Below are 72,089 nucleotides of genomic sequence, written 5' to 3'. Positions count from 1 at the left end.
CCGCAAGCCACAGCTACTGAGCCCATGTGCCACAAGTATTGAAGCCTGCACACCTAGAGCCTGTGCTCCACAACAAGAGAAGCCACGACAATGAGAAGCCTGTGCGCCACAACGAAGAGTAGCCTCAGCTCACCTCAACTAGAGAAAGCCCGTGCACAGCAACAAAGACCCAACACAGCCAAAAATAAAAAATAAAATATATAAATTTATTTTTTTAAAAAAAGAGAGACATGTACTACAATGTTCATTGCAGCACTATGTACAATAGCCAGGACATGGAAGCAACCTAAGTGTCTATTGACAGATGAATGGATAAAGAAGATGTGGCACATATATACAATGGAATATTACTCAGCCATAAAAAGAAACGAAATTGAGTTATCTGTAGTGAGGTGGATGGACCTAGAGTCTGTCATACAGAGTGAAGTAAGTCAGAAAGAGAAAAACGAATACCGTACGCTAACACATATACACGGAATTTTAAAAAAATGGTTCTGAAGAACCTAGGGGCAGGAGAGGAATAAAGATGCAGACGTAGAGAATGGACTTGAGGACACGGGGAAGGGGAAGGGTAACCTGGGAAGAAGTGAGAGAGTGGCATTGACATATATACACTACCAAATGTAAAATAGATAGCTAGTGGGAAGCAGCTGCATAGCACAGGGAGATCATCTCGGGGCTTTGTGACCACCTAGAGGGGTGGGATAGGGAGGGTGGGAGGGAGACGGAAGAGGGAGGGGATATGGGTGTATATGTATATATATAGCTGATTCACTTTGTTATACAGCAGAAACTAACACGACATTGTAAAGCAATTATACTCCAATAAAGATGTTAAAAAAATTTATTCATGTTTATTGATGTTGCCCTGGTAGTTGTTCTAGTTCATTCATTTTAACAACTATATAGCATTCCACTATGTGAATAAATCATAGCTTATTTACACATTCCACAAGTGAGGGACAATTAGGTTGTTTCTACTTTTTTTTTTTTTTTTTTTTTTTGCGGTACGCAGGCCTCTCACAGTTGTGGCCTCTCCCATTGCGGAGCACAGGCTCCGGACGCGCAGCCTCAGCGGCCATGGCTCACGGGCCTAGCCGCTCCGCAGCATGTGGGATCTTCCCGGACCGGGGCACGAACCCGCGTCCCCTGCATTGTTAGGCGGACTCTCAACCACTGCGCCACCAAGGGAAGCCCTTTAATTTTACTTTATATTTTGCTATTACAAAGAGTACTGAAGAAAATGCTCTCGTACATGTGTCTTTGTACCCGTGCCTGAGAGTTTCACTAGAGGGGTACTTAGGAATTGTACCTGTCTGGTACAATTTTAATATCCAGGATTGCTGGGTCATAGGATATATGCATTTTCAAGTTTACCAGATTTTGCCAAATTGCTCTCCAAAGCACTTGCTCTGTTCTAAGTACTTTACATGTATTAACTCATTGTATCATTACAACAAGCATAGGAAGCAAATGTTGTTATACTCCTTTTTCTACAGATGAGGAAACTGAAGCTAAGAGAAGTTAAGTAACTTGTTCAAGGTCACACAGATAGCAAGATGTAGAGTTCGTATTTGAATACAAGCAGTCTAGTTCCAATGCCCACATTTTGAACCACTGCACTGTTCTCTCTCCTATTCCAACCCAGTATTGTGTTAATTTGCATTTTTCCCATTACTAGTGAGGTTGAACATCTTTTATACCTTTTTATTTTCAGGAAAACTAAGTACTATGGAAGGAGTGAGTAGGAAAAAAGAAAGCCATGGTCCACCCACAAAGGCAATGAGCTTTCACAGAAGGCAGGCCAGGCCCGTGGCCTCCATGACAACATGAGGTTTAGGAGACTACTGCAACTGAAGGACTGATTTGGAAAAGGAACATCTTTTTAAAATTAGTTTTATTTTTATTACAGAAATACACACACACACACACACACACACACATTGTTTAAAGAGACAACTAAATCTACAAGACTTGTTAAGAAAAGCAACAATCCTTTCCCCTAGGCATCTGTGGTGCCAGAAAGTAAAGAAGTGTAAAAGAATGACAGGGACATCACAAAAGAACAAAGAAGCCAGTGGGCTCCCAAAGGTGAAATGTGGAATAATTTGTTCATCAAAATAAATAATGATAGTAATAATCACAATGCATTAAATATCCTACCGTATAGCACAGAGAACTGTATTCAATATCCTAAGATAAATCATAATGGAAAAGAATATTTTAAAAAAGAATGTATATATATATGTATATATGTATAACTGAATCACTTTGCTGTATAGCAGTAATTAACACAACATGTAAATCAACTATACTTCAATTTAAAAAATGCATTAAATAAGACCCCATGAGTCCATACTGACATTAATTAACTAATTATCTAGTTAATTATTAGTTAAGAGCTTTTCTTCCTTAGCATAAAATGAAAACTAATAAATCTAGAAGGAATGATGGAGTTAGAAAATCATCGGATGAATGGATAAAGAAGATGTGGCACATATATACAATGGAATATTACTCAGCCATAAAAAGAAATGAAATTGAGCTATTTGTAATGAGGTGGAGGGACCTAGAGTCTGTCATACAGAGTGAAGTAAGTCAGAAAGAGAAAGACAAATACCGTATGCTAACACATATGTATGGAATTTAAGAAAAAAAAATGTCATGAAGAACCTAGGGGAAGACAGGAATAAAGACACAGACCTACTAGAGAATGGACTTGAGGATATGGGGAGGAGGAAGGGTAAGCTGTGACAAAGTGAGAGAGTGGCATGGACATATATCCACTACCAAACGTGAAATAGATAGCTAGTGGGAACCAGCCGCATAGCACAGGGAGAGGTGCTTTGTGACCGCCTAGAGGGGTGGGATAGGGAGGGTGGGAGGGAGGGAGACGCAAGAGGGAAGAGATATGGGAACATATGTATATGTATAACTGATTCACTTTGTTATAAAGCAGAAACTAACACACCATTGTAAAGCAATTATACTCCAATAAAGATGTTAAAAAAAAAAAGCATAGCGTTTATTTTCCTGCTCCAAGTCAAACAAACAAAAATTATGGTAGATATCAACTTTAAACTTAAAGGGACCTTTTAAAATCTTAAGTACTTCGAGCTTAAATGGAGTAATCAGTAAATACATGTTGATAGAAAAAAGACAAAGGACTGATGGCTAAAAAGGGACCTTGGAGACTGTCTTGTCCACCCTCTTCATTTTACCTATGGGAAAGCCAAGGCACAGAGCAGAGACATCATTTGACCATGGTGGCAGAACTGAGGTTAAAAGTCCAGGTCCCCAGATTTCTCAAACTAGTCCTCATTCAACTGCCATCCCAACGCCTTCCTGCTGACAACTTTTAAAAGTGTAATTTGCAAAAACAGTATCACCGTATCTGTACGAATCAAGGTAGGATGTATTTACATACATACAAACATAGCTACTGACAAAAATGTTATAAGAACATTAAAAGAAAGCTCGGCAAGCAGAGAGGAAACATAAACCACCACAATGCCCGCTGTCCTAATACGGCATATTGGTAATGGTTTACAAGTGGCATAATTTCAACTACTGCAAGCCCCTCACTGACACATTCACTATTCTTATATTCCCTTTTTCCTAAAGTGGTTCATTCTGTCTGTCTTCACTACTAGTTTAAGTCTGCACTGCCAGACATTTTGAACATAACTAGACTGTAACTCATTATATTTTTAAATGGGTCACTTGAAATCCATGCCTTCACATCTTAAGAAAGCATCAAAGCTGGGTGAAGACAGATAAGAACATATACTATTAAAACACTGTTATAAAGGACCACAGGTCACATCCTAACCCTGTAAGGCTGTGATGTTGATCTACTTTCTCCCTATTGTAGCTGAAGGTTAGGACACTGTTAGAATTGCTAAGGATAGATTTTGTTCTAATGCTTTAAGGATTCAGGAGAACAATTTAAGGCTTTTGAGATATGAGTCATTCATATAGGGATGAAATTATTTTTTTACTAAAACGCATTCATTTTGAAAATAGTAAGGTAGTTCTCACTTGAAAGCAAACTCAGATCAAACACTGAACTCACGGAGCGGTACATTTGAACAGTTGGAGTTGTCAAGCATAGCATTTTTACATAAGCACTGTGAGATGTAGTAAACCAAGTGAACCTCTATTGGGAAAAAAAAAGTGACTTGTTTTAGAAGTGAACCGCATTTAGAAGGAAAATAAACTTTAGACAAAAGCCTTTACACCTTTGTCTCCATGGAGCTGGACAGGACCTCGAGAGACCACCTAGTGAAGCCACCTGCCCTTCATAGCAATTGCTTCCCTTTTGGTCCCCTCACCTAGGCTCCCAAAACTAATCCCCTCTAAGACAGTTGTTTAGTTGTTTGGCTCTAGTCTATAATGAAAGAATTTCAGGCACCTGACGTGTGATGGGAAAGAGCTTTTTGGACAAGAAAGCCTTCCGGGTGCCCTTAAACCACACTGTTCTAGTCCTCCCGGTTTTCTTACTATCCATCAATGTATTTCTGGCCAGATCTTCAACTCTTGCTAAACATCATCAGAATTTGGAAAGGCACTTTGAGATGTCTGACATGATTTAGAGGCTACCGGAAATCATTTACAGGCCACTCTAAACTATTTCAAAATAGCTATTTCAATAAGGCTTGTGTAAAGCTTCAAGGTTCTCTCAAATTGTACTACACTGTGCTTAGGAAACTAGGCAGGCAGCAATCAACTTGCAGTGTTTTTCATTACCTGACAATCAGCTTTGGTTGTTTGTTTGTTTATTGATTTGTGTATCAGGTAACTGGCCTTTGCTCAACATTAAATTAAAAACATGTTATAAAGCAATTACACTTATTTCACTCACTAGCACTACATCTGACCTGTGGATCCACCTTTCTAATAAAAAAAAAAAGTTGAGCCAGAAAAAAATCTAAGTAACCAGGTTCTCAAAAGCTGTTTTGAATGAATGGATAATATTAGAGCTTAATTAAATAATGTGTTAACCAAATTCCCTCTCCCCTTATTTTCTAGCCGATTTCTCTTAAGCATAGTTGGCAGGAAAAGGGAAAGATATTTTAAGGAAAAAAAAATTCGATTAAACCCCAAAGATAGCAGAGCTCAATGATGGGCAGCACAGTGGAGGGAGAGCAAAGCTCTCTAGGTCACGCAGCAGAAGTTTGCAGCGTCAGCCCTGGTTCTGCCCTGCCTTAATCAAAAATCATTTCCAATCTCTGGGTCTCAGTTTCCTCTTCCAAACTCCTTTGAACTTCAGAAGTCTTTGTGCTGAGTAATGTTAAAAGGAAAGCTATTCATTTTCAAACTTCTAGAACATCACTTGTATTAAAAATACATAAAAATGATTTTTTAGGGCTTCCCTGGTGGCGCAGTGGTTGAGAGTCCGCCTGCCGATGCAGGGGACACGGGTTCGTGCCCCAGTCCGGGAAGATCCCACATGCCGTGGAGCGGCTGGGCCCGTGAGCCATGGCTGCTGAGCCTGCGCGTCTGGAGCCTGTGCTCCGCAAAGGGAGGGGCCACAACAGTGAGAGGCCCGCGTACCGCTAAAAAAAAAAAAAAACAAAAAAACAAAAAAACAAAAAAAAAAAAAATGATTTTTTAAAAACCAGTATGGATATGCATGTTAAATGTTAATTTGACTATGTCAGGTGGTATGTTTCTGAGCAATACTTTTCGTGTTTCCAATTTTTAAAATAGTGAACATAGATTCTTTATTTTTTTAATAAATTTATTTATTCATTTATTTATTTTTGGCTGCATTGGGTTTTTGTTGCTGCCCGCGGGCTTTCTCTAGTTGCGGTGAGCGGGGGCTGCTCTTCGTTGCGGTGCACGGGTTTCTCATTGTGGTGGCTTCTCTTGTCACAGAGCATGGGCTCTAGGCATACCAGCTTCAGTAGTTGTGGCTCACGGCCTCTAGAGTGCAGGCTCAGTAGCTGTGGCGCACAGGCTTAGTTGCTCCGTGGCATGTGGGATCTTCCCGGACCAGGCCTTGAACCCGTGCCCCCTGTGTTGGCAGGTGGATTCTTAACCACTGCGCCACCAGGGAAGTCTGAGATTCTTTATCTTTTAAAGTTTCAGCCTAATCATAATGAATCACAAACTCAGTATTACTTTAGAATACAGTATTAAGTTTCCTTCTCATGAGAGTTCAGCAGGCTTTATCTAGGTAATGCCCAGAGAGTCCCTGTGAGGTAGGTGAATGGTGTCTCATTTCTGTAAATCAGCATTTTTCAACTGGAGTTTTGCAGGGAACTTAAGTCCTGATATCCTAAGACATCCACTCTGTGTAGTGAATTAACCTTTCTCCTATGCATCTAGAGTGGTACTAGTCACTTCTCCTTGAGAAAATAATCACTCCACTATTTTCTGTGTTTAGTGGTTCATCTGAGGAACCCCAGTTGAAAAAGGATACACAGAAGGCAAACAAACCCACATACCTGATCATTTGATTAGTAGTTTCTTAAATTGCACTTTGAGTCATAGGTTAGCAAAATGTTTTAAATGAATTTAAACATGAATTTAAACGTTCCAGGAATGTACACAGAATGTTTTAAAAGATTTTAAACATTAAAAAATTTTCCCTGAGTACTCTTAATTGTTGAAATTTCCAGTTATTTAAATGACAAACCCTTTTATCAGCACAATGTATTGATTAGTCAGACTTTTAATGCACAAGGCACCAGTAAGTACTCTCTAGTGAGCAGGATAATTTTTTCAAATAAAAAGGTAAGGGAATTCCCTGACAATCTAGTGGTTAGGACTCCGCACTTCCACTGCAGAGGACACAGGTTCTATCCCTGGTCAGGGAACTAAGATCCGAAAGCTGCGTGACACGGCCAATAAATAAATAAATAAAAGGTAAGATTAAACAAGATCAGAGTTCAAAGAGCGTGGCTTACCAAGTCAATGAGCTCCTAAGTAGATGATTGTGGATCACATGGTTTCTTCCCAGTCCCATCCAGATCCTCATTTGCTCTGCAAGTCTGAATTCCGGATGATGATGGTAGTGCAAATAAAAATAATCGCAGCTAAGAACTTCACGTGTATTTACTCCACACAACAACTCTACCATTTTACAGACAAAGAAGCCAAGACCGAGACTTAGACATTTTAGTTAACTTCTTGAAGGTTTCAATCTAATAACTGGTGGAGCTTTGGTCATTTTTGTCTTTCTAGGTTGTCAAATACATGGGAATACATTTGTTTATAATTTTTTTTTGGCTGTACAGCACAGGGGTCAAATGAAGGCCCCTGGCAGCGAACGCACTGAGTCCCAACCACTGGAAAGCCAGGGAATTCCCATTTGTTTATAATATTTATTTATTGTCCTTTTAGTATCTGTGGAATTTGTAGTGTTATAACTTTTCTCATTCGTGTCATTTGTGTCTTCTCTCCTTTTTTCCTGATAAGTCTGGCTAAAGGTTTATCGATTTTATTGATCTTAAAGAACCAGTAGAATTTGGTTTCATTGACTTTTCCTCTATTGTTCTGGTTGTGATTGTTGTTGTTTCACATTTCATTTATGTCTGCTCCAATCTTTATTATTTCGTTTCCTCTCCTTATGTTGTGTTTAATTTGTTCTTTTTCTAGTTTCTTTTTTTTTTTTTTTTTTTTTTTTTTTTGTGGTACGCGGGCCTCTCACTGTTGTGGCCTCTCCCATTGCAGAGCACAGGCTCCGGACATGCAGGCTCAGCAGCCATGGCTCACGGGCTTAGTTGCTCCGTGGCATGTGGGATCTTCCCGGACCGGGGCACGAACCCGTGTCCCCTGCATCCGCAGGCGGACTCTCAACCACTGCGCCACCAGGGCAGCCCCCCATGGATTATTTAGAAACATATTACTTACTTCCCAAATACACAGGGCTTTTCAAGATAGTTGTTATTGATGTTTAATTCCATGATTGTCAAAGAGTATGGTTTAAATCCTTTTAAATTTATTGGGACTTCTTTTATGGCACAGTATATGTTCTATGTAGGTAAATGTTCCATGGACACTTGAAATAAATATATACTCTGCTGTGGTTGGGTACAGTCTTCTACAAATGCCAATTAGGTCAAGTTGGTTCATAGTGTTGTTTAATTCTTCTACATGTTTCCAGATTTTCCATCTGATTGCTCTGTCAGTAATTGAGAGAGAAGTATTGAAATTTCCCACCATAATTTTATTTCTCCTTGCCATTCCTTTGGTTTTTCCTCATACATTTTGGAGCTCTGTTTTTTGGCACATAAATGTTTAGATTACTATTTCCTCTTGATGAATTGACCCTTTTATTTTTATGAAACAACTTCATTTACCTGTGGTAATATTCTTTACTCCTAATTCTACTTTGATATTAATATAACCATTCCAGCTTTCATTTGACTAGTGTTATCGTGGCATATCTTATTCCATTGTTTTAGTTTTAACCTATTTGTGTCTTTATATTTAAAGTAGGTTTCTTGTAGGCAGAATGTAGCTGGACCTTGCTTTTTTTTAATCCAGCATGACAATCTCTGCCTTTAATCGAAGCATTTAGATCATTTCCATTTAATGTGACCACTGATATGGTTAAGTTTAATTACATCATCTTTTATTAGATTTCTTTATTTTCCCATGTGTATTCTTTTCTCTTTTTCATCTTTTTCTGGCTTATTTTAGATTAACTGAGTATTTTTATGATTACAGTTTATCTCCGCTGTGAGCTTATTACCTATAACTCTTTGTTCTACTGTTTTAGTGTTTGTCTTAGGATTTACTGGATACATCTTCAACTTATCACAGTCTACCTGCAATTGATATTATACAACTTCACATATATTATAAGAATCATGGAATAGCATACTTTCATTTTTCCTCTCCTGGCCTTTGTGCTATTATTGCCATATATCATACTTCTACATGTATTATAAGTCCACAGAAACTCTGCCTGTCTACACCTGGGTTCCCTTTGTGCACTGTGGCCTGGAAACTTTCTCAAGGTAGTAAGCTGGGATACTGTAGTGTTCACCTTGTTTCTCATCTCTCAGAATCACTGTTCTTTGCTGTCTGATGTCTTGCATCTTGAGACTACTGTTTCCATTTTTTTTTCATTGCTTCATGTGGGAGTGTAAATCTGGCCCAGATTGCTCCATCTTGATCAGAAGCTGAAGTCCAGAAGGAGCTTTGTGAGTCTAGCTGGAGAACCTGCTTTGTCTCAGAACAAGAGTGCAATTGGGGAGTTACTTGAAGATTGACAGATATCAAAAAAAATTGTCTCAGCTACAGACAGATGAGTAACCAGGTGTATGAAAAAACTTGAGGGCAATGGCTTAGAGCTGAACATGAAGCAGGTCCCCAAATGACAGGCAGTGTCTGAGAGATACTGGCAAGGATACAGGCCAAAGACTGTGGGAGAGAGATAGGTCAATAATAGTTAATGCAAGTGAATGATGACTCCTCAGACCATAACCTGATTGTCGTGGATGGACAAAAATAGGTCAATAACAGTTAATGCAAGTGAATGATGACTCCCCAGACCATAATCTCATTGTCATGGATGGACAATGGTTAGCCAACATTCTTGCAGATGTAAACCAGGATTCAGAGAGAGGGTCGGTTGACTAACTTGCAGCCTTCAAGCACAGTTTGGCTAACTGATGATGATATAATAAAAATAAATTCCTATAGCTTTTTTGTTAAAAACATTTATTCCTATAGCTTTAAAGTAATCAGGATGTTTATGATTATTTTGTCCTCAGAACAAATCTGAGAAGAGATAGGTACCATTTCCTTCTGATAAAGGAAATTTGTATATTGGCACCCACAAAATGAAGGCCCATACGCAAATCTAAACCTATGCCACCCCACACTTACAGGAAACACCTCACTGTCTAGGAAACCTAACATACACCAGTCACTAGCCTCCAAGTCAACTTCATTTTTTTTTAAAAAAAATTTATTTATTTATTTATTTACTTATTTATGGCTGTGTTGGGTCTTCGTTGCTGCGCGTGGTCTTTTCTCTAGCTGTGGCGAGCGGGGGCTACTCTTCTTTGTGGTGCTCGGGCTCCTCATTGTGGTGGCTTCTCTTGTTGCGGAGCACAGGCTCTAGGCACGCGGGCTTCAGTAGTTGTGGCACGTGGGCTCAGTAGTTGTGGCACACGGGCTTAGTTGCTCCGCAGCATGTGGGATTTTCCCGGACCAGGGCTCGAACCCGTGTCCCCTGCATTGGCAGGCGGATTCTTAACCACTGTACCACCAGGGAAGTCCCCCTAGTCAAGTTTAGCTAGCTCATCTTACCTAAGAAAACACACTGCTAGCCTTACCAGGAAATCCTTGACTCCTAGCCAAACATGCCCTGTTTCTGCATTGCCTCTCCTAATGCTCTATAAAACTTGCTCTTGCCAAAACCCCTCAGGAAAAGTGCTCCACTGCTTGTGAGGCACCGTACACTCCCAATCCATGGATTGTTTTCCCTCAAATAAAGGACTTTGCGCTCATCACTAAATTGTATCATTTTTGTCATTTGATACCCCATTTGACGGATTAACAAATTAAAGTCACAAAATGCTGAAATGACCTACCCACGTTAATAGTAAAGCAGAAACTTGATGTGAGGGTCATCTGACTCCACAGCCAAGACTGTAATGACCATCTGTACCACTGCCAAAGCTTTTCTTAAATTTGATTTTTTAATATTTTAAATTTATTTGTATATTTTTTATTTTGAAAAATTTTATATCTATTTTGGGGTTTTAAAAAAATATTTTCTTTCTTTCTTTATTTTTGGCCATGCCATGTGGCTTGTGGGATCTTAGTTCCCCAACCAGGGATCGAACCTGGGCCCACAGCAGTGAAAGCACCTAGTCTTAACCACTGGACTGCCAGGGAATTCCCTATTTTTTTGTTTTACATAAAGATACTTTACAGTTGTGGGTCCTGGACGTATATAGGGCAGCATGAGGTAATTTTGTTTACAGGGGTAGATGAACAATTATTTATTCTAGTTCTGTGAAAAATGCCATTGGTATTTTGATAGGGATTGCATTGAATCTGTAGATTACCCCGGGTAGTATGGTCATTTTAATGATACTAATTCTTCCAATCCATGAACACAGTACATCTTTCCATCTGTTTGTGTCATCAACTTCTTCAGTCAATGTCTTACAGTTTTCCAAGTATAGGTCTTTTACCTCCTTAGTTAGATTTACTCCTAGGTATTTTATTTGTTTCGATGCAATTATAAATGGGATTGTTTCCTTAATGATAGTTCATCGTTAGTATACAGAAACACAACAGATTTCTGCATACTAATTTTGTATCATGCAACTTTGCCTGATTTATTGATGAGTTTGGGTAGTTTCTTGGTGGTATCTTTAGGATCTTCTATGTATAGTATCCTGTGGTCTCTGGCTGCAGGGCCATGGGGCTGAAGGAGTTGGTGCTGCCATGCTGGTGGGCAGGGCAGGGTATCAAAGGCTGGCTGCAGGGCCTTGTTGGGGGGGTGGTTTCAGGGCTAGTGCCAGTGAATTAGTGGGCAGGGCCAGGTTCTGGGCGCCCTGGTGGAGGGGGCCTGGTTCTGGGGTGGCTGGAGGTTTGGGGGTCTTAAGGCAGCCAGCCTGCTGGTGGGTAAGGCTGTGTCTCCACCTGGCCAGCTGCTTGTCCTGAGTTGTCTGAGTACTTACTGGTGCTGACAGGCTGGTAGGTCTCAGTGCTAATAAGCTAGAAGGATTCCAAAATGGTGTTTGCCAGCACCAGTGTCCTTGTGGTAGACGGAGCTCCCAAAACTGGCTGCTGCCAGTGTCTGTGTCCCCAGGGTGAGCTGCAGTTGCCTCCCGCCTCTCTGGGAGGCTCTCCAAGATCAGCAGGCGGGTCTGACCCAGGCCCATTTCACATTACTGCTTCTGCCCTGGGTCCTGGAACATGTGAGATTTTGTGTGTGCCCTTTAAGGGAGGAGCCTCTATTTCCCCCAGCCCTCTGGCCCTCCTGAAACTAAGTCCCCTGGCCTTCAAAGCCAAATGTTCTGGAGGCTTGTCTTCCTGGCACAGCACCCCCAGGCTGGGCAGCCTGATGTGGCACTTGGAAACCTTGCTCCTTTGGAAGAACCTCTGCAGTTGTAATTATTCTCCCCTTTGTGGGTTGCCCGCTTGGCCGGGGGTGGGGGGCGGGTATTGGTCTTAACTGTACCACATCTCCTCCCCTCCTACCCAACTCATTGTGGGTCCTTCTTTATATATTTCATTGTACAATATCTTTTCTGCTAGTGTGCAGGTCTTCCTCATCAATAGTTGCTCTGTAAGTAGTTGTAATTTTGGTGTGGCCATGGGAGTTCAGGGTCTTCCTACTCTGCCATCTTAGCCACTCCCTCGTTAGACTTCTTACACTGTGGCTGAGTGATCCCAAAAATGAATCTTTCTTCAGCCTTCACTAACAGTTTCTACTAGGCCATTTCAGCTTGTGCATGCTGACACATGTTTTAGACTTTTGTTATGTCAGCAGTCTGCTTTCACATACTGTGATTTATAAGAAATATATATTTGGTTATCCAGATGGCCTAAATATATCTCATATAAATTTGGTCTTTGTCCATGGCTCCTGGCTCACAGGTCCCAAAACCCTTGGAATTTTCCTGCACGACAAGAGCAGTGGGAGCACCTTTTGTCATAATATTTGCTCACTTGTCCTCTGTTCCTGAAATAGCTTTAGAGCTGTGAAGGTGAAATGGATGTCTTGTTATTCACAACAAGCCCCTTTCTACCACAACTGGGTTTATGTTGATGAGGTGACTTTTGGAAAGCAACTCAGGATGGGGGTTGGTTGTCAGGGGAACCAACCATGTGATTAGAGGGTTAGAACTTTCAGTCACTCCCCCCTACCTCCACCCCTCCCCCAGATCTAAGGAGAGGAGGGGGGCTTGAGATTGAGTTCGATCACCAGCAGCCAATGATTTAATCAACTGTGCCTATACAATGAAGCCTCCATAATAAAACCCCAAAAGGACAAGGTTCTGAGGCCTTCCAGGTTGGTGAACACATGGAGATTTGGGGAGACTGGCATGCTTGGAGAAAGCACGGAAGCTCAGTGCCCTTTCCAAACACCTTGCCTTATGCATCTTTTCCACCTGGCTGTTCCTGAGTTATATCCTTTTATAATAAAGAGATGATCTAGTAAGTAAAACGTTTCTGTGAGTTCTGTGAGCCACTCTAGCAAAGTAATAGAACCCAAGGAGGGGATCATGGGAACCTATGATATATAGAAAGTAGATCAGAAGTACAGGTAACAATCTGGACTTGGGATTGGCAACTGAGGAGGGAGGGCAGACTTGTAGGACTGAACCTTTAATCTCTGGAATCTGACACCATCTCCAGGTAGATAGTGTCACAATTGAACTGAACTGTAGGACACCCAGTTTGTGTCCTACAGCCTGGTGGTGTGGGAACCCTCCCCTGCTCACCCCCCCCAACACACACACACACACACACACACACACACACACACACGCACACACACACACACACATGAACTGGGTCCAGACCTTTACATGCCAGTTGCTATTTTGATTAACATAACAAACCACCCTAAAACTTAGGAGCTCTAAATAATCCTCATTCTATTTTCTATCATGATTCTATGGGTTCATTGAGCTCAGTGGTGAAGTTCTGTTGGCCTGCATTTCTCATGCAGTTGCAGTCACACTATGGCTGGGGTTGGAGTCATCTGGAGGTTTGACTGGGACCCTGATATAACTGGACTGCTCTGTCTTTCCATATGGTCTCAGGGCCCCTCCCCTCCACATGACCTCTCCACATGGTCTCTGCAGAAAGGTAGCTAGACTTTGTACGTGTTGGCTCAGGGGTCACAAAAGTGATCATTGTAAGAGAAAGGAAGCAGAAACTGCCAGTAAGTCCTAAAGGCTGGATCTGGCCCTTATCTTACACCACTCACAAAAATGAACTGGAAATGGGTTAAAGACTTAAATGTAAGACCTGAAACCATAAAACCCCCAGAAGAAAACATAGGGACAAGGCTTTTTGACATTGGTCTTTGTAATTATTTTATTGATATAACACCAAAAACACAAGCAGCAAAAGCAAAACTCACCATGTGGGACTATGTCAAACTAAAAGCCACTGCCCAGCAAAAGAAACAATCAACAAAATGAAAAGGCAACCTACAGAGTTGGAGAAAATATTTGCAAACCATCTACCTGATAAGGGGTTAATATCCAAAAATATATAAGGAACTCATAAAACTCAACAGCAATAAAACAAATAATCAGATTTAAAAATAGGGAAATAATCTGAATAGACATTTTTCCAAAGAAGGTATACAAATGGCCAACAGGTACATGAAAAGGTGCTCAATATCACTAATCATCAGGGAAATGCAAACCAAAACCACAATGAGATGTCATCTCAAACCTGTCAGAATGGCTACTATAAAAAAGACAAGTCATAACAAATGCTGGCAAGGATGTGGAGAAAAGGGAACCCTTGTACACTATTGGTGAAATGTAAATTAGTACAACCACTTTGGAAAACAGTGTGGAGGTTCCTCAAAAAATTAAAACTAGAAATACCATATGATCCAGCAATCACGCTGGGTATATATCTGAAGGAAATGAAATTACTATCTCAAAGAGGTATCTGTACCCCCATATTCACTGCAGCATTATTTACAACAGCTAACACATAGAAACAACTTAAATGCCCGTTGACAGATGAATGGATAAAGAAACTGTAGTGTGTGTATATGTGTGTGTGTGTGTGTGCATATACACACACAGTGGAATATTATTCAGCAATAAAAAGAAGGAAACCCTGCCATTTGTGACAACATGATGGACCTTGAGGGTGTTACGCTAAGTGAAGTAAGTCAGACAGAGAAACACAGATACAGTATGATCTCACTTATATGTGGAATCTAAAAAGAGGGTAGATTGACAGTTTCCAGAGGCGCAGGGAGGAAGAAGGGGCGAAAGTGGTCAGAGGGTACAAACTTCCAGTTATAAGATGAATAATTTCTGGGGATCTAATGTATGGCATGGTGACTAGAGCTAACAATACCGCATTGTATACTTGAAAGCTGCTAAGAGATTAAATCTTAAAAGTTCTCACCACACACACAAAAAAATGTAACTATGTGAGATGATGGCTGTGTTAACTAAACTTATTTTGTTGTAATCATTTCACAATATATGCATATATTAAATCATCACGTTGTACACCTTAAACTTACACAATGTTATACGTCAATTACACACCAATAAAGTTGGAAAAAATAAATGTTGAATATTGAATAAAAAAAAAAAAGACTGGATCTGGAACTGACACAGTATCCCTTCCACAGCATTCTACTGGTTAGCACCAGCCAGAGGCCAATGTGGCAGGGATTGCACAAGGGTACAAATACCAGATAGTGTGGTTCCTTGAGGGCCACCATCAGAATCGAGTTACCATAGAGAGCCAAAAAATACACCACTTACTTCATGATTACTAAAATCCTAATCTTGGGTTTTGTTTTTTATGTCTATATATTGCAATCCAGTGGGCAAACCTGAGTTAGACTATCACATTCACTCAACCAGCAACTAAATTTTCCAAAGAATAAATATAACCATAATTCACAGCTGCCGAGTTAACAGGCTCTATCCCCATTCTAGGCCAAAGAAAGTTCTAAAATAAATTCCTGAAAATTCATTCTCACACATTTTTCAGGACTCCATGTGAGAGTCCACATGTACTTCAAAAATCAGTTTTGAAGTTGTCTGAGGGAATTCCCTGGCAGTCCAGTGGTTGGGACTCCATGCTTTCACTGCAGGGGGCCTGGGTTCGACCCCTGGTCGGGGAACTAAGATCCCAAAGCCAAGTGGCATGGCCAAAAATAAAAGAAAAGAAAAATTATAAAAAGAAAAATAAAGTTGCTTGATGATCAAAGTGGAATTGACAATGAACCACGGTGGAATGATAAGAAAGATATTTTGGAATAAACTTCTGGAAGTTCATCCAAATGTTAAACCTATCTGATGAAAGATAAGAAGCAAAAGACCCAATGTGAATCAACTTGGTTAAAATTAAAACACAATTTCACCATATTATATGATGCAATCATTGAGGGCTGGTCAGAAGAGATAAGGACTGGCAGGTGGGGTTGGGCAGATTTCACAGGTCAAGTCAGGCAAGACGTGAGGTACTGAGAGGTTAGCTAACTAGGCAGGGGTGAACTCATTATGTTCCACCTATGGTGATTTTTTTTCTGTTCTCTAAATGTACTAACTTCTGAGCTGACTCAGAACTCTTTCTGCTATGATCTGAATGTTTGTGTCCCCCCAAAATCCACATGTTGAAATCCTACTGCCCAATATGATGGTATCTGAAAGTGAGACCTTTGGGAGATAATTAGGTCATGAGGGTGGAGCTCTCATGAATGGGATTTCTGACCTTATAAGAAGAGACCCCAGGGAGCCTTAGTACCTTCCATCATGTGAGAATACAAGAAGTCTGTGACCTGGAAGAGGGCCCTTACAGAATCATGCTGGCACTCTAATTTTGGACTTCCAGCATCCAGAATTTTAAGGAATAAATTTTTTTTTCTTTATAAGCCACCCAGTCTGTGGTATTAAGTTGTAGCAGCCCAAATGGACAAAGACACTTTCCCCAGTGATTCCCTTTGTCTGGAATGCTAACCCCTTGCCCCATCCAGTGAGTCAGCTTAATGCCACTGAATTTGAAAACAAATTTGACAAACTCCTAGCAATCGCAGTGACATACCATTTTGCACTCACTAATTTGGCCAAAATTGAAAGTTCTGTAAAATTCAAATGATAGCAAGAATTTGAACCAATGGAAACCCTTATACACTCTGGTGGGACTATAAGTTGATACAACCACTTTGGGGAAGAATATTAGATTATCATGTAAAAGTTGAACATTTGCATTCCCTGTGATGCAGCCACTCTCTTCCAGGTATATTCCCTAAAGAAACTCTTATACACATGCACCAAGAGGCAGGTACATGGACATTTATAGCAGCATTTGATATAATAGTGGAAAGCTAAAAACAAGTGAAGTGTCCAGTAACAGGAGAAGGGATGACAACATTCTGGTATATTCATATAATAGAGTCCTATACATCAGGGAAAAAAAAGAACTGTAAGTACACATATCAACATGAATGGAAGTCACAAGCAATTTTGAGTGAATAAGTCACAGAAGGAATGTAAAATATCTTTCCATTTTTATATACTTAAAAATTAAGCAAAACTGGACTTCCCTGGTGGCACAATGGTTAAGACTCCACGCTCCCAATGCAGGGGCCCAGGCTCGATCTCTGGTCAGGGAACTAGATCCCACATGTATGCTGCAACTTAGAGTTCACATGCCACAACTAAGGAGCACACGTGCTGCAACTAAGGAGCACGCCTGTCACAACTAAGACCTAGCACAACGAAATAAATTTTTTTTTTTAATTAAGCAAAACTAAGGACACTTACTTCTGGGATAAAACATTAATGAAAATCAAAGGAATAAAAAAAGTCAGGATCTAAGGGCAGCGAGGCAGGAGTATAGGGACACGCTGGGAAACTCAATGGCACTGATGGTGTTCTTAAGTTAATGGGTTCATGAGTATTCATGTTATTATTTTGCTTCATGATTTATATATATGTATACATATATATATGTGTGTGTGTGTATGTATATATATAACCTAGATTCCTTTGTATGTAATTTCCTAATGAAACTTTTTATATTTCCTGTTTATACTCCCAGTTTATTTTCAAAACATCCTGGCTCTCCCACGAACTGGCTTTGGGAACTTGGGCACGCTACTTAGCCGTTCTGAGCCTCAGCAGGCTCATCTGTAAGATGAAGATAATGCAATGATAATGCCTACCAAGCTGGCCACCAGGAGGATCACTGTAGGAATTCCTTGCCTGGTACCTGGTAGTGCTAATAAGTACCAGCTCCTCTGAGGAACACTGCATTCAGAGGAGCAAATTCTCCAGCCTGAACCAGTTGCGAAGATTTAGTGAAAGGAGTCAGTCTTCCTTGATTTGGAACTCATATTTTCTCCAGGTGTCCTTCCCACTTCTCCCTCACCCCTGGAGGGAAAAATATCTCTGATCATTAACGCTCTTTTCAAATGAAACTTGGGTCTTTAATCTCCAAAGCATTTGTGTTCCTTGCCCACAGGATGGCAGAACAGGCAAAGAACAGTGAAATGGATACTGATCTGTCAAGATCTCCTTTGGAGGATGCTCAAGACATAGAAAGTAATGAATTACCAGTTCATTAATGTCGGTCACCGAATAAAGTGAGACCCGACAGGTAGTTGAGATCAAAACGGCTTCTTGCCTTTATGCGGCAGTAACTAGAGCACAGGAACAGGCATATGAGATTTCAAAACCAACAAGACATAATTTCTAGTCCTACAGATGCTTCCTCCTCCGAGTTCTCACCTGAGGTCTCATGCATATTTACGTAGGTGTTTGTGAAGGCTTTTGAGGGCACACATGTGGACATGTGTCGTGAGTGTGTGCAGGTGAGAACACAAATGCATTCGCACTGGCGGAGAAGTCTTGCGGGTAAACATAGGGGTATAAAGAGGGAAAGCTGATAACAGCCTTCTCACCAGAAACGTTCAGGTCTGCAATGACGCGGTGTGCTGCTAAATGCTGGGAGGAGGGGACTTCCCTGGTGGTCCAGTGGATAAGACTCCTTGCTCCCAAAGCAGGGGGCCCGGGCTTGACCCCTACTCGGGGAACTAGATCCCACGTGCATGCCGCAACTAGGAGTCCGCATGCTGCAGCTAAGAGCCCGCATGCAGCAGCGAAGATCCCATGTGCCGCAACTAAGACCCGGAACAGCCTAAATAAATAAATATTTTTTAAAATGCTGGGAGGGGGAAATTTGAAATTCCAGTCAACGCTGGCCTCAGCCTCATCACACCTTAGCAGCAGGTCCTGTGCCATAGAGGTGTGGCTAGGGGCTGCTGTCCTGAGACCAAGCATGTTGGGCCTGCTTTTGACCCACTGATCTTAATTACTGGCTCGGGAACCCCCTGTGGTATTATCCTATTGTTCACACACACGCCACACCAATTCATATTGGCTAGAACTCTTGTGGTTGCAAATGACATAAGCCTAATTCCAATCGGCAAAACAAAAGAGGGACTACAGTTGACTCTTGAACAACGTGGGGTTACGGGCAGCGATTCTCGATTCTCCCCGCAGTTGAAAACTTTACCGTTGACCCTCCATATCCACAGCTCCACATCCTGGGATTTATTGGGAAAAAAAATCCACACGTAAGTAGACCCACGCAGTTCAAGCCTATGTTGTTCAAGGGTCAAGTGTATATGGATGCATATAATCAAACCACCAAAAAGGCAGGGATGCAGGTGGCCTAGGGAACAACTGGAATTGTGACCCTCCTTCGAAAACACTCTCCATCTTTCGCCTTTATGTTTCTCTTTATGTCAGTTTTATTCTTTCCGGTTAGCTTAGTCCTATCAACAGGGGCCATGGTACAGGCAACTTTGAATTCATATCCAGTGGTGGTAAAGGAACTTCGTAGCCCAAATTGTTTGAAAAAACTTGGTGAAGACCTCTGGTTCGCCTGTCCTGAGTCACATAGCCAGCTATAAACCAACCACTATGGCCAGAGATAGAAAATGATTACTCGTCTAGCCTGAGCCACATGCCCACCCTTGTGGCCAATGGGGAGCGATTCTATGATTGCTACCCCTTTTCAGGACCAGGCTGAGGTGGGGAGAAGTGGTTTTCCAAAATAATGGATTTCCCGTTCCAAGCAGATAAAACAACTCATCATGCTCGTGAGAAAAAAGAATGGGTGCAAAGTTCTACGTACATCCATAAGATGGACTCTATTGATTATTTTGTTCACATCTTCTACCTCCTTAATAATTCTGTGTCCATTTGATTTGTCTTGTACTGAGAGTAGTGTATTAAAGTCTCCTTTATTACTATGCCTCTATATTTCCTTGTATCTCCTCTACTTTTTGTTCCATAGGTAGATGCTAGATTTGACTGGCAGCCATTCACTTTCCTTTCTTGGGCTCTTCTGCTGCCCTTTCTGGCCCCCATCCTCAAATTTCCTCCAGGCCCTGCTTTCTGCTTTTAATGTCACAGGTATTATCTGCTTGTCTGCTTTGTTCACTCTCTAAAGGTGGACACTACATCCAATAGTAATGGTAAGCGAATAGTAACAGCTAACATTTCTTGATCACTTAAGTGCTAGGTACTGTGCTAAGTGCATTATCTAATGTAATCCTCACTGTAACCCGAGCTCAGAAACTTCTATTATTATTCCCCTTTTACAGATGATGAACCTAAAGCACAGAAACATTAATTTGCCCAAGGGTCACCACGTTGGTAAATGGTAGAGCCAGGATTTTAACCCAGTCTGGCTCCAGACTATGCTCTGTAATGTATGTAAATGCACAGAAAAGGAAGTCAAAGGACACACACCAGAACTCAGGCCATTACCTAAGGAGAGCAGAATGGGATGGAGGAGGGGAAGTGGTCAATGGGGTTGGTCATGCTTTGCCCTGTAAATGTTTACATTTGACTGTCTTACAAGGAAATCATTCAGGTATTAGTGGTGTGATTATTTTTTTATTGTGGTAAAATATACATAACCTAAAATTTACCATTTTAACCCTTTTCGAGTATATAAGTCAGTGGCATTAAATACACTCACAACAGAACCATCCGTCTCCAGAACTTTTCTATCATCCCAAACTGAAACTCGGTACCTATTAAACAATAACTTCACATTCTCCCTTCTGCCCAGGCCCTTTCTATTTCTACGAATTTGACTATTCTAGGTACCTCACGTAAGTGTAATCATACATTATTTGGCCTTTTGTGACTGGCTTATTTCTTAGCATAACTGTCTTCGAGGTTCATTCATGTTGTAGCATGTCTCAGAATTTAATTCCTTTTTAAGGGTGAATAATATTCCATTGTATGTATATACTACATTTTGTTTATCTGTTCATCTGTTGATGGGCATGTGGGTTGTTTCCACCTTTTAGCTCTTGTGAATGATGCTGCTATGAACATGAGTATACATGTAGTTGTGCAATTTTTTATCAATACTTACAGAATGATCCCATTTATATTTAGTATGTGGGTATATGCATCATGCACTTGGTATGTATGTAAATGTGTAGAGAAAGGTCTGAGAGATGCCCATAAAACGTTTGTGTCGTTACCTCTAGAATGGGAAAAGAATGGGGTCGTGAAGGAAAAGACTCTGTAACTTTTTATTCTGTATATTTCTATATTTTTTTATTTTTTATAATAAAAATAGATTAAAATATTCCTTATGCAATTTTAAAATGCAATTAAAGATACAGGCATCTTGGCAGGCTATATAGGTAAGGAATATTTAGAGCAATTTTCAAGGGGTCAGAAGAACTGAAGGGATAAAGGAAAGCTGAAATACCTTTGTGTGATTTGAAATTTTTATAAGGCACATATATTATTTTTTTAATTAGAAAAAATCGAATGGGAAAAATAAATCGAAGGCACGCGGTGGAACTGCAGTGGTAATTGAGGCCCAGAGGAGGGCAGTAGAAAGCCATGAGGCGGAAACCCCGGAAAAGTTCCTCCCTCTCACCTGGAAAAGGGCCAAGGATTCAAACTTGCCTGAGTGGGAGCTAGGACAAGCTCAGGTACTACCAATTCCAGTGGGAATGGTGCTGGCCAGACTCTTGGAGCAAGACAATCAGATAAAAGGGGAGAAATCAGAAAAGTGGCGACGGTTCAGCTCTAGAGAGGTAAGGGGAGAGAAAGCAGGAGGAGGCGTTCTTCACAGAGGATCATCAAACAGGAGCGCAGGAGCAGAGACCTGGGCAGAAGACCTACAGACATTTCTAGGAGTCTTGGGTACACAGCCCTGTTTAGAAGCACCGGCTGAGTCTTTGGACCCTGCCCTTTTGGGTTTTAAAGTAGACAAGGATAAGGATGGCCCTGCAGGCTGAAGACTCAGAGTTGGGATTAGGGGGAGGCAAGTGTAGGGTCAGATCCTGTCTTTATTTAAAATATTTGCTATTTTAGGGCTTCCCTGGTGGCGCAGTGGTTAAGAATCCGTCTGCCAATGCAGGGGACACAGGTTCGAGCCCTGGTCCAGGAAGATCCCACATGCTGCAGAGCAACTAAGACCATGTGCCACAACTACTGAGCCTGCGCTCTAGAGCCCACGAGCCACAACTACTGAGCCCACACACCACATCTACTGAACCCCGCGAGCTCTAGAGCCCGTGCTCTGCAACAAGAGAAGCCACTGCAATGAGAAGCCCGTGCACCGCAATGAAGCGTAGCCCCTGCTCGCCGCAACTAGAGAAAGCCCGCACACAGCAACGAAGACCCAACACAACCAAAAATAATAAATAAATTAAAGAATTATATTTGCTATTTTGTACATCATGGACATTTTGTGCATTCATTTTGATTTTTAAAATATTACATGAAAATATTATTTACCTTGATTACTGAGTGTTTGGGCACCCGTTAAGTTTTGTGCCAGAGGCAAGTGCCTCTCTGAGCCTCAGCATAGTTCTGGCACAAAGAAACACAATAACAACAAATCTGAAGCAACAAATGGGATTTTAAAGTACATCTATTATGCACAATTTTGATCAAAATTGTACCCCAGAATTCTTGAGTAAAATGAATTTCTAACATGCTAGGCATGTGAGCTTACAAATAAAAGAAAATCATATAAATCTATGTTAAAGCAAAAAAAAGTACAGTATAGCTTTTGTATCCATTGTGAATATGAAGTTAATGATAAATTAATTTCGAAGCTATTTCTGAAATTATCAGCTCTAACATATTGTTTATCATTTATCCATCACTAGGGAAAAAACTGATTTTAAAAAGGGTTGACAGGGGACTTCCCTGGTGGTGCAGTGGTTAAGAATCTGCCTGCCGGTGCAGGGAACACGGGTTCGAGCCCTGGTCCAGGAAGATCCCACATGCTGCAGAGTAACTAAACCCGTGCCACAACTACTGAGCCTGTGCTCTAGAGCCCATGAGCCACAACTATTGAGCCCGCGTGCCACAACTACTGAAGCCCACGCGCCTAGAGCACATGCTCTGCAACAAGAGAAGCCACCGCAATGAGAAGCCCTCGCACTGCAACGAAGAGCAGCCCCCGCTCGCCGGAACTAGAGAAAGCCCGTGCGCAGCAACAAAGACCCAACATAGCCAAAAATTAATTAATTATTTTTTTTAAAGGGTTGACCGATATTCTTTTACTTTATAAGCACCAAATTAAGATTATTTGATTCAAAAAGCAATAAAGGGCTTCCCTGGTGGCGCAGTGGTTGAGAGTCCGCGTGCCAATGCAGGGGACGCGGGTTCGTGCCCCGGTCCGGGAAGATCCCACATACCGCGGAGCGGCTGGGCCCGTGAGCCATGGCCGCTGAGCCTGCGTGTCCGGAGCCTGTGCTCTGCAACGGGAGAGGCCACAACAGTGAGAGGCCCGCATACCGCAAAAAAAAAAAAAAAAAAAAAAGCAATAAAGTAACTTTAGAAAACAATTTTTTTCCTAGCTTTATTGAGATACAATTGACATATAACATTGTGTAAAAATGGCATTTTCTGATCTTTATACAGTTAAAAGGTATTTGAAGAGCAGGATTATTTAGAGTTTCAGGGTAAAAGTGAATTTTATTTTCCAAAGAATATTTAGTTTTGTTCTATTCCAATGGTCCCAAAAGGATGATTTCGAAGGCTGCTACCCTTACAGGCTTACCCTTTCATCTTTTTTCTATTCATTTTAAAGATGAGGAAACACACTTAAAGAAAGGCCCTTAGCACACAACCCTTTTATGAGGGTTACCCCGCTTACCCACTCCAGCTTTGTTTCCAGCTAGCCCCTCCCCAGAGTCTTCATTTTGGCCACATGGAAATGAAGTTCCCTCAACCACGCTTCACACATATTGAAGCCTGTGCAATGCAATGTTCTTTCCCTTCCTACTTGGGTTCAAGGAATTCCTACCCACATTGAAAAACAAATGAATTAAAAACCCCATCTCAGCTCAAGGGTCATCTCCAGGAGTCCCCACTTTGAATAGATACTCCTTTTGTGTGCTCTTGTGGCACTGCACCCTGCGACATCACAGCCTGCGAGACATTACACAGCTTAGTGATTGGTTATTTACGTGTCTCTCTCTCCCATTAGATTTCAGACTCCTTGAAGGCAGGGACTGTGTCTATTTGAATGCTCGTGCTTAACGCAAAGCATATAGGGGAAAGGGAAAGTCACACAGACGCCCAACACATTTTCGTTGAAGGAATTAATCATCCTTGCTACCTCTCTCCCCTTCATGCCCCATGGCCTACCCTTCATCAAGTCCTACCCACCATCAAAATATTCCTCAAATTCGTCAATTTTTCTCCATCTTTATCACTACTACCCTGCTTCAAGCCACCATCCTCTATCACCTGGACCTATGTAACAGTCTTCTAATTGTCTCACCTACTTTCTTCCACTCATGCCCCGCCAATCTATTCCCCGTACAACAGCCAGGGTGTTTCTTCTAAAATGCAGATCTTACCAGGTAATTCTCTAGCCAGAAAGTCTTCAGTGGTACCCCGTTATTCGTAGAATAAAGTCCAACTTTATGCACTTAGTTTGACCTACAAGGCCCAAACTTCTTTAGTCTCAACTCTTACCTTTTTTGCTATCTCTAACTTGCTGCCCTCCCTTTCACCGCAGGGCGTTTGCACATGTGTCTCCTCCACCTAGGACATTCTTATCTTTCTTCTTCTCATAATTCACTGCTATTCATCTTTCAGAACTCAGCCCCAGTATTGCTTCCTCAGGAAAACTTCCTCTGACCCTCCTGATGAAATCAAACCTGTTATTCGTGGTTCTCCTAGCACCTTTATAATATCTATCACTGCTTATTTTCGTTTAATGTCTTTCCCCCACCCCATTAGTCTCTCCCACTGAAACCCCAGTGGCACACAAGAAGCCCTCAATAAATATTTCAGAATGACTTACTGGTGATGCAACACAAAACTGAAAGAGCCAGTCCATTTGGGGAAATGCACTGTGTTTTCGCCATTGCCACAGAACCCTGTAACCACGCAGGCCTCTCCAGGGAAATTTCCTGCAAATAGGCTGCCCTTGTTCATATGTGATGCTGAAACTAGGGCAGGCAGAGGACAGGCTGAACAAAGGGAGACCGGAGCATCTACTAAGCAAAGGTTTCGTCGTTTCCTTGCTTTAGGGGCCTAGGCTTCAGAGCTCTGAGATGAGTCAGCTGCTTGAACAGTATGTACTGGTCCATTAATTATAGAGCCACTTAATATGACTGTTAGGGAAAATTCTTCAAAAAATTGAATGCTGTTATGTAGCATCCCTGATTAACATTTACTTCCCAAGTAGTATTCATCATGATGATTAATTTTTTAACTTAATAAACACATCAACTGCCATAGAAACAGCTTTATCATTAAAGGGAAACATTTTTCTCTTAAGCCAGAAAAAGGGCAAAATGCCCAATCACATCACATCAGATAGTTTCTTCAGTTTTTCCATTCTCCACAGCATCTATTCCAAAACCTTCCCCACTGTCCTCAAACCTCTAACCCTCAACAAAGGATGACTTCCCCTCTTCATTCACTAGGAAAACAGAAGCATTCAGATAGAAATTCTTCAAATCCCTCCCCCTAAGCCTTTTATTCCCATCCCCATGCCCATCCTGCATGGCTCTGTATCCAATTCCGACTTTTTGATCTGCACTTGTACCCACTGGGAGGATAACTATGGCATTCTTTATTGCTCCCAAAGAGCCTGGCTCTATCATTTATCCTCACTCTTTTCTGTGGCTTCAATATCTTCCCCCATACTAGTTCTTTCCCATCAGCTTTTAATTGAGAAGTTCTTTTCCTTCTCACAAAATGTCCTCCCCAGGTCCACCATCCCCCTCTAGAAAGCACCCTATTTTTCCCCTTTGCAGTCATACTTGAAAGAATTGTCTATACTAGCTGACTCCACTTCCTCAGCTTCAGTTACTCGTCAACCCATTGAAATCTGGCCTCTGTCTCCGCCTTTCCACTGAAACAGTGCTCTTGCCTAAATCACTAGTGACCTTTCTGTCATTAAATCCATTTTAACTTCTTTTCAGTCCTTATCTGTCTCAGATATTTAGCAGTATTTGTCACTGCCACTACTCCCAGTGCCTTGAAAAACTCTCTCACCATGGTTTCTAGGACCTCACACTTTCCTGGTTCTCCTCCCTACCTCTCTGGCACTTCTGGATTTTCTTTGCTAGATCAGGCTCCTTTACTAAATTTCTAAATGTTGGGATTCCTCTGGGTTTGGTCCTGGGCACATTGCCTGCTCTACCTTCTCTCCTTGGGTTGATCTCATCCATTCCTATGGGTTTCAGTTAGCTTCTAGATTGGGTTTCTGACTTAGATACAGGAATTGAATTCAGGCAATTTGTAAACTTGAATGGATAAAAAACATTTTTATTTTCACCAATCTCTAAAGAAAATTTAGTATTTCTCCCAATTATGAATGTAAGCAACAAACCACAGTAGTATATAACCTGTGCCTGTGACTTTGCCAGTATTAGAAATCATATCTATTTTCATATATTACAGTTGTTGCAGATACCACAAAATATTGTTTATGCTTATCATTTCAGTGTACAGTAGTTATTAGATCCACTGCCAGATCTCTTTATTTAGTGAATCAGTAATTACATATATTACTACATCACAAATTTTGTATTTGATAACTCTATTTCAGTATAATCCATTTCCTTTGTAACCCTATACATTTCATTTTGTACGTTTAAAAATATCATTCTGAGATGGGCTCCACAGGCTTCCCCAGACTACCAATGGCACAAAAAGCATAAAGAAGCGCTGTTCTAGATGCTGATGACTTCCAGTCTAAATCATCTTCTGAACTCTAACTGGTTTCTGGATATGTGTACTTGAATATCTCATGATAACCTTAAGTTCAACATGACCCAGACTGAACTCATCAACTTCTACTACTCCCATTCTCCTCAAAGCTGCAGCTTCTCCTGTGTCCTCTGTCTCAATGAACAGGACCAAGAGCTACTCAGTTGTCCAAGCCAGACTTCTGATCTGTCCTCGACTCTTCCCTTTCCTTCACTCTAACAATCAATCAAGAACCAAATCATGTCTATTCAACTGCTTTATTATTTCCAAAAATTCACCCATTTATCTCATCCTCAATACCTCAATTTCGGTAACCATCTTTTCTCTTCTCCGTAAGTGGTCTCCCCACAAACAGACAGAGCTCCCCTCTAATCCATTCTCTCCAATCATTGTTAAAATGATCTTTCTCTCCTCAAACACTGTGCTTAGTCTTAATACAGCCCACTTCACACTATCTTGTAATTACTTGAATTCTCTACTTGAATATAAATTCCAGGAGTGCAAGAATTTTTATCTTGCTTATTTTAGGATCTGCAGCATTAAGCATGGTGTCTGGCATATAGGAATAGTCTATGTTTGTTGAATAAATTAATGATTGGACTGAGCTTCAGCCTGATGGTTAATAGCAGCTCAATAAAAAGGTTGAGGGGCTACTCAAAATCTTAATTTTACTAAGAAAAAAATCCTAAAAACTTATACCTCAAGACGATTTAACCTCTATAACACAGAAGACTACGACAAGGCTGCAGGGTGACTCCTTAACATTTAATAAGGAAAAATATTTCTTCAATATCTAGAGCTATCCCAGTTTCTCTACCTTCTCTAAGTACTTCCCTCTGTGCTTAATAATGTCCCAGTCTTCTTGATTCAAATTTGATAGAATATTTGATGTAAAGAAGAAATACATGATTAAAAGTCATTTGATAATATTTGTACACAGAAGCTCATGCCTCCCCATGGTGAGATTATGCTGTCAGAATATGACACAGAATGATAATGTCATAAACCCCTAGAACAAGCTGAACCATATCAAATCCAGTAGTTTCCTTGGTAGAAGAAGCATTTGAACAAGGCCCTGGACATGAATCTTTTTATTTATGTCCTAATTTTACCCATTTGGACAAATACTTGTTTAAATACAAACCAAAGTGATGAACCGTCTACTACAGGTTATGTGCTTAACATTAAAACTTAGAAATTATGATCTATTATATTATGCATTCAAGCATTTAATTAGGCAAGCTAGCTGTGTTTAAGAAATCTGCTGTTTCTTGGATGTTACTATTAGTAGGTCTTCAAGAATTTCTAGGACAACACCTAAGAGCTTTACTTCTGTGTAAAAATTCCAAGCAACATAGAAGCATAAAGAGTACAGACATGTTGCCCCCTTTCACTCCCCTTCCCCACCCAATCTACCACCCCCCACTGCACCCCCCACCAGCCAAATGAGAAAATGCTATGTGAATGAATGTGGCATGGTACCTAAGACACAGTAGGTTTCAAGAAGGGCTTTTTCTTTTTTTTTTTTCCTTTCTTTTTTTTTTTTTTTTTTTTTTGCGGTACGCGGGCCTCTCACTGTTGTGGCCTCTCCCATTGCGGAGCACAGGCTCTGGACGCGCACGCTCAGCGACCATGGCTCACGGGCCCAGCCGCTCCACGGCATGTGGGATCTTCCCGGACCGGGGCACAAACCCGCGTTCCCTGCATCGGCAGGCGGACTCTCAACCACTGCACCACCAGGGAAGCCCGAGAAGGGCTTTTTCTTGTCCTATCCCTTTTCCCACCGTACACATCCACATATACATTAACACTCAAGTGCATTCACACATGCAAGACATACACACACACTCAAAAACCTAGGTAATGGGTCGAGCAAGCCATGATGCAGGGGTAATCCAAGTAATTATACTCATTAGCCGGAGATACCTCCCAGATTTGGCTTCTAGACTGTGGCTGGGGACCTGATAGAGCGAAGAAAATAACAGTGGGACACTTACCATGCTTAAAAAAATAATTGATGAAGAGATTTGACTTTGACCTACAGTGACAAACCACCATCAAAGTGGAAGGAAACTTGGTTACCTGACACATTTTCTGGTGATACAATCTCTTTGACAGGAGCCAAGCACCGTGAATCAATGGAGACCAAACTGGACAATTTTAGGAGACATCTACTCATTATCATAACTGGTGTTATGATCATAGCTTTCTTTATACCTGTTTTTGCTTTCTCCATTATTACTGTATGAGCAATGATGCCCCCAAAGCAGGAACGTAAGTTTTACACCTTTGAATTAAGAATGCAAGGGGTGTGTGTGTGTGTGTGTGTGTGTGTGTGTGTGTGTGTGTATACATGTAGGAGTTTTCATTGTTGTTATGGTTAGTTAATGTTAACTTTAGACTTCAAAAGAGCTACCAACATCTTGTGGGTGGATACCTTCACTTAAATGATATCAGCTCAAATTATTTCAAGTACATTATCAACTTTAGCCAAAGCTGTCCCTTATTCAGGGTTCAGCTGAGCCCCAGGCTGCTAATTTCATTATAAATTGAGTCTAGGAAAAGAGGGAATGACTATCTGAATAAGACAGAATGAAAAAGGGGAGAGAGAAGGCACTGGGTCTCTGCATTCCAAAGACAATAAAACATTTTGGATAATCTACCGTTTTAAGATATAATAACATGAAAAATGATTAACTGTGTTCAGTGATCTCAGTCCCTGGCTTTCATACAGGAGGATCAGGCTGGCCCTGATATACTAGTTCCCTAAAAATTTCGCAATCCAAGGACTGATGACTGAAATATACCAGTGCTCCATTCCTTTGGTTTTAGAGGAATATTCTGAATATAAATATGTATGGAGAGAAAATTTGATGGTGTAAATATGATAGGAAAACAACGAATTTGGTCTAAAGAGTGTTTTTTTTATACGTGAGAAGTTGTGACATTTGTGCCTCAGTTGCATATCAACTTGTGACTTTTTAATAAAAAGTTTAATTTCTGGAATACATAAAATTATCTCTCTCCCTCTCAACAGTAGACTTGAAACAATTTTGTGTCATTCCATACGCAGACTATATGGTTATGAACTGTGGTTGAAACAGTAAAATTAAGAAAAAGGAAAAGCATTCAACATATGTTCATATCTGCAACCTGAGTCATGGCTTTCACCACACTCCAATTCTTACTGTGTTCAATTTTCCTGCTAGAGCCAAAAAAAGACCAGAAGTCTAAAATGACACAATAGCCTGTGTTTTCTGGTGATAGCAATAGTACTCTTGTGATTTAAATTGTCATGCTCCAAATTTTCTATATTTTCAGGGTCACGAAAGAAGGTGTAATGGCTAAGTCATCCAGGTCATCCAAAATATCATTCAGTGACTCCAAGACAGTTAGTCTGTGTAGTCCAGAAAAACAATCCATGCTATCCGGTACAGACAAGCTATCTGGGCTCTCAAGTCCAGGAAAGACATCCGCACCACCCAGTACAGAAAAGTTAATCAGGCCTTTGAGTCAAGAGAAGTCATGTAAGCCATCAAGTCCCAAGAAAGTATTCAGATCATCCCACCAGGAAAAGTCACACAGAAACACAGTCTAGAAAAGGCATGTAAGCAGGCTCATGCCCATAATCTAGTCAATCAAGTCAGTTCATCCTATCCCAATAAGGCCAACAGGCCACCTTGGCTAGCCAGTCTACAATATCTGGTCAGGCCAACCGAAACTCCTCGTTCAACCTATCCACAAAATCAAAGCTTGCCCAAGCCATCCAGTTTACAGAAACTCACCAAACGCCACAGACATCCTATTCTAAAGAGGTCAGTTAGTGCAGCTAGGGCAGACATATTATCTAGGCCTCAACCAATCAAGTCTTGTCTATGCTACAAGGAAAAATGCCTTGTTTGCAGAGCTGCTTCTGAGTTTTTTGTCAATAATATTTCAGAGGCGAAGAAGAAGAATACTCAAAACCCACCTTTTCCACGCGAACTGAAGCCTTTTTCCAGGTCCTTTCATAAGATAGATTCCAGACACAATGCACTCTGTGGCAATGCGAATGACAGTGATATGATGACAGACTACAGTGATGGTGACAGTGACAAGGAGATAACCATTATCTGCAACATAAAATGCAAGGAAGTCATCTATAAAACCACCCGTGAAATAATTAAGGGCTCAACAAAAATTAAAACCACCCATGAAGAAGCAAACTTATACCAACTGTTTTATGCTCACCATCCTTTAAGACCCTGATAGAGGGGAAATCCTCTTGGGATCACTACTGAGGTTAGACCTATCCATCTTGGAGGCAATTTACTTGAAAAATAGTAATTAAATGCATGACATAACAAATGATTTTATTATAATTATTATTGCATTTTAGAGGCATAAAGCTCTTTTGAGGTATCTTATTTAGATCTGGTCGCTTGGATGGGAACCATAAACACACACACATAAATATAGAAAGGAACTGCAAGATGTGTACCCTGGACTCCTTTTTCCCTTGGATTAGCCCTCAATTGAAGTCTCAACCCAATTAACCTTATTTTTTTCATGTTTACATACAGTCCTCACAGTTTAAGACTGTCTTTCTGTAGTGCCCAGTGCTTGGTGGAAATGGCTCTGTGTGCTTGCTTCTGGCTGCATTGGGGAAACTCCTGACGGTCATTTCTAATACCACTGCCTCCTGTGACTGCTACCAAAGTAAGGGTCCAGTCTCCAGCACCCACACCTGGAGTGCCATGATGTTAGTCTAAGTGTTCTAGTCTTCATAACTCTCAACAAGGCTTTTCATTCTTTTTGTTACCCTTCAAAATGATTTAAAAAAAAGAGTTTGCCCTGTTGTGCATTCTCAAAATGTCCCAGTTGGAGGTCTGATACCTACCCATTTTCTTCACATGGTACCTTCCCACTCTGAATTGGCACGGGTGGGAGGCCAGGGAACAACCTTGGAGTTATATTCTCTAACTTCCCCACTGATGAGAGGTTATCCTTTCCTTCTTCCAAGGGCATGGCTAAGAAAAGCAGACAAAGTCCTGGAGTCCCAGCCTATATTCTAGTACAGTGAGGTTACTCCCCTGTAACATATAGCAGGATAAGTTAAATGCCATAGCTAGCATATATTGAATGTGTACTATTTGCCAGCCATTGTACTGGTCTCTTTATGTCTTGTGAGTCTGAAGGCCACCCTCCCCTCAATTTTGCTGATTTACTAAAAGAACTCACAAGACTCAAAAGCAGGTTATACCCATGGCTAAGGTTTATTAGAGTAAAAATATACAGCCCAAGAGCAACAGGAAAAAGACCTCTATCAGGAGGAAGCTAGAGAGGTTGGACACACGCTTTTGAGTACTTACCCATCTGGGGCAACCTAGGACATGCTATCTCTCTAGCAACAAACTAGAGGGACATGTGCAAAATGTCTCTGCCCAGGGAAGCCTCCGCATCTGAGGCTTTTATTGAGAGCTGGTCCCATAGGTATATCATGGTACATGACCAGCCATGGCAAGTGAAACTCAGGATCCCAACAATGAAACCAGATGCACATCGTCAATGTTGATGTTCGTGCAAAGCAATCAGGTGTACAAAACATGATCATCAACCATTAACATAAGAATATTCCCACAGGGTTGGCCAATGGTCAAATCATGGTTCCCGGTCCCCTTGACATACAAGGACCAAACAACCAGACCTGCTGTGTTAACACTTTCCTCATATTTCACATATTTTATTTAATCCCCAACAGCCCCCTATTATATGGGGAATTATAAGAGTTAACCGAGACTCTGTAACGTTTAGCAAGATCACATTTATTAATTGGTTGAATCAAGATATGAATCTATGATTGGCTTATGTTCAAATTTTCATTATGCTGTACTGCCTTCTCACTACCAGTTTCTAGGGTGCCTGTTTATTCACAGATCACCCAATCCATTGGTGTGACCAAAATCCCTACTTGACCTTCAATCAATCTGGGCCATTTTCCTAACCTACCAGGAGCATATAAAGATGTCTTATGTTCATTCAGATCTGACTTCCCCATATCCTCTGCCTCTATTGGTGGTCCCCTGGTGGGATCTGTACCCATAAGGTCATCATAAAATTCACAGATGGCACAAAGTAGCTGCTTAGGTATAAAGGTTTTAAGAGATGGTATATACATTTAAAAAGCATTGTGAGAGCTACAGACTTGATTTCCTACTGGTATTACCCTTTTTGAAAGGATAAACTTTAAAGGGTTAGAATTGTTCTGGGTTAGGCTGGTCTTTTTAAATTCACAAATAGAAGCAAAAGTTCTGATCAGATTTTTACAGTTTGGTGTGAAAAACAGTTCAAACAAAAAAGTAGAACAAGTATAATGAACGCCCATATAAGCATTGCTCAGATTCAACAGTTATCACTACATGGCTAATTCTGTTTCACTCCTATCCATTTCCCTCCCATTTATATCTCTAAAAGATAATAAATTTTAAAAGTACATAAACACAATACTATTATCTCACGTAAAAATTAATAACTCCTTAATATAAATTATCCAGTCAGTATTCAAATTTCCCTATTCGTCTCATTTTTTCTATGGTTGTTTGTTCAGATGATGTTGATCAGTGTTTGACAGCATCTAAGTATTTTTAAATCAAAATTACAATTTCATTGACTAATGTGGCTTCATATTGTAAGATGATTTTGGAGTTAATCTGAGCTATCAGTAACCTGGAAAATAGCAAAAGTTGAAATTGTACGGTTTTCAGCTTAAATTCAACCCATGTCTTGGAAGGCAGAGCCAAATAATCTAAGCTCTCTTCTCTTTCCCATTTTTAAGCCAGAGACTTGTAATACTTTAAAGGCTGTGAATATTAATAGCTAATAAAAATGACTAACTGCCAGTGACATCCAATGATAATGACATCTTAAGAACAAGTTATCGGCATGAGTATGTATGTTCCTTTTTAAACCACACTTAATTATAGAGTAGGAGTCTACAGAATATTTGAAGCTCATTCAATGTGCAACATTCTAGGTGCATTAGTGGGGCTTTCACACATAAAACCAGTATAAAATACGTAATAAAAATAAGTACCATGCGTCAGAGAAGAATGTTAGCAAAAAAAAAAAATTTAACCAGTGAAAGTTTGTGCAAGCTAATAATTAAAATAATTAAGTCCTATCACTCCAAAGGACAGTCTTTGGCACTTTTTGGAAATGTCCTGATTTAAGTAAGAGGGCTCCGAATTTCTATTTCTTAGCCTTCTTGCAGCATTGTATTATCTCTCATGGTACCTTTCTCCTTCCTTCTGTCTTGCTCTCTGTTTATTTCCCGGCTCAGCAAGAGTCAGGGCCATATCTCAGTCAGTCCATGGCTTCCTTACATTCCCCTTCTACAGGGGGCGCTGTGAAGCCAGTTTCAAGCATGGCCCTTGCCTCTCAGACTATCTCCACTCTCTTTCCCTTCAATCCACATGCCTGACGCTCACCTCCAAAACTCATCCCTTCTTCCTGGCTATGGAACTGAAATTAATTATATTTTGTTCCTTATTCAGTACAGCTCTTTCTAAAAACCCATCACTTAAAAAAAAAAGTGCTAATTAGAGAAAGAACAAAAAAACCCCTAAGTTAGCAGAAGGAAAGAAATCATAAAGATCAGATCAGAAATAAATGAAAAAGAAATGAAGGAAACTATAGCAAAGATCAATAAAACTAAAAGCTGGTTCTTTGAGAAGATAAACAAAATTGATAAACCATTAGCCAGACTCATCAAGATAAAAGGGAAAAGACTCAAATCAATAGAATTAGAAATGAAAAAGGAGAAGTAACAACTGACACTGCAGAAATACAAAGGATCATGAGAGATTACTACAAGCAACCCTATGCCAATAAAATGGACAACCTGGAAGAAATGGACAAATGCTTAGAAATACACAACCCGCCGAGACTGAAGCAGGAAGAAATAGAAAATATGAACAGACCAATCACAAGCACTGAAATTGAAACTGTGATTAAAAATCTTCCAAAAAACAAAGCCCAGGACCAGATGGCTTCACAGGCGAATTCTATCAAACATTTACAGAAGAGCTAACACCTATCCTTCTCAAACTCTTCCAAAATATAGCAGAGGGAAGAACACTCCCAAACTCATTCTACGAGGCCACCATCACCCTGATACCAAAACCAGACAAAGATGTCACAAAAAAAGAAAACTACAGGCCAATATCACTGATGAACATAGATGCAAAAATCCTCAACAAAATACTAGCAAACAGAATCGAACAGCACATTAAAAGGATCATACACCACGATCAAGTGGGGTTTATTCCAGGAATGCAAGGATTCTTCAATATACGCAAATAAACCAACATGATACACCATATTAACAAATTGAAGGAGAAAAACCATATGATCAGCTCAATAGCTGTAGAAAAAGCTTTCGACAAAATTCAACACCCATTTATGATAAGAACCCTGCAGAAAGTAGGCATAGAGGGAACTCTCCTCAACATAATAAAGGACATATATGACAAACCCACAGCCAACGTCATCCTCAATGGTGAAAAACTGAAACCATTTCCACTAAGATCAGGAACAAGACAAGGTTGCCCACTCTCACCACTCTTATTCAACATAGTTTTGGAAGTTTTAGCCACAGCAATCAGAGAAGAAAAAGAAATAAAAGGAATCCAAATCAGAAAAGAAGTAAAGCTGTCACTGTTTGCAGATGACATGATACTATACACAGAGAATCCTAAAGATGCTACCAGAAAACTACTAGAGCTAATCAATGAATTTGGTAAAGTAGCAGGATACAAAATGAATGCACAAAAATCTCTGGCATTCCTATACACGAATGATGAAAAATCTGAAAGTGAAATTAAGAAAACACTCGCATTTACCACTGCAAAAAAAAGAATAAAATATCTAGGAATAAACCTACCTAAGGAGACAAAAGACCTGTATGCAGAAAATTATAAGACACTGATGAAAGAAATTAAAGATGATACAAACAGATGGAGAGATATACCATGTTCTTGGATTGGAAGAATCAACATTGTGAAAATGACTATACTAGCCAAAGCAATCTACAGATTCAATGCAAAATGCAATCCCTATCAAACTACCACTGGCATTTTTCACAGAGTTAGAACAAAAAATTTCACAATTTGTATGGAAACACAAAAGACCCCGAATAGTCAAAGCAATCTTGAGAACGAAAAGTGGAGCTGGAGGAATCAGGCTCCCAGTCTTCAGACTATACTACAAAGCTACAGTAATCAAGACAGTATGGTACTGGCACAAAAAGGGAAAGATAGATCAATGGAACAGGATAGAAAGCCCAGAGATAAACCCACGCACATATGGTCACCTTATTTTTTATTTTTACCTTTTTGCGGTACGTGGGCCTCTCACTATTGTGGCCTCTCCCGTTGCGGAGCACAGGCTCCGGACGCGCAGGCTCAGCAGCCATGGCTCACGGGCCCAGCCACTCCGCGGCATGTGGGATCTTCCCGGACTGGGGCACGAACCCGTGTCCCCTGCATCGGCAGGCGGACTCTCTACAACTGCGCCACCAGGGAAGCCCGGTCACCTTGTTTTTGATAAAGGAGGCAAGAATATACAAAGGAGAAAAGACAGCCTCTTCAATAAGTGGTCCTGGGAAAACTGGACAGCTACATGTAAAAGAATGAAATTAGAACACTCCCTAACACCATGCACAAAAATAAACTCAAAATGGATTAAAGACCTAAATGTAAGGCCAGACACTATCAAACTCTTAGAGGAAAACATAAGCAGAACACCCTATGACATAAATCACAGCAAGATCGTTTTTGACCCACCTCCTAGAGAAATGGAAATAAAAACAAAAATAAACAACTGAGACCTAATGAAACTTCAAAGCTTTTTCACAGCACAGGAAACCATAAACAAGACCAAAAGACAACCCTCAGAATGGGAGAAAATATTTGCAAATGAAGCAACTGACAAAGGATTAATCTCCAAAATTTACAAGCAGCTCGTGCATCTCAATAACAAAAAAACAAACAACCCAATCCAAAAATGGGCAGAATACCTAAATAGACACTTATCCAAAGAAGATATACAGATTGCCAACAAACACATGAAAGAATGCTCAACATCATTAATAATTAGAGAAATGCAAATCAAAACTACAATGAGATATCATCTCACACCGGTCAGAATGGCCATCATCAAGAAATCTAGAAACAATAAATGCTGGAGAGGGTGTGGAGAAAAGGGAACCCTCTTGCACTGTTGGTGGGAATGTACATTGATACAGCCACTGTGGAGAACAGTATGGAGGTTCCTTAAAAAACTACAAATAGAACTGCCATATGACTCAGCAATCCCACTACTGGGCATATACCATGAGAAAACCATAATTCAAAAAGAGTCACGTACCAAAATATTCATTGCAGCTCTATTTATGATAGCCTGGAGATGGAAACAACCTAAGTGTCCATCATCAGATGAATGGATAAAGAAGATGTGGCACATATATACAATGGAATATTACTCAGCCATAAAAAGAAACGAAACTGAGTTATTTGTAGTGAGGTGGATGGACCTAGAGCCTGTCATACAGAGTGAAGTAAGTCAGAAAGAGAAAAACAAATACCGTATGCTAACATATATATATGGAATCTAAGAAAAAACAAAGAAAAGGTCATGAAGAACCTAGGGGTAAGACGGGAATAAAGACACAGACCTACTAGAGAAGGGACTTGAGGATACGGGGAGGGGGAAGTGTAAGCTGTGACAAAGTGAGAAAGTGGCATGGACATATATACACTACCAAACGTAAAATAGATAGCTAGTGGGAAGCAGCCGCATAGCACAGGGAGATCAGCTCGGTGCTTTGTGACCACCTAGAGGGGTGGGATTGGGAAGGTGGGAGTGAGGGAGACGCAAAAGGGAAGAGATATGGGAACATATGTATATGTATAACTGATTCACTTTGTTATAAAGCAGAAACTAACACACCATTGTAAAGCAATTATACTCCAATAAAGATGTTTAAAAAACATAGTGCTAAAAGGTCAGATTTCAAACATTTCTCACATATAATACTTTCTACGTGAAATTATATAAGCATGGAAATTAACTCAACATTGTAAATCAACTATACTTCAATAAAACTTAAAAAATAAAAAAATTTACAAATGAAAAAAAATTTATAAAAAGAAATTAAAGAAGCATGGAGCTGAAAGGATGCTTAGGGATCCTCTCTTCTAGCTCCTGTCGGGAGGGGCAGCTGTGAAGAGCTGAAGGAATGCTCATTCAGCAAGAAGACCACTTTTTTTTTTTTTTTTGCCGTATGCGGGCCTCTCACTGTTGTGGCCTCTCCCGTTGCAGAGCACAGGCTCCGGACGCTCAGGCTCAGCGGCCATGGCTCACGGGCCCAGCAGCTCCACGGCGTGTGGGATCTTCCCGGACCGGGGCATCAACCCGTGTCCCCTGCATTGGCAGGCGGACTCTCAACCACTGTGCCACCAAGCAAGCCCCAAGAAGACCACTTTTCACCAGGGTTGAGGAGACATGTGCCAGGATCACAGATTTTTAAGTGGCCACAGAGAAGTGATATACCAGATGTGGGATGTTTATGACGGTGTCAAGCAAGGACTTACTTAAAGTCTTCAACTTTATCGGTTCTCAAAATCCTGCTGACCCTGCCACTGTGCAATCCCTAAGAATTAGAAGCAGCAAAGGAAGGGAATTAGAAGTAGGAAAAAAGCTTTGTGGGAGCTTCAGTCAAATATCTCCTTAACGGTAACCTATATACAACCCACAATTATTCCTCTGCTGTTGCAACCTTAGAAAACAAGGGCTAATCATGATTAATTAGTTTTGCAATTATTTATATAATGCATAGAAAGGGCCTCTTTGAAATAAGCAAGGGCTAATTATAGCTTACATCTAAGAACTTTCAGGTAGTGCTGCTTGAGGATAATTCTACTTAGAATTATTCCCTTATGTGCCTGAATCAAAATAACATTGAAGACTGCTAAAGGAGATGAAGAAATAAATTGCCGTAAATCTGTCGTATATAAGTATTTTACTTTAAAAAATAAAATATAGGAACTATACAGTCATTTTTCCCTGAATAGTAGAAATTTGCTGATAATAACAAATTCATATATATCCTCTTTCATCAAACTCTTCCCTTAGTCACCAATTTTCCTAGCAAAGTGGACTATTTTTTAATGTCATATTAAAATTATCAAAAGGCTGGGAATGTAAGTTGGTGCAGCCACCGTGGAAAACAGTACGGAGAGTCCTCAGAAAACTAAAAATAGAATTACCGTATGGTCCAGCAATCCCACTCCTGGTCATATATCCAGACAAAACTATAATTCAAAAAGATACATGCACCTTTATGTTCGTAGCACCACTATTCACAATAGCCAAGACATGGAAACAACCTAAATGTCCATCGACAGATGAATAGATAAAGAAGATGCGGTACATATATACAATGGAATATTACTCAGCCGTAAAATGGAATGAAATAATGTCATTTGCAGCAACATGGATGGGTCTAGAGACTGTCATACTGAGTGAAGTAAGTCAGACAGAGAAAGACAAATACCATATGATATCACTTATATGTGGAATCTAAAATATGACACAAATGAACTTATCTACAAAACAGAAACAAACTCACAGTCATAGGAAACAGACTTGTGGTTGCTAAGGGGGAGGGAGGTGGGTGAGGGACGGAGTGGGAGTTTGGGGTTAGCAGATGGAAGCTATTATATATAGAATGGATAAACAACAAGGTCCTACTGCATAGCACAGGGAATTATATTCAGTACCTGTGATAAACCATAATGGAAAAGAATATACATATATATATATATATGTATAACTGAATCACTTTGCTGTACAGCAGTAATTAACACAACATAGCAAATCAACTATAATTCAATTTTTAAATGTTTTTTAAAAATTTTAACAAACATATGGTTACCAAATGTGAAAGGAAGAGGGGGGATAAATTAGGAATTTGTGATTAACAGATACAAACTACTACATATACATAAAATAGATAAGCAACAAGGATTTACTGTATAGTGCACGGAATTATACCCAATATCTTGTAATAACCTATAATGGAAAAGAATTTGAAAAAATATATATATGACTGAATTTGCTGTACACCTGAAACTAACACAATATTGTAAATCAACTATACTTCAATTTTTAAAAAATAGAACGTTACTAAGCTACTTACCTTTAATTTCTACATGTTTATATAAATAAATATAAAGGTATTCACAGCAAAGTGAAATAAAATTCTAAGGTACTACAGGACTAATGGCAGATATTCTAAGTTATTAACAATAAAGGCAGTCAACTCGATATTTGTTCAAAAAAGGAATATAGCACTGTTGTGTAAACAAGTCTCTTTTATAAACCTTAGTTTCACTGAAAGAACAGTGATGACAAAGTGAAATTGTCAAAAATAAAGCCTTCTATGCTGATCTCTTGAGGTTACTTACAGGAAAAAATAAGAACATATTACAAAGTCACTTAAAAAATTAAAGCAGTGTGGGGTAAGGTATTTCAGGATCCGTATGCCAATTGCTAGACTCGTGAATTGTCGGGAAACCAGTCTGGACTACCATACACTAATTCAAGCCACTTTTTTTTCATTACTATTAAATGCACTAAACCATGTAAGTCTAAAATAGAGATTTATGGTGCTCTAGAGCTTTAAACCACTTTTATGTTGTAGCCAGTCTCCCAAAGAACACCTCCCCTATTCATTAACTAGGTACTGGATGCTGGACTGGAGGGAAAAAATATTTTTTCGTGACCATAACATCCCATGGGTCCTATATATATATATATATATATATATATATATATATATATATATGCCAGATTTTGTGGTTTATTTTCTTTCTCTAAAGCTCACATTCTGTGGTACACTTCTGTTCTACCACAGGTAATATGGATCAAGTTTTATTCAGGCATACGAGGCCTCAGAAGGTCTCCCACACAAACATCCACATTGAAACACTTTTGTAAGAAGTACTCAGATAAGAGGAAAAAACAAATCCAGGAGATGCTGCGAGGGATATGAGGTTTACAAGTGATGGAATACCTTGGCATTATGTGTTGAATTGTGCCCCTCCCCCAAATTCCTATGTTGAAGTCCTAACCCCCAGTACTTCAGAAAGTGACTATTTGGAAACAGGGTCACTGCAGATGTAATTAGTAAAGATGAGGACATATCATACTAGGGTGGGCTCCTAATTCAACATTACTGGTGTTGTTATAAAAAGGGGAAAGTTGGACCCAGACAAGCAAACAGAGAGAATGCCACATGAAGATGAGAGTTATGCTGCCACAAGCCAAGGAACTACCAGAACTGAGGAGAGAGGCCTGGAAAAGATCCTTCCCTGGTGCCTTCAGAGGAGGGCATGGCCCTACTGACAACTCCATCTCAGATGTCTAGCCTCTAGAACTGTGAGCTAATAAATCTCTGTTGTTTCAGCCACCCAGTTTTTGGTACTTTGTTATGGCAGCCGTAGGAAACTAATACACTTGGTGAAGTTTGCTATTGCCTTAAAAATGGCTAAGACCAAATAATGGAAAAATAAGAGAGGAGTACTAGGGAGGAAGTGTCCTTTCCCACCCCATCCCTTGCATCGCCTCCTCCCCACAGGAAAAGGAGTGACTAATCTGATTGTACAGAGTTAAACTGCATTAGGTCACACATCACTAGTAGGTAAGGTCACTATCTTGAAAGGTGATTCGTGTTTGCTATGCTCTCTGTACAACCTGTGACTTGATATGTGACGCAGCTCTGGGGTCCTCATCCATTTTGCTGGTTGGGTAAGTGGACTAGAGTCTGATTTAAAAGTCTAGTCATCTCTCTCTCTTTCCCTCTCTTCTGTCTTCTCTCTCTCTCTCTTCCTTCTCTCTCTGCACATGAATATGCAGGTGAGTGTCAAGATGACAATTCCACTGGAAAGTCAGAGGCCCCCTTTTTTCTTTTTTTTGTGGTACGCGGGCCTCTCACTGTTGTGGCATCTCCTGTTGCGGAGCACAGGCTCCGGACGCGCAGGCTCAGCGGCCATGGCTCACGGGCCCAGCCGCTCCGCGGCATGTAGGATCTTCCCGGACCAGGGCACAAACCTGTGTCCCCTGCATAGGCAGGCGGATTCTCAACCACTGTGCCACCAGGGAATCCCCAGAGGCCCCCTTCTTAAGTCACAAGTTTAAGCTGCATCCACAATCTACCTCTTAACAGCACTCTGTGTTGGGTTATTCGGTCTTGGCCAGCCATTAATGAATAAATCAATCATCTGTAATCAGTACTTTGTTTCTGATTTGGTTATTGAAGAGGAATGAGTGGTCCCCAAAGCCCTAAACAAATCCTACCCAAGAAAGTAGAGATGACAGTCAAAAGAAAGAGGAGACACCAATTCAACTTCTTTTGAAGAGACTCTTCCAGGAAAGTCATTTTTTGAAATTGTGGCATTTGTCATATACTCATGGTGCTCCAAACACTCTACTGAGTGATGTGCATAAAATTAACATGAGTCAGACTCTGCCCCTAAACAGCTTCTATCCTGTGGAAGAGAAAATCCACCCACTCCCCAAAAAAATCTGTCCTAAAATCAGTCTGGAAGGAAAAAACAAGTCTTCAAAAATAGAGCCAATAAGAGTAGAACATGCAATATTCTAAACATGGACTACTGCTATGGCCACACTGAATCTCTGCTAGTTAGAGATATTTTAGTTTAGGATTTTTACCCACCCTCTAAGGGTAACAGCTACTGACTTACTAGAAAACATTTCACTGTACCAGCTCAAGGGATAAGTGTAAGAGAGGACTTGCGGATAGGTTGCTAGATTTAGCATATAAAACACAGGATATCCATTTACGTTTGAATTTCTCGTAAACAATGAGTAATTTGGGGGGCATGCATATGTCAAAGAATATTCATAGTTTATCTGAAATTCAAATTTAATGGGGCCTCCTGTATTTTATCTGGCAACTGCACTCAGGGAGGACAAAAAGAATATATGTGAACAGATTAGATAGTCAATTTGCCCACCGAGACCCAACTTCTTCAGGTTTCATCTGGCATGTTCATAGCTCTGGGAGGGACAGTCCTTCACACAATCAGAGTCCACTGTCTTTACCCTGACTGAACCAAAATTAGACAACTGACATCCTAGAAGCACATAAATTAGTTGGCTGTTAGATTTGGTCTCTTGAGAATTTTCAATAAGAGACACAGAGACTCTGGTGAGAGGACTATGTGGATGCTTGAATTAAATAACAGAGTCAGGCTGAGAAGGCAGTTAGGTAGAAAGTAGAGATGATAGTCAAAAGAAAGAGGGGACCTCCCTGGCGGTCCAGTGGTTACAACTCCACACTTCCACTGCAGTGGGCACGGGTTTGATCCCTGGTCGGGAAACTAAGACCCCACATGCCAAAAACAAACAAAACCAACAAAAAAAGAAAGAGGAGATAGAAGCATAGAAGAGAGATACTACGTGGTGAGAGAAAGAGCGCGCAACCTCAGTTTCTGCTAGCCAATTCCAGTTTCAATCATTCTGCGGCCTGGCTGTACTTCATAGACCAGATACCTATAATACTGTCTGTCATATTCTTATAATAAATTTCTCCTTCTTAAGGTAGCTTGAATGAGTTTCTACTCGCTGACATCACTGATCCTTGAGTAAGGAACGGTATGACCTCTCAAGGATAGAACAAGAATGACAAATGGCTTTCATCTCAGGTGACTAGTCTGATCTATTTACATAGCTGTGTACAGGGCTGGACTGCAAAAGGTTATGGGATTACTCCAAATTCACTGACAAAGATGCCAAGATAGACTAGCACTGTCTGCTGTGAAGTGGGAGCAGGAAGTGGCAAAAGACATGTCATATATTTGCCATCCCAGCAGTCGAGGAAGAAATTGAAATAAGTGTAGGTCTTCTTCTAAAAGACGCCAAAGATCATTGTGGAACTACATTATGGAAATATGAGGTACACAAAATATACAAAATTTCATTACCTATCATCACAGCAGTTTGCTGAACTTTTGCATTTTCCTATCTCTTCTTCATACTTATGTGATCCTTAATTTCTTTCTATGGAAGGTCACCAATAGAAATAAATACGAATCAACTATTTTCCTGGAAGGCTGCATTTGGACTATGTTGGTATTTAAACAGTTCATGGAAAAATATGCCAAGGCTATAAATAAATTCTCTGTACACTTGAGATCATGAATATTGTTTATGATCTGGGCCAAGAACAAAAGCCGATTAGGAAAATTAGCATATATTGCCGAGGCAGCTGTGATTTAAACCACAGAAGATACTGACTTTTCCCACTAAATAATATTAACAACTTATATTAATATGGCACTTTTACAGACTGTCAAAAAGTGAAGTAGTCTCACATCCCTTTATTAAATACAAAATAGCCGATCCCAGGAACTCTGCACGTATTACAAATATGTACACCATCCAGGAAGCACGAAGCCTAAAGTGTAGTGAATCAGGGCAACTATCGAGAGTCCTGTGCTTTAGGGAACACCAGATTTCTGGTAGACTGATAAATAACTGAGGGAGGCAACCCAAAGGAGATAAGGAAGGTTATGACCTTGTAAGTACTTGAAAAAACTGTTCCCTGACAAACTGTAAACAATTGGTCCATAAACTCCACTCTACCCTTTTGTGACTTTTCTATTCCTTTAACCGAATTTCATTTGGACAGCAGTGTCGGGATGGGGAGGGGAGTGGGTCTGCTGGAGACCCACAGTGATTAGACCTGGCTAAAACTTCCTGCGGAAGCCTACGGGTCACTGGAAACTTGCCTGCCCTGTGGTAACATAAAACAGTCTTTAATGATGGGAGATTGCCCAGCAGTCACGGGACGACACAGAAATAGCCTGATTATTAGAGCTGAGCAGGAGTTGAGACATTACCAGTCATAGTCTTAGTACTGGCCTTCAGGAGAGGAGCTAATTCACTTTTTGTGAAGAATGACAAGACCATTGTTTCTTTGAAGTCCATATTATACCTGGTTGCCTGGGTGATTCTGGACAATCTATATGCACAGATACTCACAGAGAAGGAAGCAGCTTTACTGCGAGTGCTAATGAAATGTAGCGTAAGTGCTTAATTTATGTGATGGGTTTAGTCTTTTTGTCACGGTTGGGTGTTCTCTGTTACCCAGGATTGATTAGGAAGATTCTCATAAAGCACAGGTATAGTAGTATGTCGTAGGGGAGGTGGAGTAAGGAGGAGGTGTGCAATACTGAAAGGCAGGCCAATTGGAGCAGAAAGGAAACTTGGCCTTCCCCACAATTGTAAAGCAGAAGGTATGAGGCAGAGAAGTTGGCAGTCGCAAGGTGTGATTTGAAAGGCAGAAGGTGAGTGAACCCTCCCTACACACCCATATCCTTTACACTTAAATGCCACCACCATAGACTCATTACTTCGGCTCGGCGTTCCTCATTCCCTGTGGTTCTTTTTAAACACTTAAACGTTTCTTAAAGTCCTCAAATTCTTAAATTGAAGAGGCTGATCAGATCTCATTCCTCTGTCATAAGGGAGGACTGCAGAAGAGCACTGGGCTCTTGACACAGAGGCTAGGAAAAGGCAGTGCTAAAAGGAGGCAGGGGAGTTTGAGAAGGTCTAGTAAACACCTGTTGGGATGCCTGCCTTGCTCACCTCAATTGATTTCCTGTTTTGTTGGGAGCTCCCTTTTGAGAAGAGTCTCCTGGTTTGCTGATGGTTTCTGGTGGAGACTGAATGCCTAGCCAAGTGAGGATAAAGACACAGGCTGCCCATCACAGTGTTATCTCATCTGCCTGGCCATAAAGTCTGGGGTGCCCAGAAGTATTCCATCATCTTGTGGAAGGTGTCTATGTGGGATGCAGTCTGAGCAGGATCTGAAGGCATAAGTTAGTTTCCTAAGCAGGTGGCCCAGACTCCCTTGGCACCTCCTCCTGCCATATTGCTGCCCCTCCTCAATCCATACCTGTGGCCTCATGGTAAGTTACCTATGACCAAATGATTTAAGGTCAAAAAGAAATACATGAGCCTGGTTTACACAAAACTCTGCATAGATAAGCTGGCACCATCTTAAAGTGGATGACTGCATCACTACAATCCCACCATGGGGTGCCCTGAAGAGACACTAGGGAAGGCAAATCTTCCCAGTGGACAGAACTTTGAGCAACACATCTGGTTGTCTATTGTGCCCAGGAGAGATGGCCTGAGGTACGGATCTACTCTGACTCACAGGCAGTGACCAATGGGTTGGCCAGGGACTTAGAACAAGTTCCTAACAGCAATCTAAATATTGCCACTTGGAAACCTGAAATTTTATCTACTTAAAAATAGCATATAGAGTTTCCCTGGTGGCGCAGTGGTTGGAAGTCTGCCTGCCGGTGCAGGGGACACGGGTTCGAGCACTGGTCTGGGAGGATCCCACATGCCGCGGAGCAACCGGGCCCGTGAGCCACAACTGCTGAGCCTGCGTGTCTGGAGCCTGTGCTCTGCAACAAGAGAGGCCGCGATAGTGAGAGGCCCGCGCATCGCGATGAGGAGTGGCCCCTACTTGCTGCAACTAGGGAAAGCCCTCACACAGAAATGAAGACCCAACACAGTCAAAAATAAATAATAAATAAAATTTTAAAAAATAGCATATAAAAGTAAGAAGTAATTTAACAAACCATCCAATCCCCTCATTTTCCCATGGGGAAAATAAGGTCCAGAGAATATACGTGATTGGTCCAAAGGGAACCCTAAATAACAGCGAGAATTGACATCTCCTGGATCTCAGTTTAGGTCTCTCTCCATAACAGCACATCCATAATCACTCATTCCTTTGTCAACATTCCTTTAGCTTCAACAATGTGTTACGCTCTTCCGTGGAAAATAGGCATAAAGATCAATAAGGCATGGTCCCTGCCCTCAAGAAGCTCTTGTGTTTGTTATGTGTTTTGTGCATATTGGTGCATTATACTTATATCCTGTGACAAGAAATAAGTGAAACCAAAATGGCAAATACTTTTTCAAGTAGGGCAGACCGAATACTTGCCGAAGAGTGCCAAATGGAATTACAAATACTAGAAAGTGAGCCAGTAAGAACTATATGACTTAAAACAGACACCAACAGAGATATTAATTAATGCAAGGTTGGATTTGATTCTTAAGGGGAGTTTGCATCACTATCACTGCTGGGAAGAGAGCCATTTTTAATGGATTTTGATGGCATCCTGCCTGAGTCTTAGTACGTAAAAGTTGGCCTGGGTGAGATAAAAGTTGAATTAGTTGATCAGGAAGCCTGAAGGATGGTACAATCTGCCATTATTTTAAACAGTAGAAAGCGACTGAAATAGGGTGGTTGAGTACCCAAAGGGTTTGTTAATTTTCAGATCTGAGCTTCAAATTCTATTCTTTGATTCCTTAGGAAGCTCCGTTCCCTTCCCAATTGACCTTTCTCACAAAAACTAAAAAAGATAGAGACGGTTCACTCCTGTGCATCCTCTTCATCTAAGACTGTTCAACTCACTCTCTCCTCTCTCAGCCTTCTTCCCTGTCTTAGAAGAGGAAGGGTCCCTCCTCCCCCCTCGACCTGAGCCTCCTGTTCTCCAGTCCATCCCCTCTTACCTCATTTCACACCCAGCTTCCTCAATCATCATTTCTTTCTGAAATCTTCAGCTTCTTTCTACAGAATCTTTCCCTCTCTGCTTTTTTTTTTTTTTTTTTTTTTTTTTTTTTGCAGTATGTGGGCCTCTCACTGTTGTGGCCTCTCCCGTTGTGGAGCACAGGCTCCGGACGCGCAGGCTCCGGACGCGCAGGCTCAGCAGCCATGGCTCACGGGCCCAGCCGCTCCGCGGCATGTGGGATCTTCCCGGACCCGGGCACGAACCCGCGTCCCCTGCATCGGCAGGCGGACTCTCAACCACTGCGCCACCAGGGAAGCCCCCTCTCTGCTTTTAAACATGTATAGGTCTCCTTTAGTTTGGGGAGAAAAAAAAAAGCCGCTTAATCCTGATGGCCCTCTAGCAACGGCCCTCCTAGCAATTGTACAATCCTTTTTCCTTCTTCCACCATCAAGCTTTGCAAATGAATGGATTACATCTATAAACTCCTGCAATCTGGCTTCCAGCCCAACCACCACTGAAACTGAATTCTTAAGGCTCATGCAGGATTTCTGAAGCATTAAATGAAATAGTTCTCCTCAGTTCTGATTACCCTTGACCAGGGTAAACTTTTTTTTTTTTTTTCTGCATTGGGTCTTTGTTGCTGTGCGCGGGCTTTCTCCAGTTGCGCTGAGCAGGGGCTATACTCTTCCTTGCGGTGTGCAGGCTTCTCACTGCGGTGGCTTCTCTTGCTGTGGAGCACGGGCTCTAGGCGCGCGGGCTTCAGTAGCTGTGGTGCGTGGGCTTCAGTAGTTGTGGCACGTGGGCTCAGTAGCTATGCCTCGTAGACTCTAGAGCGCAGGCTCAGTAGTTGTGGCACATGGGCTTAGTTGCTCCGGGGCATGTGGGATCTTCCCGGACCAAGGCTCGAACCCGTGTTCCCTGCATTGGCAGGCGGATTCTAAATCACTGCGCCACCAGGGCAGCCCCAGGGGTAAACTTTTGAGGTTTAGAGCATCTTATATCAAGGTCTTAAACCACATTTTCCATGCATACTATACCTTTTTATTAGAGCATTCTATTGTTACTTCAACATAGTTAAAACTGAACTCCCAATTTTTTCCATTCATGTTCCCTCTGAATGATTTTCCTATGTACGACTGATGGTGAGCCCTATGAGAGCAGGGATCACATCTCTCATGCACATTACTATGGCTCCAGCACACTGCCTGGATGTAATCAACATTCAATAAACTTTTGTTGAAATGAATAAATGAATAAACCTTTTCTTCCATGCTCTGAGCCTTAATTCCTTAGAGTCATTTTGGATTCACCTCTCTCCTTTGTTCCATAAATTAAATCAGTGATGAAATCTTGCCAATTATGACTTCAAAATGTGGTGGTTAAGGGTATGGATTTGGAGTCAGGTGGACCTGTTTGACTCTTTGCTCTGCTATTGTCAAGCTGTGACATTGAGCAAGTTCCCTAACCTCTCAGTTTCTTCACCTGTAAAATGAGGATAGTAATGGTATCTTATGCGGTTAATGAGAATAAATGAGGTAATGTGTATAAAGTGCTTAGCACAGTGTCTGGCACATTGCAAATGTTCAATAAATGATAGCTATAAAATTGTCTTTCACTGCTCCCCACTGTGAACTCAGGCTCCCCTAGGAAGGTCTGTTTACTACTTCATATCTTTGCTGTTTCTCTTGGCTGGAATGCTCTCCTTCCTTTCTGCGCATTCAAAATGCTATTTACTCTTTTTGTTAAGTTTTTTTAAGTAATACATATTCATGGTTTAAAAGTTAAATAGAAAAAAAAAGTTAAATAGATTAATAAGACTTTTTAAAGCAAAAGAGCAGACCTCTACTCCATCCTTCCCAACTTCTGATCTGTACTAGTAAAGCAACCACTTTCAATAATCTTAGCTGTTTCCTCTAATATTCTGTATTTCTAAATAATGTACTTATACTGATGCTCTTGATCTTTCCATTTTTAGATAGTACTTACTGCCTTCTTATCATGGAAGATAAAGATTTAGACCTCTTACAACACCATCCTTTCCAACTTGCTTTCCCTTCATTCTACAAAAGAGTTTTTTAATTTGGTAAAACAGTAAGGCAGTGTTCATTATTATGGCTATGTAAATGTCTTTCAGTTTGGAGCCAAACAGTATTTTATCACGACTCATTTACCTGCTTGAGCAACTTTCACTTTTTCCTGGAGTTAAAAACTGCATTGGTTTTTCTTAGTTTGTTTGTTTATATGTATCGATTACTAATTCTTCACTAATTTTCTCATACCTGTAAAACATTTCTGAATACCACTCTGCATATCATCAAACACATCAGGTAATCTATTAGCTACTTTAAAAAATTCTTTTCTCTAGATACATCCTTCCTGTATCCCTCCATCTTCCTACTCTCCTCTGGCCTGGCTGATCTTTAGGTGTGCCACATAGCTGTCTACCGCAAACTTTCTTTCATTATCATCTGGGGAATTCCCTTCACTTCTCTTTTATGTTTATCCCCTGTTTCTCGATGTCTTCCTCTTTCTTGGTTTACTCTTTCATATGATGGAATGAATATTCCAGGGCTTCCTAGAAGGGAGGTAAAAATTTTAGATCATTTACTACTCCTGCATGTGGACCCATTGCTCCTATAGGCAGGTCCACTAACCATTTACTGGAATATTTTTGCCTCCACATCTTTGCCATTCTCCTCCTTAGAATGCTCTCCTACTTCCAGTCCGTGTCTCCAAACGCTATTTGTATTTTCAAATTGATTCTTATTTTTACAAAAATAATGCACGTACATAGTTTAAAAGTTAATTATAAGGAAAAAGACAAGGTTGCACACTCTCACCACTATTATTCAACATAGTTTTGGAAGTTTTAGCCACAGCAATCAGAGAAGAAAAGGAAATAAAAGGAATCCAAATCAGAGAAGAAAAAGTAAAGCTGTCACTGTTTGCAGGTGACATGATACTATACACAGAGAATCCTAAAGATGCTACCAGAAAACTACTAGAGCTAATCAATGGATTTGGTAAAGTAGCAGGATACAAAATTAATGCACAGAAATCTCTGGCATTCCTATACACTAATGATGAAAAATCTGAAAGAGAAATTAAGGAAACACTCCCATTTACCACTGCAACAAAAAGAATAAAATATCTAGGAATAAACCTACCTAAGGAAACAAAAGACCTGTATGCAGAAAATTATAAGACACTGATGAAAGAAATTATAGATGATACAAATAGATGGAGAGATATACCATGTTCCTGGATTGGAAGAATCAACATTGTGAAAATGACTCTACTAGCCAAAGCAATCTACAGATTCAATGCAATCCCTATCAAACCACCACTGGCATTTTTCACAGAACTAGAACAAAAAATTTCACAATTTATATGGAAACACAAAAGACCTCGAATAGCCAAAGCAATCTTGAGAAAGAAAAACAGAGGTGGAGGAATCAGGCTCCCTGACTTCAGACTATACTACAAAGCTACAGTAATCAAGACAATATGGTACTGGCACAAGAACAGAAATATAGATCAATGGAACAGGATAGAAAGCCCAGAGATAAACCCATGCGCATATGGTCACCTTATTTTTGATAAAGGAGGCAAGAATATACAATGGAGAAAAGACAGCCTCTTCAATAAGTGGTGCTGGGAAAACTGAACAGCTACGTGTAAAAGAATGAAATTAGAACACTCCCTAACACCATACACAAAAATAAACTCAAAATGGATTAAAGACCTAAATGTAAGGCCAGACACTATCAAACTCTTAGAGGAAAACATAGGCAGAACACTCTATGACATAAATCACAGCAAGATCCTTTTTGACCCACCTACTAGAGAAATGGAAATAAAAACAAAACTAAACAAATGGGACCTAATGAAACTTCAAAGCTTTAGCTTTTCCTTTGCCCAGCAAAGGAAACCATAAACAAGATGAAAAGACAAGATGAAAAAACAATGGGAGAAAATATTTGCAAATGAAGCAACTGACAAAGGATTAATCTCCAAAATTTACAAGCACCTCATGCAGCTCAATAACAAAAAAACAAACAACCCAATCCCAAAATGGGCAGAAGACCTGAATAGACATTTCTCCAAAGAAGACATACAGACTGCCAACAAACACATGAAAGAATGCTCAACATCACTAATCATTAGAGAAATGCAAATCAGAACTACAATGAGGTATCACCTCACACCAGTCAGAATGGCCATCATCAAAAAATCTACAAACAATAAATGCTGGAGAGGGTGTGGAGAAAAGGGAACCCTCTTGCACTGTTGGTGGGAGTGTAAATTGATACAGCCACTATGAAGAACAATATGGAGGTTCCTTAAAAGAACAAAAATAGGGCTTCCCTGGTGGCGCAGTGGTTGAGAGTCTGCCTGCTGATGCAGGGGACACAGGTTCGTGCCTCGGTCTGGGAAGATCCCACATGCCGTGGAGCGGCTGGGCCCGTGAGCCATGGCTGCTGAGCCTGTGTGTCTGGAGCCTGTGCTCCACAACGGGAGAGGCCACAACAGTGAGAGGCCCGCATACCGCAAAAAAAAAAACCAAAAAAGAAAAAAATAGAACTGCCATATGACCCACAATCCCACTCCTGGGCATATACCCTCAGAAAACCATAATTCAAAAAGAGTCACGTACCACAATGTTCATTGCAGCTCTATTTACAATAGCCAGGACATGGAAGCAACCTAAGTGTCCGTCGACAGATGAATGGATAAGGAAGATGTGGTGTAGTGAGGTGGATGGACCTAGAGTCTGTCATACAGAGTGAAGCAAGTCAGAAAGAAAAAAACAAATACTGTATGCTAACACATATATATGGAATCTAAAAAAAAAATGGTTCTGAAGAACCTAGGGGCAGGACAGGAATAAAGACGAAGACGTAGACAATGGACCTGAGGACACGGGGAGGGGGAAGGGTAAGCTAGGACGAAGTGAGAGAGTGGTATGGACTTATATATACTACCAAATGTAAAATAGATAGCTAGTGGGAAGCAGCCGCATAGCACAGGGAGATCAGCTCGGTGCTTTGTGACCACCTAGAGGGGTGGGATAGGGAGGGTGGGAGGGAGACACAACAGGGAGGAGATATGGAGATGTATGTATATGTACAGCTGATTCACTTTGTTATACAGCAGAAACTAACACACCATTGTAAAGCAATTATACTCCAATAAAGATGTTAAAAAAAAAGCAGTTGGTACGAAAAAGGAAAAAAAAAGTTAATTATAAGACTTGTAAAGAGGGGCTTCCCTGGTGGTGCAGTGGTTAAGAATCCGCCTGGCAATGCAGGGGATACGGGTTCGATCCCTGGTCTGGGAAGATCCCACATGCCGCAGAGCAACTAAGCCCATGCACCACAACTACTGAGCCTGTGCTCTAGAGCCTACGTGCCACAAGTACTGAGCCCTCATGCTACAGCTACTGAAGCCCGTGTGCCTAGAGCCCGTGCTCCGCAACAAGAGAAGCCACCACAATGAGAAGCCTGCACACCGCAATGAAGAGTAGCCCCTGCTCACCACAACTAGAGAAAGCCTGCATGCAGCAACGAAGACCCAACACAGCCAAAAATAAATAAATAAAAATTAAAAAAAAAAGACTTGTGAAGAGATAAAATAGAAGTCCGTTATCCCCTTCTTCTCCATTCTCAATTCGTACTCCTAGAGGCAAGCACTATTCATTATTTTAGCTGTTTCTTCTGGTATTTACCACATTATTTCTAAATAAAATAACTACAGTGAGATATTTTGACTTAATGACTTCCTATTTGGGAAGATAAAGATTTAGTCTTCTTATGCCACATCCTCTCCAACCTGTTCTCTATATTCCCAATATAGTTTAGCAGGATGTAGAATTCTGAATCAGAAATCATCTTCTCTGAATCTTGAAGGCCAAAATATATCCCAGTGAGTTCACCGTAGTTCGTAGTGATTGCCTTTTCCCTTCCCCTGAAATAAAATACCCCATCCTTTGAACAATCAGTTCTAGGACCGTGCATGTCTTTGATATGATTACTAGAATACACCTACTTCCCCTTTTTGAAAAGCAAAATGATATTAGATCATCCACAATCCCCTTGGACTTCTGTTCTCCATGATTACTAACCTCATTTGTCAGTACAGTACCCTCGGTGTAATTAATATGGGCTATTTGGAGCACTATAACAGGGAGCCCTGATCTCATCTGACAAAGTGACATTTAAGTTGAGATCTGAAAGATGAATAGCAAAGGCTGTGAAAGCATTCCCGCAGAGATGGCTGCAAGTGCAAAATCTGTCAGGGGAAAAAGAACTTTGGGAACTCAAGGGATAAAAGGTGGCCAGTGGAGTGTAGCTTGGTGAGTAAGGGGGAGAGAAGGCTCACTGGAGGCTAGAGAGGAAGGCAGCGGTCAGAGAATTCAGAACCTTGTAGTTGAGGTTAAGGCAAGATTTGGGACTTATCCTAAAAGCAATGAGCAGCTACTGAAAAGTCATAAGCAGGGGAGTGATTTGATCTGATTTGTCTTCCAAAGACTTCTGTGGTTGCAGGGTGGGGAATGAATTGGAAGGGGCCAATAGTTAGGAAGATATGGGTAAAATTGGTTTTACATCAACGTTAAGGCCAGCTTTGTAAGGGAGAAAGAAATTTCAAATGGGCAAAAGGTAGTCTTATGAGGTATTTTGGGGGTTTTTGTTTTATTTATTTATTTATTTATTTATGGCTGCGTTGGGTCTTCCGTTGCGGCAAGCAGGGGCTACTCTAGTTGTGGCACATGGGCTCAGTAGTTGTGGCTCACGGATTCTAGAGCATAGGCTCAGTAGTTGTGGCACACGGGCTTAGTTGCTCCGCGGCATGTGGGATCATCCCGGACCAGACCAGGGCTTAAACCCGTGTCCCCTGTATTGGCAGGCAGATTCTTAACCTCTGCGCCACCAGGGAAGTCCTTATGAGGTATTTTGAAAGCTCAGCGGAGACCTTTGAATTTCTTCAACTTGCTGATGGCCGTGATAGAGATGTTGATATAACAGCTTCAATTTTTTTTTCTTTCTTTTCTTAGTATTAGACGAGGAAGTGACTCTTCCTTCTCATCATTCCCCTCCTGCTAGATCCCTGAATTGCTGATCAACCAACTGATCCCAGAAGCAATTTGCTCCCCTCCTTCCCAAGCATGGACTGATGAATCCGGTGCCCTAGTGGGTGTTCTGCCCATTTCCCATGGTGAGATTTCTGAGGGGTTGAGGTAGAAGGTGGGAAAGAGCAACTGGGGTGATAGAGAAGAAGGGCTTCCAAAGGGCTTGCACAGAAATAGGGCAGCAGGACTGAAATGGTCAAGGAACATTTTCCCTTCCCTTTCCGAGACAGTACAAATTATATCTAGTCAAGATGGGAATAAGGACAGAAGACCGCTTCCTCTGAACTCCTGCCTGCAGGAGCCTGGGGCTTCTACTGCAGTCAGCTGATGTACCACAAGAGTTGGTGTTATATACCAAGAGGTCTGACAGTTTAGACAGGAGGAAGTTAGTTTTTGCAGTTCTGTTTATGGAACTGGCCAAATGAAAATGCTGGGTGATGGTCCACTTTTCATAGCCAGTGACAACAGCTTTCTACAACACCTGGGTTTCTTTTGGAAGCTGTGAAGAGGCACTGAAAAGAACAAAAATAATTTCTTCTTATCTAAAAAAAACACCTCACAAAGGAAAGAAAATCTAAAGGATGGGTGTGTGAGAGTAACTCTAATTCAGGTTGAGTTTGGATATGGAAATAAATTACCTTGCACAAATTTCATGTTTTGCTGAGCATATTTATGTGGAATTGCATTTTTATAGTCAAGCAAATTAATCTGGACCCAAGAGTATAGGTGTTGTGATGAAATAAATTAGGAGGACAGAGAGATGGTGAAATTACAATAACAAATGAAAATATGACCAACAATACTGCCATATCTTGGGAGATTCTAAAAGCCTTGCTTTTAAGCTGGGCAACGTGGCAATGGCATGTGAGAAAATACACAATGATGTGTGAGAGAATACTGAAAAACAATTTCCAGTTCTCTAAATTTTTTTAAGTTGATCTGTTTGAATCTATAAGCTAAGTACATTTTTTCCATTCATTTAACAAAATTGAATATGGAAAGATATTACTTATTATTTATTAGTAAGCACTTGCATCCCCAAATGTCTAAATTCATTTTCTATTACCAATTTTATTGATAAGGATGTATTTTATTGATAAGGATTCTAGACTTATACCTAGAACAAATAGCAATATGCTCTTCCACCTCCAAATTCCAGTCAGTGTCTAGAATAGTGCCTGCCACATAGTAGGTGTTCAACAATTAGTGAATTAAATTACGTTAGTCATTCTGCTCAATAAAAGTAAAGCTAGAAAATACACTTTTTCTATTTGAAAATAAATCTTTGAAAGAGTAGAGAGCAAAACCTTAGATCCATTTTGCCAATAAAATAAAATATCCTAATATCTGACTAACAGACATCTAACATAAATCTTAAAAATCACTAGATACAGCCTTAAGTGTGAGTAAACACAAGGAACCATCATAGGGAAAGAACTGGAAACGCACGGTTTTACTTCTTGGCAATTAGGACAGTTTGGGAACATACCTTAAGTCTCCTGCGTTTGCACTTCAATGAGGATGGGTACTCGTGGCTCGCACTATCAAGTGCAAACTTCTAGGGTGTTTCTGAAGATCCTTTTGGGTTTGAGTTCCTCCGGGCCGTGCCCGCCCACACGTGCTGGGCGTCTGCCAAGACGGTGTGCTCTTTTTCTTAGATTCTCCGGCACTTCCTCACCGACCTCTCCCTCCACCCTGGATTTTGCCCACTGCGCTCCTTCTAAAGCCTTCTCATATTGTAGGGTCCAGTTTAACCTCCAGCGCTTTCGAGAAAGCTTCCCCGACCCCCTTTTCAGATTTACTAGCGCTCTCAGCACTTGGCACCTCTAGTCTAGCAGCCATTACTTCTAACCTGTTGTTTTGGCACGTGGGTAGCCCTGACCAGAGCGCGACACCTCCCCGCGCTCTGGTCAGGGGAGGTCTTTTAAGAAGTCGCCGTGTCCAGCCCTTAACACAGCCTGGTGCAAAGAAAATGCCCAGGAAAGGTCTGTTGAAATGAATCTAAACCCCAGAGGGGAAAAGGAGAAGCGCTTGCGCCCAGCAGTAAAGGCCCTTCACGACCCAAGGGTAGGCCCGCGGTGTAGCTGGCCCCTATCTCCAGCGGCACACTGGCAGAAGGTGGCACGGTAGAGGCTCGTGGAGATGCCCCTGAACTTCCTTTACTTATTTCTTCCTTACTTTTTCAGAGGAATCTGAACGTTCTGCTCCAACAGCCTCGGGGCACGCCGTAAAGAGCGGTGCAAACCGGGCGACGTGGGGTTGGGACGGCCAGTCTCGTGGCAATTCTAGCCTCGGCTTTCATATGTAATGTTTAAAGTTTCGCAAATTCCAGTTCTAAACTAGGAGCCGAGAGGGTGGAGAGCGTTTCCCGGTGCACAATTTTTCGCGTCCTAGGGAAGGCTCCGGGTATTCGAGGCTTTGCCTCACGTATCCTTTTCACATTTCCCACCGCAGGGAATCTACCAGGCGCTCCTGGCCTCCACTTCCAGCCCGAGCTGAGAACCGCGGTTCGGCCCAGCAGTCTCAGCCGCTTCCTCCTTCAACCCTCTGGGCAAATCCCGTGCGGGCGTGTGGGGGAGCTCCCAGCCCGCAGTACTAGGAGGAATAGGGGCGCGGCGGGACTACAACTCCCAGGTTGCTCTGGGAAAAGCGAGGGGGTGGGGACGAGAGGGAGGAGTTTGGGGAAGGGGGGTTGTCAGGGAAATCCCGCCCCGCTGCACAGCAGCAGCGACACAAAGCCTGACTTTACAACCTGATAGAGAAAGTGGAAGTGAGACGGTTTAGGTGGGGAGACAGGACGAGAGAAAGAACCAGAGGAGGGAAAGCCGCGTAGGTGGGAGCGGAGCGAAGCAAGGGTAGTGGGGAGACCCGCGCCTTTCCAGATGAGGAGGGGGCGGCTTTCGTAACTAATCCCCCCGCCCGCGCCCCGCCCCGCTCCGCCCCGCCCGCGCTGGGGTCTCTACAGCGCCCTGCCGGTCCCGGCTCCTCGCGCAGACCCCGGCTCCGCCCCGCCGGGAAGCGGGGAGCCCGGCTGTCTGGCGGGTTTGGGGCGGGCCGGCAGGCTGCACCGTGGCTCCCCAGCCTGGGTGCGAGACGAAAGCGCCGGGCGGGCGACGCGGCTGCCGCGGACTGAGGAGGGGCTGCGAGCGAAGCGGCGCGGCGGACGAGTTAGGGCCGGGGCAGGGCAGGCTGTGGCTCCCGCCCGAGCCAGGGGAGTAGTTTCGGGCTGAGGCGAGGTGAGGCGCGGGGCGCCTCGGGAGGGTCCCCGGTGGCCGCGAGCGGGGCGGAAGCACGCGGGCTGGCCGTAGGGAGGGCGGGCTGTGGCTCCGCGCCGGGGAAGAGTGCAGACGGCGGGGTGCCGAACCTGGCGCTGGTGGAGCGATCGGGGCGGCCCCCCTCCCTGCAGGAGGAGCCTAGCGCTCCTCCGCCATCCTTCCCCTGCGCGCTCGGCTCGCTTTCTCCGCGGGCTGCTGCGGGAGCGGTGGGGCGGCGGAGCTGGGGGAACGGCGGGGCCGCCGTCCCCGGGACGGGCGGGGCGGGGGCGGGCGGTGAGTGAGGCGGGCGGGGGCCGCGGGTGCGAGGGCGCCTGGGGGCGGGGGGAGTGAGGAGAGCCGTTGAGGGCGGGCGGGTGGCGGGGCAGCCAGCCTCGCCGTCCGTTTCGCGCCGCCGGCCCACGCCGCAGTGTGTGTTGTGGACGGCACCTTCTCAGACAGCCCAGTAGAGCCCAGCTCGGCGCCCGGCAGCCTTCGACGCGATGTTCCGCCGGAGCTTTAACCGTTTTGTAAGTACACTCCCTGCGGCTCCACGCGTGCCGGTTTGCTTGCTCGCCGGCCCCTTCGTCCGGTCCCTCAGAACAATTTTCTGAGGGGATGACTCCATCTCTGGGAGACACCACCACCACCCGTTTTTACATTTTAACTGAAACACGCTGCCCAGGCGGCCAGGGTGGGAAGGCAGGTAGGGCTCTCGGAGCAGCCCCCCACCCCGCCCCCGACCCCGGACAATTTGTCCGGAGCTTCCCGGGGCTGTTACAGACCCTACCTCGGACGAGGGGCCACCCTCGGGCTGGATGGGGAGGGACCCGTGGAGGGACCGACCCAGGGGCCCCTCGGTTTGCCAATTAGTCGAAGATGGCGTTTTATTATCAGGGAGGTTGCTTTCTTTTGTTTCCTCTGCCACGAGCACATGGAGGTAAACCTAGACCTGTCACCGTGGCCCAAAAAAGACCTGGGGGCTGAAGGGTGAGAGGCTGGGGCCGGCCTCAGCCTTGCCCGGGGCTCGGCCGGCTGCTGACCCGAGGCCGGGCAAACTTTGGAGACCCAGCCTAAGCCTCTCACCTTGAGGGTATAATAAAAGCGAGGGTGATCGTCAGGGTGGGTTGGGTGGAGGTGGAGACGCGAGGAGGCTGCGCCGCCGCTGCCGAGCGCCGGGTCGGAAGCCTCGCCGAGCCCCGAACACCCCAGACATTGACCCAGGGGAGAAGGAAGGGAGCTGCGGCTGGACTCCTTCGTCCACGTTGACCCCCTCCCACAACCCCAGAAAAGGGAATTTCATTGCCGAGGGAGTTTGGCACCGGGACAAGCGATTTCTGGCTACTGACTTTTTTGAGTAATCTGTTTACTCCTGGAGGGTACCTTAAGAATGGAGTAAAACCGGGACCATTTACTTCTATGCTGCTATTTGTAGCAACTTCCTTAATTGCAAGATGAGGTGGCGGGAATAGGATTTTATTTCTGCCAATGATGTGAAAGAAAGAGTTCGTCTGTAAATTTTCATTTTTCTGTCCTTAGGAAAAATGGTTGAGCGCTGTGAGCGCCCACCACCCCCCTTCCAATGTCTGTTTGAGAACTTGTCGGTTTGGCTCTTTTCCTGCGATTATTCCTAATCGAAGCGTTGCTAGCATTTTTCATGCGTCGGATGAATTTACTCTCATGTTTTTCTGCGCTTGAAACTTTCCCAAATGTACCCTGGCTAAATGAAATAATTGTACATCCCATTTTAGAATGTTATTATCACAATAGTGCTATGTTAATGTTTTTCTAAATGTTTACCTCACCCAGAAGCCGTGTCTTATGAAATTGGAGCAGGTTTACCTGTGGCACAGAGCAGTAGAGGTTGTGCATATCAGGATTTTGAAATCCGTAGCAATTGGATTGTACTGGATGCTTTGCTAAAGCAAGTGACTAAAATTGGTTTCTCACATTTAGCGTGAGAAGGTAAAAGAGCATTGTACTTCATAGTTCTATTTCACATAGATTCTTGTGATCCTCGAGTGTTGTTTGGGGGTGACAAAAAGGGAAAGGTGACAAAGAGGACTAATTGTAATATTTGGGAAAAGGATAATCTTTTCAATGGCTCTCTTATACTGGAAAACAACTGGCCTCTGGTTCATAATAAATTCATTAGCTCAAAATTGAGATCATTTGAAACCAAACAACCCAAGTATCAGTCTAAAAGCCCCCTTTGCTTTTCTTTTGCTTAGCGTGATCTGCGTTGTATGAGTCTAGTAATGAAGCAGTGTTGGCCCAGGAAGCTAGGGCATGCAGCAGAATTTGCAGCAGTTGTTGAGGTGCCAGCCTGCAGGTTTGAGGCTAGTACTTTGCATCCCTGTCCAAGATCTCTGCAGAGAATCACTTACGCTCACACTGAAAAGAGCTTTGACCTCATTGTTTCGGCTGGAATGCCCAGCTGCTCACATTTTCCTGCGCAGCCAGGACTATGGTTAAGTCTCCAGCATTTGTACCAGTGCAGTAAATTGAAAGCTTCTCAGGAGTTGTATCTGAGCCCTAGGCCTAGGCCAAGTAATTAATCTGCAAACCCTTGGACTGAATGTGAAACATGCTATCAAATACTCATTGCTAAAGAATGACTTGAAAAAAATTTTTTGGTGGTGGGGCGCGTTAAATTGTAGCTCCCCTAATCAGTGAGCCAAACACTGTCCTCATCTTTAGCCTGGTAGAGATTGAGGGGCACTCCCATTTACATCACTAGAAGGATATAGTTAAAGATTTAGGTTGGACTTGGCCTTGCACAGCAATGTACATGTAGTCTAAGTTGTGTGCTTTTATATTTCAGAGATGGGGCTGTGAATTCCTTTCAGAATTGTGTGTTTGTGTGTGTGGGTACCTGTATGTATGTGAAATTGACTTTGAATGTGATGTAAATTCCAGTGGTGTTGCTTATAGTTCTTGGTCACTGAAAACTAGATATTAAGTGTTAAGACAGGGCTTTACATTTTAAGCCTGACATGGGAAGTAGTATCAACTTCTATGGCTCAGTAGTGTTTGCTGAATCGTCTAAAAAATGCCATTTATTTCCCCAGGTTCTGCAGTTTCAAGCTAAACGAAGTAGTGATTCATTGTATTTTTTAAAGACATGGCCTTGATGTCTTTGCCATTAAAAGTTGTCTTCTTTCCTTTCTGATGAATTAGGACTTTCCTTTTGACAGTTTTGAGGTAGAAAGAAATTGGTGGATTTGGTGTAGGATTTTCGGATTTAGGTGTGTAGGGGGTGTCTTAAAAGATTTAAGAGTTGGATGTCTACAAGTACAATAAAAGCAACGCCTGTTCCCAGTCAACATCTCCATTCTCCATAAATACAATAAATAAATAATAGTTGTTTTGTCTATACAATTTATTTCCTTTAAAAGCATGTGTTTTTTTTAGAAGGTTTTTTTTTTTTTTTTTGGCTGCGTTGGGTTTTCATTGCTGCGCGTGGGCTTTCTTTAGTTGCGGCGAGCAGGGGCTATCTTCGTTGTGATGCGCAGGCTTCTCATTGCGGTGGCTTCTCTTGTTGCGGAGCACGGGCTCTAGGCACACCGGCTTCAGCAGTTGTGGCTTGTGGGCTCTAGAGCACAGACTCAGTAGTTGTGGCGAACGGGCTGGGCTTAGTTGCTCCGCGGCATGTGGGATCTTCCTGGACCAGGGCTCAAACCCGTGTCCCCTGCATTGGCAGGCGGATTCTTGACCACTGCGCCATCAGGGAAGTCCCTAAAAGCATGTTTAATTGGAAGTCTGGGCTAGTTGAGACTTAAGGGTCAGGGACTTTTATGTTATTTTGTCTTTTACCCTTCATAACATTCCTAGTGATTACAATAGCATTTTCACATGGGTTTAAAGGTTTAATGAGAGTCTAAACAATGAGAATTCCCCCCATTTAACTTAGTAAATTATTTCATGCTAATGGTTCAAAATAAAACATTCCTTGATAAAGTAGATCAGGGGGCTTGGCCAAGTGGATGTGGTCTAATTAGCTTGTCAGAGAGTGATATTAAACGGATATGAATTTCTAGATCATTGACATACAAAAGCTTAAGTTTTGAGTTGAAATACTGGAAAAAAATTATATCTCAGATTCTAGAAGCTCTTAAACTGCTTTGGTTCCATAAATCATGCAGCATATAGTAATGATATCACATAGAAAATTTTATATCTGTCAAAGAGGCCCAGGACTGGAAAGAAATTAGACTGCATAAGGTATAATGAAAATTCAAAATAAGACCAAAAATATTCAAAATAGGTAGCCAGTTTACTACTTTGAGTCTGATCTCGGGTGGCCTCGGCCTACAGCGGCTTGAAGCAGGATTTAGGTTCCCCTGCCAGAGACTGAAGTCAGGTCACGGCAGTGAGAGCGCTGAATCCTAGCCACTAGACCACCAGGGCTAGTGGCCAGTGACAAGGACCTGGCCCATCGGCTTTGTAGAAATGAATTCCCAAAAAGAGACGGAAAGTAGTAAAACAAGTGTTTATTAGGAGGAAAAAGGGCTCAGAGAGAGTCGTGCCCTCGTGGTAGTTTGAATCACTTATATGGGGTGTTTCTTCCAGGTTTCCCTTGGCCAGTCATCCTCCTTTGCCTGATTCTTTTTTTTTTTTTAATGAATTTTATTTATTTATTTATTTAGCCACACCGCACGGCGTGTGGGATCTTAGTTCCCCAACCAGGGATCAAACCTGTGCCTCGTGCAGTGGAAGCGTGAGTCTAAACCACTTGACCGCCAGGGAAGTCCCATGACTTTGCCTGGTTCTGAGTCCGTATTTGGTTTATCTCAGGGTCCGCCAATGTGTGTGCATGCATCTCTTAGCCAAGATGGATCCCAGCACAGAGGCCTATGGGTAGGTTGACATCACCTAGTGTGTGGTGGCGCCCCCTCCCTTTTGACCTCCAAGGAGCCTTTTTGTGTAGTCAGGAAGGTCTTCTTAATCCGGAGAATGAGGAGTATGTAGTCTCTTTATCTTTTCTCTGGGCAGGGCTCAGCTCCTCTCTGTTCTCGCTATTCTCTTTGTCTGGGAGTATCTGTCCACAGGGGACAAACTCCAGCTGCTCAGTCTGGGGCCCATCTCTCTCCTGCCTCAAGTCCAAGGCAAGGCCAGTCTAGTGAAGCAATATAGGAAGGCAATTAATAAAATTCAGGTAATTTTTTTTTTTAGGAGCAAGGTTTTTTGTTTTCTCCTTGAATTATCATTATCAGGGTAATTAGACTTTTTTTCTCTGTTTCACCTTACTGAAATCCTTGGCCTGACATTGCTGAGCATGGAAAATATTGATGAGTTTATTTTATTGTGTTTAGAAATTTATCTAAATGTATGTATTGCAATATTTTTGCATTTACACAAGCATTACAAATGGCCTGTGTGCATCTTGGCTCCTACCAGGTAGTTCATACGTGGCTGGGTTTAACAGGTGAATTTGTCCCTACTAAAAGCAACCTTTTATTATCATATTATATTGTAATTTCCTTTTAACTTATGTGGTGCCTTACATTAGTCTTTCTCCACTGGGAGAGAACCAACCCCTAATGCCCTAGGGAATCCATTGTTTGTAATACTCATCTCCTCTGCGTGCATCTTGAGATGAGGAATTATAGTTGAGAAAGACTGCCCTAGACTGTGAAAGCTGCTGGGGGCAAGGACAGTTGGCACAGTGCCTGGTGCATAGTAGGTGTTTGATAAATATTTGAATGAACAATTTTTATATGTTTCACATAAATAATAGCTTCCAGTTATAGACAGTGATATTTATAGTAAATTCTTCCTTATGAAGAACGATTAAAGAATGAGGAGTTCGGGCTTCCCTGGTGGCGCAGAGGTTGAGGGTCCGCCTGCCGATGCGGGGGACACGGGTTCGTGCCCCGGTCCGGGAAGATCCCACATGCCGCGGAGCGGCTGGGCCTGTGAGCCATGGCCACTGAGCCTGCGCGTCCGGAGCCTGTGCTCCGCAACGGGAGAGGCCACAACAGTGAGAGGCCCGCGTACCGCAAAAAAAAAAAAAAAAAAAGAAAAGAAAAGAATGATGAGTTCTAGTTAATTGGGTGTGATATTGTGATTTATAATAACAAATATATGTATATTTGGTCTTTGTTTCGGCCCAGAGCTCCTAAAACCCTCTGAATTTCCAACACTGAGAGCAATAAAGGTGTCTTTTATTATGTTAATTAGGTGAATTGGAAAAGCACCTCAAGTTGGGGGCTGGTTACCAGAGGAACCAACCCTTTGATTAGAGGGTTGGAACTTTCAGTCCCACTCCCCTGATTTCTGGGGAAGGGAGAGGGCCTGGCGAATGAGTTCAATCACCAGTGGCCAATGGGTTAGTCAATCATGCCTATGTAATGAAGCCTCCATAAAACCCCCAAAAGACAGGGTTTGGAGAGCTTCCAGGTTGGTGAACTCGTGGAGATTTTGTGGACAGTGGCGCGCCTGGAGAGGGCATGGAAACTCTGCGCCCTTTTCCCATTCCTTGCCCTATGCATCTTCTCTGTTTGGCAGTTCCTTTTATAATGAACCGTTAATCTAGTAAGTAAAATGTTTCTCTGAGTTTTGTGAGCCTCTCTAGCAAAATAATCAAACCAAAGGAGGAGGTTTTGGGAACCTGATCTATAGCCAGTCGGTCAGAAGTACAGGTAACAACCTGGCCTTGAGGCTGGTGTCTGAAACCCCAGGCGGGGGTTGTTGGAACCCCCAGTTTGTAGTCAGTTGGTCAGAAATACAGGTGATCACCTGGCCTTGCTACTGGTATCTGAAGTGGCGGGGAGGGGATGGTTATGGGGGGAGTCTTGTAGGATTGAGTGCTTAACCTGGGGTATCTGATGCTGCCTCTGGGTAGATAGTGTCAGAATTGAGGTGAATTATGGGACACCCAGCTGGTGTCTGAGAATTGCTTGTTGGTGTAGGGACCACCCCCGACATAGGAACTATGATCGGAACCTAAACATTGGGGTCTACTATATACTGATTACCAATTTTTAAAGTATTAGAATAAGTCTATCTAACGACAAAACTATACTGACCATAGTATAATCTCTTAGATGATTACACCATCTTATGGTCTTGGAGAGCATTATTTCATTTCACAAATATTCACTGAGCATCTGTTATATACTGGGCACTGTGGTGGGCCCTGGGACACTGGGGAACCAGACAAACTCCCTGTCTTCCTGAGATTAATGTCATTACATACACGGCTCAGAGGACATGGTGACTGCTCCACGCAACTTGAGTTTTTGTGAATTAGTTACTGTTGTGTACTTGTCATTTGCCTTTCTACCAGAAATAAACTGAACAATCTCAGATGTTTTCTGGTTGTCTGGATTTCAGATGAAAAGGAATTTGTTGCATTTGACACCTTCAATATGACCTATACATGGCAAACTGCTTTTTTGCAAATAGATGTTAGTCCGATCCTGTGTAAAGTGGGAAACCTATTTAGAAATGAATCACTGTTACTTGAAATAAATATTAAATAACCTGAACACAAGTTTTTTTCTTTTTTCTTCCTGATCTGGCTTTTACTGATTAAGCAACATAAAACTCTGAATATCTTCTAAATACCTTCTATAAGGGTTTACCGTTTGCTCCTTCTGTTTATGATTATTGTTCGTAATTCAAACCTTTAGTGGGTAATATTGAGTGCGTACAAATCAGGTAGCTTCCAGTGCTCTTAGTGAGCTTTTAGCAGAGGTGAGATTTGAGCAGGTAAAGCTGGCCATTTTCCTATTGATGGAACTGTCCAAATGAGCAGCTGGGCAGTGGGTTCTGGGAGGTAAAGGATGGCCAGTGGGCCCTGGGAGAACCATAACTAACATCCCTGTGTCTGGACGATGTGCAGAGAACTAGCCCATGAGTGAATTCAAATACTGGTTTGTTGAGTGATGGAAAAAAATCATTAAGGCTGACTGCTTGTCTAACCTGGTTTGATCAGTTCTCCCAAAGAGGTGAAAGCGTGGGACACAAAATAAAAACACTTTTTTTTTCCCTTCAAGGTGGTGGGGTTTCCTCTACATCTAGTGCTTTATATGGAATAATCATTTGCATCTGGAATTCTTGAGATTGGGAGGAATTTTCAGGTTGGGAGGAGTGAGGTTCGAGGCTTCCACAAGTGAAGTAGGTGCTGTTTTCAAGTTTATTTCCGTTCACTTAACACTTACCTTCCTGGCCTGGGATAAAGGTAGATCAGTGGTGATTGTTAAACATTAGCACGACTGCAGCATATGTTAACACTACCGCAGTTTAATGATGAATGAGTAATCAGCACTGCAGATATGGGCGAAGGGTGCCCTGTGCCAGCACACTGGCAGACAACCCCTCAATTACTGCGGTGTATGGAGGGATTGCTGGTTCAGCTGACTTCTTGATTATCTGAGGTTTATAGATAATGTTGGACCATGGATATCCAGATTTGGGAGGTTAATATGTATTTGTGAAATACAGATTGTCATCAGTTTTTTGCCCCATATTTATTTAATAGAATATGGGAGGATTGGTGAAGACTACCCTGTTCAAGCAGATGCCGTGTATTTTTTTAGACTCCTCCATTATATGCTGTCTTAAAGCATTACGGTGGCTGTATTTTCCTAGTCTCTTTTTCATGTCGGTATTGAAAAAATCAGCAGGTTTTTTTTGGGGGGTGCCTGCGTCGGGTGTTAGTTGCAATACGCGGTGGGGCAGGGGAGCTTTGTTGCGGCATGCGTTATCTTTTTGTTGCACCGCGGGCTCTTCCTTGTGGTGCGCGGGCTTCTCTCTAGTTGTGGTGTGCGGGTTTTTTCTCTCTAGTTGTGGCGCGTGGGTTCCAGAGGGCATAGGCTCTGTAGTTTGCGGCATGAGGACTCTCTTGTTGAGACGCGCAAGCTCAGTAGTTGTGGCTCGCGGGCTTAGTTGCCCCTCGGCATGTGGGATCTTAGTTCCCTGATGACCAGCAATCGAACCTGTGTCCCCTGCATTGGAAGGCAGATTCTTTACCACTGGAGCACCAGGAAGGTCCCCCCAGAGGAGTTTTCTTGATAACGATTATGCCTTTAGCACAAACCCAATTCCCCAGATAACAACTGTGTCTGTGTCAAGGCTACCAACCTTGTAAGCAGACCTTTTTAAGAATAGCAGTCACAGACTTACCTGGTGGCATAGTGATTAAGAATCCACCTGCCAGGGCGGGGGACGCGGGTTCGAGCCCTGGTCTGGGAAGATCCCACATGCTGCGGAGCTACTAATCCCGAGTGCCACAGCTACTGAGCCCGTGTGCCACAACTACTGAACCCCGTGCACAGCAATGAAGACCCAACACAGCCATAAATAAATAAATAAATTTATTTATTTATTTTTTAAAAAAGAATAGCAGTCAGTCTCAGACCTGCTCTGTTAACTTTTTCCTACATGTTGTTAGGAAATCCTGGTATTTTTCAGTGAATGGAAGTGACTTGCCCTCGGTCATTAAGCTAATCAAGCAGCAGAACTGAGTCTGAGACTCCCAGCAATCACCACCTTTTTTTCATTGCTGCACATACCATGCTTCTGGATTATGGGTCATTCCTTTTCATATTGTTGAATGCATTCACTATTTGTCACTTGCAGCAGAAGAGCAGCCTGCCGGTGGTAAATTGATGCACCCAGTGGGGGAGCCAGGAAGTATTGATGTTTCTGCCAGTTTAGCGTCAACACTTGCTGGTTTCCTCTCTGGAGCATCACAGAGTTCGTGGATTTTCATTTTTTCTGACTTTGGTACTTTCATCACCGCCCCCACTCCTCCTTGTTCCATCCAATTACCCATAGTCCCAACACTCACTTGCATCATTAATTCATCCCATTCTATACATGGCTAGGTGTTAGCTCATAGGCAGCTGATTTTAAAAGTCCTTTTGGGTAACATAATTCCAAAGAGCGGGCATACTGAAGAGTATTTAGTTAAAGATGATTATATAGGAAAAGTTGCCAAAAGGAAAACAAAATTCTTGGGCTAATGAATGAATTTTATGGAAATATTTATAAATGCTGTTTAACTTCAGGATTGTTCTTTGAGTTCTATGGTCATGGAAAACCCCAGAGATATCTCTCTGGTTATTCTTAAGTTTCAGCCTTTTTTTGAAAACTGTTATCAAAAAGGAAAATTAATAATTCTTTTATGTTTTTGGACAAAGAATAAATCAGGAAATCATACTGGAAGATGCAGTAATCCTGCAGATCAATGGGGAGCAGAAGCCAGGAGGGAACTGTCACAAATAAGTAACAGCTGGGTAGAGCAGATTATGTAAGTTACACCTGTTGTGTAAGCAGTTGGGGATGTTCTTTAAGCTTCGCAATTAATGTCGTTTGCAGTAATATGGATTAAGGGATCTATAATATAGTGCACAATTTACTTTGGCTTCTTTTCTGAAAACATTCATATGAATCAAAAGCTTCTTTTGAACACCCCTGCCCTGCTTGGTTGCTTTAGAGGTATGTAAGGCACAGCCTTGCTCTCCAGTAGCTTGCAGTCTATTAGAGATAGAAGACCACACACAGGGCCAACCTCCTCACAAGGCAGTAGGTCATCACTGCTCTCTTCTTGAAGGCACACACAGTAAGTGCCGCAGGCATTCAGACGAGGGCACCAAATCTCTGGAAGCAGTGGGTGGAGGAGGAGGGATTTGTAGAGGAGGTAGCATGTGAACGAGGTTGTAGGAAACCCAAGGAATTGAAGTTTATGGGATTCTAGGGATCGCCAACCTCATTACAGGAGGAGGCATTTACCTGAGCAATCAAGCTGAGTTATTGCTTATGGCACTTAGAGCAGGGGAACCAGTCAATTTAGAGGACTTAGGTTCCAACTCTAAATGTAGCAGAGAGACAGAAACCTTAATCTTCAATGGCTTATGTTTGCCATGGTGAAATTTAGACTTTTAGAAAGGGAGCAATGAAAGCAGACATAAGGTGGCTTTCGTTTCCACAGTAATTGCTCTAGGAATCTCCCAGTAGACACTCTTTTCTGAAATCCATAATTCCAGTGGTGGTGGCCCTCAATCTTCTGATTTCGATACAGGAACTGGGATGGAATAAACATTTGGGGTAATATTTCATGACCCTGTTTCATGTAATATCATATGACTGTTCATTTAGTTGTCCTGCTTACATAATAAGTGCACACTTTCAGAAATTTTTACTACATGGGAACAATGCGGTAGTTTATTATCTTGAGTACTGGTGGTCATTGTAAAAAGCCGGGGATCAGGCCTTTGTCCAGGAGCACATTCTTTATAGTAACACTACTGTTTCACTGTCACTAAACAACATGCCTCTTTTTTTTTTCATGCCTCTTAATAGACATTCAGACTTGACCTTCATTGTGCCTTACCAGAACATGAATTGCGTCTTATTCCCACATAACCAATTCATCACCACAAGCTGTTGATGCCACTTTGCTTTATCATGACTGCCACTCTAGTGCAAGTCATCAGCATCCCTTCTCTTTCATATTTGTTCCTCCTCCAGTCTTCTGTCTTTGAATAAATGACACCATCCTCTACCCAGTAGCTCAAGCTAGAAACCTAGCAGTCATCCTTAATAGCCCCTTTCCCTTTATCTCCTACATCTAATCTCAGCAAATCCAATAGGTTCTGTTTCTGAAAGAGCTCTCAAATCCATCCACTTCTCTGCTTTCCCTGCCACCATCCAAGTCCAAGCTACCACTATCACTTATCCGGACCATTGCAATAGATAATCTCATCTACTCCCGCATGCTCCAGTCCATCCTCCACACAGCATCGGAGGGAACTTTTACAGATTCATATCTGAAAGCCTTCAGTGACTTTCCACTACACTCTGGATAAAGACCTGACCAGTATTAGCTTGTACTCTTCCTCACTTTTTTTCTTTCACTTTTAAAAATTGAGATATAATTCACATGACAAAAAATTTGCCATTTTCAAGTTTACAGGTAAGTGGTTTTAGTATATTCATTATGTTGTGCAACCATCACCAGTCTAATTCCAGGATATTTGCATCACCCCAAAAAGAAACCCTGTACCTATTAGCTGTTAGTCCCAATCGCTCTCCTCAGCCCCTGGCAACCACCAATCTGCAGATCTGTGGATTTGCCTATTCTGGGCCTTTCATGTAAATCGACTCTATATGCAATATGTGCTCTTTTGTGATTGACTTATTTTCATTTAGCATGTTTTCAGGGTTTATCCGTGTCATAGCATGTGTTAGTACTTCATTCCTTTTTATGACTCAGTAAAAGTCTATAGGTCTTTATGCCATTTATGCCAGTACTGCGCTGTTTTGATTACCATAGTTTTGTAATAAGTTGAAGTCAGAAAGTATGAGGCCTCCAACTTTGTTCTTTTTCAAGATTGTTTTGGCTATCCAGGATCTCCTGAGATTTTTTGTGGATTTTAGGATGGATTTTTCTGTTACTGCAAAAAGTCTTCCTCACTTTTTACCTTACATTTGCCAAAGGACCTTTGTATATACCATTTCCCTTGTCTGGTAAACTTCTCTATTTTAGTCAGTTGCCTGAACTCTTACTCATCTCTCAGGGCTCGGCTTAATTATCACTTCCCCAAGGAAGCTGTCCCGTATCCTTCCCTCAGACAATGGCAGGTTCCCAGGTTCTCATAGCACTATGAACCTTTCTTTTATATTCTTTATCACAGTTGACTTTACATTGGCATATTATATTTTTTTGCTCCTTACATAGTATCAAGCTTTCCCCTATGTAGTAAGTTCCATGAAGGTAAGAACCATTTTTGCTTATTGCTTATCGCTAATGCTTCAGTGCCTGACATGTAGTATATGCTCAATAAATATTTGCTGACTGAATGAAATTTGATTCCTATCTGTATTTTTAATCTTATTTCCCATTTATAATCATAGAGTTTGAGAGCTTGACTGAGAGGTCAAATTGTTCAGTCTTTAGGCATCACTGTTGTGTTCAGTTAAAAAAAAAAATCTCTACTCATATTTTAGAAATGAAGTCATTTCCTCTAGCATGCTGTGTTTTGAATACATACAATATAATATCTTTTTCATTATATTTTTAAGTATTTAATGGTCTCTGATGTACTTAATGAATAACTTTATATTTATGAGCATCACTGTTGTACACACATTTACAACATTGACTTTCTTGAAGTTTGCTATTATACTTTAAAAGTACTCACTTCGGGAATTCCCTGGTGGTCCAATGTTTAGGACTCGACGCTTTCACTGCCAGGGCCCAGGTTCAATCCCTGGTCAGGGAACTAAGATCCCACAAGCCCTGCGCTGAGGCCAAAATAATAATAATAATACATACATACAATAAAAATACTTCACTATAAATAAGAAATGACGTATTTACTGATTAAAGTGTTTGTTTCATTTTGTAAGTCTTGATAACTTTTTAGTCTAGCTATTTTACAAATACTTGTTTTTTAAATTTAAAAAATGGTTATATAGAGGTGTAAGTACTTTTAATGTTACTGTTTTTGTGAGTTTATTGCAGTTTTGCAGGGTACCAGACAGTCAGAAATGATAGTGGTAAGGGTCTCATTTAAGCCCTTAATACATGAAGATGGAAATAATCTTTTTATTTTACATGGATCAAAATTCAAAATGAGTTTTCTTTTTTATCTTTTTTTTTTCATTTTACCTTCAGTGTAAGCATTTGTGTTCTGTTAGGCTGTGTACAAAAATAACTATTCCATTCAGTGCCTTGAATTACTGATCTATGACTCCATTGATATTCCGCAGGTTTATGGAATTGTTTTAGTTGTAAATTGTCTTTGCCTTCTTACCATTATAATAACAGCTAAAACCAGAGTAGTAAATTCCTGACACTGTTTTAAGTGCTTTATAAGCATTAATTCATTATACACATTTGCTTATTGTATTAGTTAGGGTTCTCCAAAGAAACAACCAACAGGGTCTTTGTGTGTGTGTAAATACCTGTATATTTATTATTTTAATATTATTTACATGTAGGGACTTCCCTGGTGGTGCAGTGGTTAAGAATCCACCCGCCAATGCAGGGGACATGGGTTCGAGCCCTGGTCTGGGAAGATCCCACATGCCGGGAGCAACTAAGCCCGTGTGCCACAACAACTAATGGTTAATATTATTTATTTATTTTTATTTATTTATTTTT

The 72,089-nt window shown here is 41.8% G+C and overlaps 1 protein-coding gene across 1 annotated transcript; it reads left to right on the top strand.

Annotated features, from left to right (window-relative positions):
- Window positions 1–28,014: 28,014 nt before the first annotated feature.
- CXHXorf66 (chromosome X CXorf66 homolog) lies at window positions 28,015–57,318 on the top strand. The gene is given in 8 exon segments (XM_065900277.1): window positions 28,015–28,102; window positions 29,052–29,135; window positions 29,138–29,207; window positions 30,255–30,514; window positions 30,517–30,748; window positions 30,839–31,086; window positions 56,906–57,023; window positions 57,174–57,318. Coding segments are annotated over 8 exon segments (1,245 nt in total).
- Window positions 57,319–72,089: the final 14,771 nt, after the last annotated feature.

The sequence above is a fragment of the Phocoena phocoena genome, chromosome X, assembly GCF_963924675.1.
Source record: "Phocoena phocoena chromosome X, mPhoPho1.1, whole genome shotgun sequence".
In the NCBI taxonomy this organism is placed as follows: Eukaryota; Metazoa; Chordata; class Mammalia; order Artiodactyla; family Phocoenidae; genus Phocoena; species Phocoena phocoena.
This window is presented reverse-complemented; position numbering and strand designations above follow the sequence as displayed.